The sequence below is a fragment of the Aptenodytes patagonicus genome, chromosome W (assembly GCF_965638725.1).
Source record: "Aptenodytes patagonicus chromosome W, bAptPat1.pri.cur, whole genome shotgun sequence".
Lineage (NCBI taxonomy): Eukaryota > Metazoa > Chordata > Aves > Sphenisciformes > Spheniscidae > Aptenodytes > Aptenodytes patagonicus.
In genome coordinates, this window is record NC_134981.1 from 46060914 (window position 1) to 46132692 (window position 71779).

At 47.7% G+C, this 71779-nt stretch overlaps 1 protein-coding gene across 1 annotated transcript; it reads left to right on the plus strand.

Moving 5' to 3' along the window:
* The first annotated feature begins 14722 nt into the window (after positions 1 to 14722).
* LOC143171881 (dnaJ homolog subfamily A member 1-like) lies at positions 14723 to 50540 on the plus strand. The gene is made up of 9 exons (XM_076361015.1): positions 14723 to 14751; positions 14850 to 14991; positions 15432 to 15609; positions 16849 to 16953; positions 17064 to 17291; positions 18752 to 18866; positions 38252 to 38367; positions 38928 to 39028; positions 49787 to 50540. Exons 2-9 carry the CDS (start codon positions 14860 to 14862, stop codon positions 50003 to 50005), a joined length of 1194 nt encoding a protein of 397 aa, XP_076217130.1. The 5' UTR covers positions 14723 to 14751; positions 14850 to 14859; the 3' UTR covers positions 50006 to 50540.
* The last annotated feature ends 21239 nt before the right edge of the window (positions 50541 to 71779 follow it).

Consider the following 71779-nt stretch of genomic DNA (forward strand, 5'->3'; position numbering starts at 1 on the left):
ATAAGGCTGATTTCCCTTTTCACCTTTATAAATCCATGTTGACTACTCCTGATGACTTTCTTGTCTTTCATGTGCCTGGAAATGGTTTCCAAGATTACCTGTTCCATCACCTTGCCAGGGATCGAGGTGAGGCTGACTGATCTGTAGTTCCCTGGGTCCTCCTTCTTGCCCTTCTTGAACATAGGACTGCCATTTGCTTTCCTCCAGTCCTCAGGCACCTCTCCCAATCGCCATGACCTTTCAAAGATTATCGAGAGTGGCCCCGCAATGACATCTGCCAGCTCCCTCAGCACTCATAGGTGCATCCCGTTGGGCCCTATGGATTTATGTATATCCAGCTTGTTTAAGTGTTCCCTGGTCCTCCTCCACTGAGGGTGTCTTCCTTGCTCCAGACTTTCTGTATGGTCTCAGGGTCCTGGGATTCACAAAGGTCATTCTTAACAGTGAAGACTGAGTACCTCAGCCTTTTTCTTGTCCTTTGTGACCAGGGCTCCTGCCTCATTCAGCAGCAGGCCCACATTTTCCCTAGCCTTCCTTTTGTTGTTGATGTACTTGTAGAATCCTTTCTTGTTGGTCTTCACATCCCTTGCCAGATTTAACTCCAGGTGGGCTTTGGCTTTCCTAACGCCATCCCTGAATGATCACACAGTATCTCTATATTCCCCCTTGGTCACCTGCCCCTGCTTCCATCTCTTGTACACTTCCTTTTTGTCTGAGTTTAGTCAAGAGCTTGTTTATTCATGAAGGCCTCCTGTTGCCTTTGCTTGATTTCCAGCTCATTGGGATGGACTACTACTGAGCTTGGAGGAAGTGATTCTTGAATATCAACCAGCTCTCCTGCACCCCTCTTATCTCCAAGGCCGTAGCATGGGATTCTTCCCATGCACAGGGTCTGGCTGGGATGGAGTTAATTTTCTTCATAGCAGCCCATATGATGCTGTGCTTTGAATTTGTGACCAAAACAGTGTTGATAACACACCAATGCTTTGGCTATTGCTGAACACTGCTTGTGCAGCGTCAAGGCCTTTTCTTTGTTTCTCACTCGGTCCCCTGCAGCGAGTAGGCTGGGGGTGGGCAAGAGGCTGGGAGGGGACACAGCCAGGACAGGTGACCCAAACTGACCAAAGGGATATTCCATGCCCTATAACATCATGCTCAGCAATAAAACTGGGGGGTAGTCTTTCCAAGGTGGTTGTCACTCAGAGACTGCCTGGGCATCAGTCTGTTGGTGGGAGGTGGTGAGTGACTGCATTTGCATCACTGTCTGAGTACTCCAGGAACCATCTCATGGAGACAATTAACAATTACACTTTTCTCCTCTTCTCCTCTTCGAGACAATTTGTGGGGGAAATGAAGAATGGTGTCTGCGCCGCCTTCTCCTGCAGGATAGATGTCTGCTGTCTTGTTACAATGGCCCTTCATTTTCTTGAACATCCTTACATAATCTGAATGTTCATATTGGTGTGTGCCATGAGTCTGATTTTGGCTATTTGTAAGGTTAACTATCTGTTTGGGAATGCCACACGGGGATGTGCCCTGAGGCAGTCTGGTCACGGGGGCAAGGTGTGTGAGAATTTGGGCAGATGCCTAGAGTGATTTTCACCTCTCATGGTCTGGGACGTCACACATGAACAGGTGCAGAATCCTGTTGAAGTGGCAGAACACTTGAAGAAAAGATGCCTTGTCTTTACCAAAGAGACACAAATTCTAGCACTGTGCTGGGGCCCAGCCCACATTTACCAAGCCTCTGTTCAGCACCCTCAAGGGAGCAAGAGGGTTTCTGGCTCTGAGGACATACAAACAGACACTGTGGCTAAGCCAGAGACCCAACCCTCGACTATAACAGTTGCTCCTGTAGTCAAGAAGAAACAATGGAAGCGGAAGTCAGCTCAGTTAGAAAGGGAGGAAGAAGCTCCTCATAAGAGGGAGCAGGAGGAAGACTCAGAAGAGGCAGCATTTTCTGCAGCAGAGCAGCCACAAGAACAGGAGGGGAAGAGACAGAAACCATAAACGAGTCAGAAACCACCCAGTCCCTATCCCTGAGTGAGCTGTGAGATATATGGAAAGATTACAGCTGCCAGCCAGGTGAGTGGATTGCTGACTGATTGCTCTGATGCTGGGATAGTGGGGCCAACAGCCAGGAATTAGAAGGTGAGGAAGCCCAGCAGCTGGGATCCCTTGCTAAGGACCAGGGAACATACAAAGGGATCAAAAAAGGGGCAACAATCTGCAGCCTCTTGTCAAAGCAGAAGGCGAGTTATCCCCTCAAGGATGATCTTGTAAATTACCGAAGGAAGTGGACTACTGCTGAGGAAGGTATCCAATACCTGAGAGAATTAGTGGTACTGGAAGTCATCTACAGTGGCCTGGATGACAACCAGGTCTCCAAAGATCTGGATGACGTCCAGTTTACATGGGCCGTATGGAGGAAGTTGGTCTGAAATGCACCAGCATCATATTCCAACAGCCTGGCGACGATGGACTGGCCAGACTTCAATACACCAGCTATGAAGAGACTGTCCCCACAACTCCTACATTTTCAAGAAAATTTTTCTCCCTCTTCGTCCCCATGGGCTAGCATCTCAGCTGTCAGGGGTGCCCCACAGAGACAGCCTGCACCTGCCGGTGGGAAAGAGAGCCCAGGTGCATGCCACATGGCACCATCTCATTCTTCTTGCATGACTAGGGGAGAACATGAGGAAGTAGGATGGTGAGCTTACCTCTAAGCTAGAAGCCCGCATACACGAACTGAGTGGGAAGACAGCTGCTAAGAAGGAGCTATTCAAGAAACCTGTGAGTCCAGCTGCTGTTGAGATGGTAGAAGGCAACCAGAGATCCCTCAGGCGTATAAGGGCTGAAAGCGCCTCTATAGATTTTGGTGAAGGGACTTCTGATCTGGCACTGCAGGGGTCAGACTGTGAAAACTCCAACTGGGAATAGAGGGGCCTTGCCTTCAGCCAGGCAGAGGAAAGGGACAACCAGGTTTACTGTAATATGTGGATCTGATGGCCTGGCATATCGGATCCACAGAAGTATAAGACCAATAAGGTATAAGGGGGTGGAACCCGTCTGAATTTCTGGAGTGATGGGGGGATCCCAACAGTTGTCTGTGCTGGAGGCTGAGGTGAGCCTGACAGAGAATGAGTGGCAGAAGCATCCAATAGTGAAAGGCCCAGAGGCTCCGTGCATCCTTGACCTCCCCCCCGAGTGCTGTTTTGTTCTTAAGAAGATGGACTAAAGGGTCCTCTGTGAGTCATCTGTCTTAATTCTCAATTGCTCCAGGCTGTGCTGACAAAACAGAGATCTCTCAGGCACAAGCAGCTGCTGCAGGATCTCACCTGGTTGTTCAGGTGGACTGAGAAACTCTTTTCTGATGCTTTGCACCTGACTCTCCTGGTTTTGCTGGGATAGAGTTAATTTACTTCCTAGCGCTGTGTGTTGGATTTAGCATGAGAATTATGTTGATAACTGTCCTGGTTTCGGCAGGGATAGAGTTAATTTCCCTCTTAGTAGCTGGTACAGTGCTGTGTTTTGGATTTAGGAGGAGAATAATGTTGATAACACACCGATGGTTTAGTTGTTGCTAGGTAATGCTTACACTAGCCAAGGACTTTTCAGCTTCCCATGCTCTGCCAACTGAGAAGGCTGGAGGTGCCCAAGAAGCTGGGAGGGGGCACAGCCAAGACAGCTGACCCAAACTGGCCAAAGGGACATTCCATACCATGGGACGTCATGCTCAGTACATAAACTGGGGGAAAGCTGGCCGGGGGGGCCGCTGCTCGGGGACTGGCTGGGCATCGGTCGGCAGGTGGTGAGCAATTGCACTGTGCATCACTTGCTTTGTGTAGTATTATTATTATTATTACATTATTATTGTTGTTGTTGTTATTTTATTTCAATTATTAAACTGTTTTTATCTCAACCCACAAGTTTTTCTCACTTGTGCTCTTCCAATTATCTCCCCCATCCCACCGGGGGGGAGGGAGTGAGCGAGCGGCTGTGTGGTGCTCAGTTGCTGACTGAGATTAAACCACGACAGTCCTTTTTGGCGCCCAACGTGGGGCTCGAAGGGTTTGAGATAATAACAGATTAACTGGAGTGTATTAAGGAACTTATATCTGTTAATAGTTGTGGGTCACAATGTTGGTTTCTCTCTTCTCGATATTGATTTGTATAATCTGCATCGTGCTCTTTTTCCTGCTGTACATGTTAGAGATTGGTGTTGGGTTTTACAGTTTGCTGTGGTCTGCAGTGATTAGTGATGTCATGCCTGTGAGGTTTCTTTTTAGAACATTGACCTTGACGTTAGTGTGGTATGTAAATTTCGCAATGAAGCCGTTACTGTACCACGGATACCATTTCGTGGAGACAACTAGCAATTGCAGTAACTTTTCTGAGAGTTTTTTTACGGAGGAAATACAGAATGGCAGTGTCACTACCTTCTTCTATGATGTTTCCTCCTTCATTACAGTAACTTTTCAGTATTTTGAACAGCCTTGGGTCGTTAAGATACTTCTATTGGTACTTCTTGGGAATATTGTTTCGGTTTTGTCTAAAGTTGGTAAGCAATTTAAGAATATCATCCAGAGATCTGCCCCAAGGCTGGATAGTTATGAGTGGCAGGGTGTGTGGGACAAGATGGGCAAGTACCTAGGCCAATGGGCACCCCCAGTGTTTTGGAACTTCACCCCTGAGCAAGTGCAGAATCCTGAAAAGTTAGTAGAATATTTGGACAAAGTATGCTGTCACCCTGGCAACTCCAGAGAGATGCAGATCATTGCACCGTGCTGGGGCCTGGCCCATGCCTACCGAGCCCTGTTCAACACCATTCAGTACCCTCAAGGGGAAGAGAAGGTCTCTGGATCTAACGGTAAAACGACACGCCCTACAACCACTCAGACCAAAGCAACAGGCCCTGCGGCCACTCCTATCCCAGCGACAGGCCCTGCGGCCACTCAGACCCTGGCAACAGGCCCTGCGGCCACTCTGACCCCAGCAACAGGCACTGCGGACACTCCGACCCTGGTGACAGGCCCTGCGGCTGAACCAAAAAGCCAACCTGTGCCAGTATCAGTCGCCCCTGTACACAAGAAGAAATCTTGGAAGCGGAAGTCAGCTCGTTTAGTAAGGGAGGAAGAAACTTCTAAAAGGGAGCCAGAGGAAGAAGTGGATGAGGCAGACGACCCTGGAGAAGGGCCATCACGAGAACAGGAGGAGGAGGGCCGGCCGCTGATCAGGGAGGAAGAAGAGGAAGAATTCATGAAAGAGGCAGTAACCACCCGATCCCTATCCCTGAGTGAGCTGCGAGATATACGAAAAGGTTTCAGCCGTCGTCCAGGCGAGCATATTGTCACCTGGCTGCTCCGATACTGGGAGAATGGGGCCAGTAGCCTGGAATTAGAGGGTAGGGAAGCCAAGCAGCTGGGATCCCTTTCTAGGGAAGGGGGCATTGACAAAGCGATTGGAAAAGGGACACGAATCCTCAGCCTTTGGAGGCGACTCTTGTCAAGCGTGAAGGAAAGGTATCCCTTCAAGGAAGATGTCATATGTCGCCCAGGGAAGTGGACTACCATGGAGAAGGGTATCCAGTTTCTGAGAGAATTAGCTGTGCTGGAGGTGATTTATGATGACCTGAACAATGAACAACTATCCAAAGATCCAGACGAAGTCAAGTGCACACGACCCATGTGGCGGAAGTTTATAAGGAGCTCACCATCGTCATATGCCAACTCATTGGCAGTGATGACCTGGAAAGATGGAGAGGGACAAACGGTGCATGAATTGGCTGGTCAACTCCGGCGATACGAAGAAAGTCTCTCTTCCTCCCTCGTCTCGGCTGTGGAGAAACTGTCCTGGGAGTTCCAGCAACTCAGAGAGGATAGGTCCTACTCCTCACCTGTATGGACCAATATCTCGGCTATTAGGAGTCAGCGTTCTTTTGCTCAAGAGAGAGAATATAAAGGGTACACACCACGGGGCACCCTATGGTTTTATCTGCGTGACCACGGAGAGGACATGAGGAAGTGGGATGGGAAACCTACCTCAGCCCTAGGGGCACGGGTACGTGAGATGCAACGGAAAACAATCACAAAGGGGGTTCTTCCAGGAAAGGTGTTGCTCCAGTTTCCAGCGGGCAGTTCCCCAGACAGAGTAGAAGGGCTGATCTCACTTCTGATCTTAATGAAGAAACCAGGACCCAAAAGGGTACCGGTGGGCTTTTGGTATAGCTGCCTTGGAGACGGAAGAAATGAAACAGCTGTCTACCTTGCCCGGCCTCTCGGAGGACCCCTCTGTTGTGGGGTTGCTGAGGGTCAAAGACGAACAGGTGCCAATCGCTACCACCACGGTGCACCGGCGGCAATATCGCACCAACCGAGACTCCCTGATTCCCATCCATAAGCTGATTTCTCGACTGGAGAGCCAAGGAGTGATCAGCAAGACTCGCTCACCCTTTAACAGTCCCATATGGCCAGTGCGAAAGTCTAATGGAGAGTGGAGACTAACAGTAGACTATCGTGGCCTAAATGAAGTCACGCCACCGCTGAGTGCTGCTGTGCCAGACATGCTAGAACTTCAGTACGAACTGGAGTCAAAGGCAGCCAAGTGGTATGCCACAACTGATATCGCTAATGCGTTTTTCTCAATCCCTTTGGCAGCAGAGTGCAGGCCACAATTTGATTTCACTTGGAGGGGCGTTCAGTACACCTGGAACCGACTGCCCCAGGGGTGGAAACACAGCCCCACCATTTGCCATGGACTGATCCAGACTGCACTGGAGCAGGGTGAGGCTCCAGAACACCTGCAATACATTGATGACATCATCGTGTGGGGCAACACAGCAGGAGAAGTTTTTGAAAAAGGGAAGGAAATAGTCCAAATCCTGCTTAAGGCTGGTTTTGCCATAAAACAAAGTAAGGTCAAGGGACCTGCACAGGAGATCCAATTTTTAGGAGTAAAATGGCAAGATGGACGTCGTCAGATCCCAATGGATGTGATCAACAAAATAACAGCCATGTCTCCACCAACTAGCAGAAAGGAAACACAAGCTTTCTTAGGCGTCGTGGGTTTTTGGAGAATGCACATTCCAAATTACAGTCTGATTGTAAACCCTCTCTATCAAGTGACCCGAAAGAAGAACAATTTCAAATGGGGCCCTGAGCAACGACAAGCTTTTGAACAAATTAAAGAGGAGATAGTTCACGCAGTAGCCCTGGGGCAAGTCCGGGCAGGACAAGATGTAAAAAATGTGCTCTACACCGCAGCCGGGGAGAATGGCCCTACCTGGAGCCTCTGGCAGAAAACACCTGGGGAGACTCGAGGTCGACCCCTAGGGTTTTGGAGTCGGGGATACAGGGGATCCGAGGCCCGCTATACTCCAACTGAAAAAGAGATATTGGCAGCATATGAAGGGGTTCGAGCTGCTTCAGAAGTGATCGGCACTGAAGCACAGCTCCTCCTGGCACCCCGACTGCCGGTGCTGGGCTGGATGTTCAGAGGGAGGGTCCCCTGTACCCATCATGCAACTGATGCTACGTGGAGTAAGTGGGTCGCACTGATCACACAACGGGCTCGAATAGGAAACCCCAGTCGCCCAGGAATCCTGGAAGTGATCATGGATTGGCCAGAGGGCAAAGATTTTGGAATATCGCCAGAGGAGGATGTCCTGGTTTCGGCAGGGATAGAGTTAATTTCCTTCCTAGTAGCTGGTACAGTGCTGTGGTTTGGATTTAGGAGGAGAACAAAGTTGATAATGCACTGATGTTTTAGTTGTTGCAAGGTAATGCTTACACTAGCCAAGGACTTTTCAGCTACCCATGCTCTACCGACTGAGAGGGCTGGAGGTGCCCAAGAAGCTGGGAGGGGGCACAGCCAAACTGGCCAAAGGGACATTCCATACCATGTGATGTCATGCTCAGTACATAAACTGGGGAAAGCTGGCCGGGGGGACCGCTGCTCGGGGACTGGCTGGGCATCGGTCGGTGGGTGGTGAGCAACTGTACTGTGCATCACTTGCTTTGTGTATTATTATTATTATTATTATTACTTTATTATTGTTATTGTTATTTTATTTCAATTATTAAACTGTTTTTATCTCAACCCACGAGTTTTTCTAACTTGTACTCTTCCAGTTCTCTCCCCCATCCCACCGGGGGGGAGTGCGCGAGTGGTACTCAGTTGCCGACTGAGGTTAAACCACGACAGCAGCCCATATGTTTCTATGTTTTGGATTTGTGACCAAAACATTGCTGATAAGACACCAACGTTGTAGCTATTGCTGAGCAGTGCTTGCACAGAGATAAGGCCTTCTTTGTTTCTCACTCTGCCCCTCCAGCAAGTAGTCTGGGGGTGGGCAAGAGGCTTGGAGGGGACACAGCTGGGACAGCTGACCCGAATTGACCAAAGAGATATTCCATGCCATATAATGTCATGCTCAGCAATAAAAAGTGTGGGTAGTCTTTCCAAGGTAGCTGTTGCTTGGAGACTGGCTGGGAATTGATCTGCTGGTGGGAGGTGGTGAATAACTGCCTTTGCATCACTTTTTTTTATCTCTTTCCTTCACTTATTAAACTGTCTTTATCTCAACCCATGAGTTTTCTCGCTTTTGCCCTTCTGATTCTCTCCCCCATCCCGCTGTGTGGTAGAGTGAGCAAGTGGCTGGTGGGTGCTCAGTTGCTGGCCAGGGTCAACCCACCACAGTCCCTTCAACTACCTTTTTTTTTAATACAAAATGACATTTTGAAACAAATTGCAAACCCATTTTCTCTTCTGACAGGTTCAACATTTCTCTCTATTGTTTTGGAAACCCAAATCATTCACCAGATTCAATTTGCACTCAGGATTCCCCCCCCCCCCAATAAAGGCGGGTCTGAACAGTGTAGTCATTGAGAAAAATCATCCAGTTGTAGGAGTTAAGGAGCAGTGAGGACCTTATACCACAAGGGGACTGTTTTGAATCAGGATAAATCCTGACTGCTGACTCCACAGGTTGCATGAGAGTCTGCCAGAAGTGGCTACAAATTAAAGTCAATACATATGTATTAGAAAACAATGATGGGGATTTGGTTAACATCAGAAAAGCATTCTTCTTTTGCTTCCTCCTAGTAGGAACAGGAGTAATACATGGAGCTTTGAGAGCCACCCTTCTCTCCCCAGCCTTGTGTGTGAGAGCAAAGGCTGGTCACAATGACAAGGACATGGTGGCAAGCTGGTTGTGATGGCATACCTATTGCCAGTTTTTATACCACATGGAAGATTCATATATGAACCTGTCATGAAAAATGCAAAGCATGTGCTTTTCTGGAAAACAGATGCTTTTGTGGGAGTACTCTCCACACCTGCCTAGACATAGACATTACAAAGATAAGACTGAGAGGAAATAATTTTGTCCATAACCTGAATGTGTCTAGGATTTCATTCCCAGCCTTAAACTTCTACCAATTAAAATCTTTTGAATGTAGAAAAGAAAATAATGTATAACAATTCTGGCTTTACTGGAAAGCTTGTCACATAGACTAGGACTAACCTGCTTTAAAGTGAACACCCTGAGGGCTTGAAAGATTATTATTTTTTTTTTAGATTACAGTCTAGAATAATTCATTTTAAAAACAGGGACATTCAAAGTGAAGACAGAACATAGATAAAAGGGGTTTATAAATAAACATTTCCTCACCCACTGCATTATCTTGCAGACAGGTTCTTCCTTCAGGGCTTGGTCTCGATCCAGCAACCCTGATCTATAGGAAAATTCTGTCACTTCTGAGATCTGGCTGCATCTGGATTCAGGTTCTCCCTGCTCCTCTCAGCAGACTCCCAGGCTGTTCTGTTTGCTCACCCTGTGCTAAGCTCTGTCTATATCTGCCTCATCCTGGAAGCTTCTTTTCCCCCCGCTGCCCCAGCAGGCTTGGTTGATCCCAAGAGAAGCTACTGCCCTCTCTCCAGTCAGTTCCACTGACCCAGTATAATCTAGTACCCTTGAAACAGAACAGAACACATGGTACATAATAAACTACAAACAAACAGTTCAATATCCTTAGACTAAGATATACATCTATACATACAAATAAAACTCTTACATGCTGAGGGAATATTCTTTCTAGAGATGAAAACTCTTTCAGCAAATACATACATGTTGTACTTCACACAGTGGTACCTGACATTTCAGTTTTCTTTGCAGAGGTGGAAAACAAGTTAAAAGATTAAATGGGAGCATGTACCAAAAAAATATAAAAAGACACTGGAGGAATGAGTACAGCCTCCCAAACCAGAGGTTGCTCACCCCGGCAAACATACATTATAAAACAGGTGGTACTGGTTTTGGCTGGGATGGAGTTAATTTTCTTCATAGTAGCTTGTATGGGGCTATGTTTTGGATTTGTAACCAAAACATTGTTGATAAGACAACAATGTTGTAGCTATTGCTTAACAATGCTTGCACAGTGTGGAGGCTTTCTCTCTCCCCTTTCCCCCCTACTCCCCAGCGAGTAGGCTGGGGGTGGGCAAGGAGTTGGAAGGGGACAGAGCTGGGACAGCTGACCCCAACTGACCAAAGGGATATTCCATACCATATGACGTTGTGCTCAGCAATAAAAGCTGCGGGGAAGAAGGAGGAAGGGGGGGACATTTGGAGTGATGGCGTTTGTCTTCCCAAGTAACCGTTACACGTGATGGAGCCCTGCTTTCCTGGAGATGGCTGAACACCTGCCTGCCCATGGGAAGGAGTGAATGAATTCCTTGTTTTGCTTTGCTTGCGTGCGCAGCTTTTGTTTTCCTTGTTAAACTGTCTTTATCTCAACCCACGAGTTTTCTCACTTTTACCCTTCCGATTCTCTCCCCCATCCCACTGGGTGGGGGAGCGAGCGAGCAGTTTTGCAGTGTTTAGCTGCCTACCCGGGTTAAATCACAACACAGGCCTTCCTTTGCTGACTGTGGGCTATTCTTTCCCTCCATGTGGGCCACATGGAGTCCATTTGTATCCCTGCAAGGCCTCCATTAGTGGAGGGAAAGGAGCAACTGGTGTCAAAGTAGAATAGTGTCTTCTGCAAGTGTTATGAAGCAGTGGATAGCTGCGAATACTGTCAGACCTGGAATGGACACCAACATGGTGATACCAGGATGCTCAAACTGTCCAACCAGGTGTTTCCCTGTTAGCCAGGGAAAGCACCTGACCCTACTCCCATCCCAAGCCTACTGACTGCGGAAGTAGGTCAGACTTGTGTGGTATGATCAGTACAAAAGGTTTGATTTGTTGTTCTGTTCCAGCTGCAGTGATCAAGTGCACAGCTGCCTTACAGGGACCTCTGAACAACAACCATCACATCATTTGCATACCTTATTATCCCTTTTCCCATTTCTTGGCCCTCCTTTTCGCCACCCCAGTCTCCTCCCAAATAATGATTTTTTTTTCCCCATTGGTCCCAGTTTTGCTTCATCCATACCCAAATTTGGTATTTCTTATACCATTACCTAGATCATCTTGGCCGTACATGGTATTACTGATGCAGTTACCTAGGCACTGCTGGCCTTGGAAGACTCTGCTCCCCAAAAGGTCCCCATCACTGCCCTTCAGTTAGCTGTGAAGCTTGGCCATCTCTCACATCACTCCCTGTGAAATCCCTCACAGCACTGTCTGTAACTTCTGTCAACTTCTCACCCTGTCACATCCAGTAATTTCTCATGTCACGTCTGGTAGTTTCTCATGATCTGTTCAGTTAGTTAAACATCAGCCAGTGGCCTGCAGCCTTAACATCTCCTAGGTAGAATGGTTTGGAGATGAGTGGGGTAAGGTAAATGTGAGACTTAAAGGCCTCCAGTTTTGTATTTTGAGGTCCTCCAGTCTGAGTGCTGGAGTACTGTAGCTGTTAAGGGATGTTAAGAGAGAGAGCGGCTACTTTCTCCAGCAGCTCCAGTCCATTTGCAGGTTCAATCAGTAGTGAAGCAGAGACACACACACACACACACACACACGCAGGACACTGACATGGCTGGCTACAAAGACTGCCACAGACATGGTACTGCCTTCAACAGCACCTACATATAGGACTCATAAAGCACAAACACAGACAGCCAAGTCCCCTTCCTCCTCTTTGTCTGGCAGACAGAGGTCACTAGTGAAGGCACACACATGACACTCTAGATTCACACACGCATTTGTGGATCACCTGAGTACCAGCATGGCCCCTCTGTCCATCCGGTACCACTGCCCAGATTCCAGGCCCTCTGACCTACTTCACAGGTCCCCTACTCGCTGGCTGGTCCAGCTTGATGCTCGCTAGCAAATATGCAGCACTCACACTCGTCCCACAGGCACCCCACACTTGCAAGTTCCCCCAGATACCAGCACAGATACCCCTGCCCAGATCCCAGCCCCCCTGCTTACCGGCTAGTCCAGTTTGAAGTTTGCTAGTGAATGACATGCACACCCCCAATGCACACCCAGTTTGGGGAAGATACAGACGCTCGGACCCCCCCAGCAGATGGCACCAGGCACACAGACTGTGACCCGTAGTCCCACTCTAGCTGCTGGTGCTGAGCCCCTTATTCATGCTGGTTTCCCCCAGTAACTGCTTTTTGGGACACACACTGTTCCCACCCCAGTGGCTGGCCACCAAGACCTCCACCTGCTCCAGTAGCTGGCACTGAGAACCCCACTTGCTCCAGTAGCTGACAACACAGACCCAGGGCACCTACACCCCCGGTCTGATTCTAGTAGCTGGCACCAAATCTACTCACACACACACAGAGGTCTCACCAGTAGCTGGCACCTAGTCCTTGCAGCACACATACACATGGGCTAGAGAGTGAGATTATGCAGGGGGATAGTTAAGAAAAAAATTAATAAGAAGATAGGACAGACTGCTGTGATCAGGCGCAGGGCTCAGCCAGAAAAGCATACTGACCAGCCCCATTTTACAGGCAACTGGCCCCTTTTATACTCCTTTCTGTCTACCCCCACTTTGTCCCTCCCCAATTCCCTTCTCCTGCACATTCCCTCATCAGTTGGCATAGTCCCACTGGCCCCCTCCAACATCCTGGACCTTCAGGTTTGCATTCTTATCAGTTGCAAAGTCCTGGTTTGCCTGCCATTTCTTGATAGTCCAGTGTGACTGACCATGTTTGTTCTCATCACCACCTGCCATTTGTTCGTCAGGTTTGTCTCTGTATGTTCTTGTTTATGGCTTTTTTGACCAGATACCCTTAAAGGAGCAGACAGTCTCCTTCCACACACCCTTAAAGTAGATATAATTGTAGAGGACTGTTATTTATTTCATTTTTTAAAGATATTTCTCTGATCATTTTGGAAAAGCATAGATAATTGAAGAACAGATGTAATTTTTGAATGGAAAGAATTTTGAAAGTTTAGCTTGTTTTACCAACTATACTGGTCACTTATGGTTGTGCACTTCTGTCCTGGTTTCGGCAGGGATAGAGTTAATTTCCTTCCTAGTAGCTGGCACAGTGCCGTGTTTTGGATTTAGGATGAGAACAAAGTTGATAAGGCACCGATGTTTTAGTTGTTGCTAGGTAATGCTTACACTAGCCAAGGACTTTTTAGTTTCCCATGCTCTACCGACTGAGAAGGCTGGAGGTGCCCAAGAAGCTGGGAGGGGGCACAGCCAAACTGGCCAAAGGGACATTCCATACCATGGGACGTCATGCTCAGTACATAAACTGGGGAAAGCTGGCCGGGGGGGCCGCTGCTCGGGGACTGGCTGGGCATCGGTCGGCGGGTGGTGAGCAATTGTACTGTGCATCACTTGCTTTGTGTATTATTATTATTATCATATTATTATTATTATAATTTTATTTCAATTATTAAACTGTTTTTATCTCAACCCATGAGTTTTCTCACTTTTGCTCTTCCAATTCTCTCCCCCATCCCACTGGGGGAGAGGGGAGTGAGCGAGCGGCTGCGTGGTGCTCAGTTACTGGCTGAGGTTAAACCACGACAACTTCCTTCCATGTGGACAATTAAACCAGGCTAATATAACTTCCTTCTCTCCTTGCCTTCATTAAGACAAGAATTATTGTTTTCAATTGAATGGGAATATCAAGAGTGACTCCTATCTGTCTTATAGCCCATATAAACTGTTTACTAGTTGCCTAGTCTTGCACAAATACCAAAGTGAGTTTTTAGCCATACTGTCATCAACTGATAGAAAAAAAATCCCCTTTTGTCCAAACAGGCACAAGCTGGTGAGATAGCTAAGTTGCAGGATGACAACTGGACAAACATTAAAGGTGAAAGTTTTCATACCCATCAATATTATATCTAAAACTGGTTTGGTTTATATAAAACTGGGCTTAAAGCCCAGTGTTGGTATCCATTCACTGAATTTTCAAACCAACAAAAAAGAACATTCAGAACTGAACCGCTACCACGCCCTGGAAATAAGTCACTAAGACGTGAATAGAGCGAGCGTTGCGACAAGGCTGCTCCCCGTGCATGCTGGGAACTATAGTCCGCGAATAGCCTAGGGACCATTCAGTTTTGCGCACGGCCCAGGACGCCGCTGAGGGCCAGTGTGTTTTGGGAGTTGCAGTTTTGGGTGGACCGCAGTGTTTGCCGGGAACTGTAGTCTACTGAGGTAATCGCAGCATGACCGACTCGTAGCCTGTTACTAGGTCTCCTCCCTTTGATTCCCCACCCCCCGAACAACTAAGAGGGTGGGGTTTCCGGGGGTGGGTTTTTGTCGGTTCAAAATTCCCCGGATGTGAACTTTAGTTTGGAATTTTCCAAAAAGGTTGTGAGTTGTAAGTTCTAGATTTTGTGTAGTGCGGTTTGATTCTTTCCTTCGATGAGGGAGTTGGTGTGTCCGTATGTTGGGATTAATTGCTTAGTGTTCTTGTAGGTCTGTCGCCATGGTGAAGGAGACCCTGTATTATGATGTGCTGGGGGTGAAGCCCAGTGCCTCTGCTGAGGAGCTGAAGAAGGCGTACCGTAAGCTGGCCTTAAAATATCACCCTGATAAGAACTGCAATGAGGGTGAGAAGGTTAGTGTTGAGGGAGCAGGAGCTGGACCGAAGCTGCTGAGGGGTTGGGGGGGAGTCACCCCTGATTTTTGCCTAGGGGCTGACTGGAGTGAGGGGCTTGGATGGGGAGATTATAAAGACCCTTCCAGATATTGTTGCTGCTTTTGGAGGGGAGAGGTTTGGTTTGGGGGGACCCTATTGTCTGTGGGGAGGGAAGTGTTCTCTTGCCAGGGGCCTGGTTGGAGTGGGGAGGGGTCTAATGGTAAATTGAGGGATCCTGTGGGGGAGCTTGGTAGGAATGAGAGCCCCTGGTGGAGAGAGGGGTTCTGGCTGGATCTGATTGGGGGGGGGGGGGGGGGCATTTGAGGGAGGATTGTCAGGTTAGGGGCAGGGGGAATGGATTCCTGGGGGAGCTGCTGCTTAAGGATTGGGGTCTGAGGCTTAATGTGCATCTTTCACAGTTCAAACAGATTTCCCAAGCCTATGAGATTCTGTCTGACCAGAAGAAGAGAGATCTGTATGATAAAGGTGGTGAGCAGGCCATCAAAGAGGGTGGCTCCAGTAGTAGTTTTGGGTCACCCATGGACATATTTGACTTGTTCTTTGGAGGTGGTGGGAGGATGCAAAGGGAGAGACGAGGTAATGTTCCTACTTCTGATGCTGCCCTAGACTTAACAGTATGACAATTGTACGTGAAAGAGTGCTGAAGTTTGCCTTGGGTGAATAGTGTGGCTTGCAAGACTGCATCAAGGCTATTAAAATGATCTTATAGCTGTACTCTGGAAATCATATAAAACTGTTGTTAGCCTTTAAAGCCTAAAATGAGTAGGGAAAGGGGTGCCTGTGTAATGAGAAGGGTACTCATTTTATACACTGATATTTTAGATCTGTGAGTTGTCTTATTTTAATTTAATACCTAGCTAGACTCTGCATTAGGGAAGCCTTTATCTAAGGATAAGCCTAGCTTTTAATAAAATAGAACAGGAATGGGATGGTAAAGTATCTTACTTGGTAACTAAGGTACCGCAAGTGTACTGTCAAAATCTGAGTTTTTAAATCACTTCTAGCTGAAAGACCTTTAGTTAAAAGTAACAACATATAAATAAAGTGAACAAAGCAGTTTTCATTTATGAGATCTCCTTGTTCTTCTGTACTGTCCAGTGGAATTGGGTTAAAGCTGCAGTAAAGCTAAAATGTCAATCCAAATTGAAGTTCAGACCAATAGTATCAGCAAAGTTGTCAATATTAATTTAAAAACTGTGTTTAAGAGTAGTGCTGACTATATCACTTCTTAGTTCATATGCAGTGCTGGTAAATGAAAGAAGGTCTTATATCAAAATGTCATACAACTTCTTCGTGTAGCAAAACATTTTCAGTAAGCAAGAACTTGTTAGCCTTACCGTGGATTTGTTTAGAACTTTACTTGGCAAAAACAGTTCCTGATTGTAAAAATCCAATTGCCCAACTGTTTTGGGAAACTTCTGGGGGGAAGGGGGGGGGCAGTAGTATTTCATTGGCTGTAGGAACTATCTCATACTTCCCTGTAGTTATCCAAACATACCTGTCTTTAGACAAAGTTAAAATCCTAAACCTAAATCTCAGTGTATTTTGTTCTTATTATTATTGCTTATACTTTCATGGAGGAGTCTTCTGTCTCCTTCTGAAAAAGATTACTAAGAAAGCAATAATTCTTACATAACTGTAAGATTAAATAGGAAAAAGCTATTGATAACAGCAGAAGTAGATAAATAGGAAGTATTAAAGCTTTTAAAGACTTATTCTAATGCGATTTGAACATAGTAACATGGGAAACTTATAATTTTGGGTTCAAGCTGTCAAATTTGAATATACTCTCCCCTCCCTCCCCTTCCCTTATAGGCAAAAATGTTGTTCATCAGTTGTCGATAAGTTTAGAAGATCTGTATAATGGTGCAACAAGAAAGCTGGCTTTGCAAAAGAATGTGATCTGTGAAAAATGTGAAGGTAACTTCAACACTAAAACTAGACATTAGTTATTTCTGAAGCTCCAAATGTATTTTGACCTTCTAGTTTCTTCTGGAAATATAACTGTTTGATTCTCACTCTGTCGTCAGGTCGTGGTGGTAGGAAGGGTGCAATAGAATGCTGTCCTAATTGTAGAGGCACAGGCATGCAAATCAGAATTCATCAAATTGGTCCAGGAATGGTGCAACAGATTCGGTCTGTATGTATGGAGTGTCAGGGGCATGGGGAGCGTATCAGCCCCAAGGACCGGTGCAAGAGCTGCACTGGCAGAAAAATTGTTAGAGAGAAGAAGATTCTAGAAGTTCACATTGACAAAGGTAAGGGTTTTACTAACTTGGAGTATTATATTTAAATAGATTGTCATTGGGGTTGGTGGTTTGTGGGGTTTTTTTAGCACTAAAACAGGAGCTTCAGCAAATGCATGGTGTTGATCACTTGTTATAATGAGTAACACTGCTGGATATGCATTCAGTACAATAGCCTGTTCCTACTCTTTAAAGGTAGACTTGCCTTTAAGCAAGAGTGATTACTTGTGTATTAGTGCTCACTTACTATAGACATTACTAAGTGTTAATCCCAAAGCTTGTTATGATGCAAGTAGTGAACTAATCTCTATAAGATCAGGTTCAGAAACGAAAATGCTGACCAGTTAATTGGATTGATAAAAAGCGAATACATCACTTAGCTTATTAAGCAAGTTTAACTATTATCTTGACATTTTGGAGACCCTACAGAATCTGATCACTTTTATGGCATTTTACTGTGAAGGGGAGGACCAGGTCTCCTGAAGTGTGAAGACATTGCTAAGCCTATAATGCTTAGAATTCATTTTGTTATGTCACCCTGATGACATTGAGCAGCACAGATATTCTGGTCTGTGTCCTTTATGTCTGGCAAAACTTAATTCAGAATTTAAATCCCCAGAATGATAAGGGAACATGAGGCTATTTAGCAGCAAACACTTTTCTTCAGAGTAGGCTGCTCAAAAATAGGTGGGAGTGGTCTTTGGAGGAGTTGGAGTTGAAAGATAAAAATGCATTGGCAAGCATGTGGCTTACAATGGACTTGTACCTAACAGTAATCAGTAACTGTTTTACATCTCTACTTAAGCGTGCTTTATGTAATGTCTCATCTTTAAGAGGAGGAATATGATAGTAACACTAAACTTCAAGCTTGGCAAGAGTATATCACTGATATTTTTAAACGCTGTTTTAAAAGTTACCGAAAAGAGCAAAATTTTGTAGTCATCCTGGTTTTCTACCAGGTAGCATGAGGCTGCTAGAATTAATAGTGCAATAACCCTTCTGTAGGTGAAGTTGCTTTCTTGAGTGACAGGCACACTCCTAGGAAGAGTGCTTCCTAAACTGAAGGCATTGAGATCTTTTTTCTCAAGTAGTTCTGCCACAGACTTAAGAGACTTATCAACTTCTTAAAGCAAGTTTTGTGTGCAGCGTTTCTTCTATGCCTCTTCTGTAGTGGTTGTGCATATGATAGAAGCCATCTTGATAATATTTTCCTCAAGGATTTTTATCTTGGCAGGTGACTAATTTCTACTAGAATGGGATTTCATGCTTATGAAACGTAGCTCAAGTTGGCAGTACTAACATGTTTTGGAAAGATGAGTTGGTAAGATACTTGCTTCAAGCAAAGGTCCTAATGTTGCAATCTCAAGGTTCAGTAATATCCTAGTACAAGCTAGTGCCTATTAAAATATTTCACATTGTTACATTTGAAAGGAAAGAAAAAAAAAAGCTGAAATATGTGGTCTCTGCAATAGGAATGAAGGATGGTCAGAAAATAACATTCCATGGTGAAGGGGACCAAGAGCCAGGACTAGAGCCAGGGGACATAATTATCGTCTTAGATCAAAAAGATCACCCTACACTTACAAGGTAAACCCCATGAGTCTTTATGCATGCTCCTGAGATGCTGGTCTTCAAGCTTCCTCTGTTACCACTGGCGTTTTTTAGTAACTGGGAATGTTGCCAGATAGGACTATATGTCTAGAGCTCACTTGTGAGTTGGTTTGGGCTGTCAGATACTGACATATTTATAGAAGTACTGGTAGAACTAATCAAAGCAGTTGGTGCTCTAAATATACAAGGTTTGTGGTTATATGGTTTATTTTTTGGGTTGTTTGGAGTGAGTTTTTCTTTCTTTCTCTGGGGGTGGGAGAGGAAGTAAGACAAACCTAAGGGAGTTATGGATATTGGGAATTCACAAACATCTAAGGACTACCAATGTTGGAAAATAATTGCTTCTTAATAGCTGTGAATATCTGTAGCAGTTGTTGTCTTACTAATTCCTTGTTCTTGCTTCCTTCTGTGAAAGTCTTCCAATACCAAACTCTGATCTAGCATAGAATCATAGAATCATTGAGGTTGGAAAAGACCTCTAAGATCATCGAGTCCAACCGTCGACCCAACACCACCATCCACTAAACCATGTCCCTAAGTGCCTCATCTACTCGTCTTATAAAATACCTCCAGGGATGGGGACTCCACCACTTCCCTGGGCAGCCTGTTCCAATGTTTAACCACTCTTTCAGGAAAGAAATTTTTCCTCATGTCCAATCTAAACCTCCCCTGGCGCAACTTGAGGCCGTTTCCTCTCATCCTATCGCTACTTACTTGGGAGAAGAGACCGACACCCACCTCACTACAACCTCCTTTCAGGTAGTTGTAGAGAGCGATGAGGTCGCCCCTCAGCCTCCTTTTCTCCAGGCTAAATAACCCCAGTTCCCTCAGCCGCTCCTCATAAGACTTGTTCTCCAGACCCCTCACCAGCCTCGTTGCCCTTCTCTGGACACACTCCAGCACCTCGACGTCCTTCTTGTAGTGAGGGGCCCAAAACTGAACACAGTATTCGAGGTGGGGCCTCACCAGTGCCGAGTACAGGGGCACGATCACTTCCCTACTCCTGCTGGCCACACTATTTCTGATACAGGCCAGGATGCCATTGGCCTTCTTGGCCGCCTGGGCACACTGCCGGCTCATGTTCAGCCGGCTGTCGACCAGCACCCCCAGGTCCTTTTCCGCCAGGCAGCTTTCCAGCCACTCTTCCCCAAGCCTGTAGCGCTGCATGGGGTTGTTGTGGCCCAAGTGCAGGACCCGGCACTTGGCCTTGTTGAACCTCATACAATTGGCCTGGGCCCATCGATCCAGCCTGTCCAGGTCCCTCTGCAGAGCCTTCCTACCCTCGAGCAGATCAACACTCCCGCCCAACTTGGTGTCGCCTGCAAACTTACTGAGGGTGCACTCGATCCCCTCGTCCAGATCATTGATAAAGATATTGAACAAGACCGGCCCCAAAACTGAGCCCTGGGGAACACCGCTCGTGACCGGCCGCCAACTGGATGTAACTCCATTCACCACAACTCTCTGGGCCCGGCCGTCCAGCCAGTTTTTGACCCAGCGCAGAGTACACCTGTCTAAGCCGTGAGCCGCCAGCTTCTCTAGGAGAATGCTGTGGGAGACGGTGTCAAAGGCCTTGCTGAAGTCCAGGTAGACCACATCCACAGCCTTTCCCTCGTCCACTAGGCGGGTCACCTGGTCATAGAAGGAGATCAGGTTGGTCAAGCAGGACCTGCCTTTCATGAATCCGTGCTGGCTAGGCCTGATCCCCTGGTTGTCCCGCTCATGCCTTGTGAGCGCCCTCGAGATGAACCGCTCCATAATCTTCCCCGGCACCGAGGTCAGGCTGACAGGCCTGGAGTTCCCCGGATCCTCCTTCCGGCCCTTCTTGTAGATGGGCGCCACATTGGCAAGCCTCCAGTCGTCCGGGACCTCCCCCGTTAACCAGGACTGCTGATAAACGATGGAGAGTGGCTTGGCGCGCTCCTCCGCCAGCTCCCTCAGCACTCTCGGGTGGATCCCATCCGGCCCCATAGACTTGTGAGCGTCCAGGTGGCGTAGCAGGTCATTGACTGCTTCCTCTTGGATTATGGGGGGTTCATCCTGCTCGCCGTCCCTGTCTTCCAGCTCGGGGGGCCGAGTACCCTGAGGATAACTGGCCTGCCTGTTAAAGACTAAGGCAAAGAAGCAAATTGAGTACCTCAGCCTTTTCCTCATCCTCGGTGACAATGTTCCCCCCCGCATCCAATAAAGGATGGAGATTCTCCTTGGCTCTCTTCTTGTCATTAATATATTTGTAAAAGCTTTTTTTGTTGTCTCTAACGACAGCGGCCAGATTGCGTTCTAGCTGGGCTTTTGCCTTTCTCATTTCCTCTCTGCACGACCTAACGAGATCCCTGTACTCTTCTTGAGTCGCCTGCCCCTTCTTCCACAAGCGGTAAACTCTCCTTTTTTTCCTGAGTCCCAGCAAGAGCTCCCCGTTCAGCCAGGCCGGTCGTCTTCCCCGCCCGTTCTTATGGTGTACGGGGACAGCCTGCTCTTGCGCCTTTAAGACTTCCTTCTTGAAGATTGTCCAGCCTTCCTGGACCCCTTTGCCCTTCAGGACCGTCTCCCAAGGGACTCTCTCAACCAGCGTCCTGAACAGGCCAAAGTCCGCCCTCCGGAAGTCCATGGTTGCGGTTTTGCTGGCCCCCCTCCTTACTTCACCAAGAATGGAGAATTCTACCATTTCATGGTCGCTAAGCCCAAGACGGCCTCCGACCACCACATCTCCCACCAGTCCTTCTCTGTTAGTAAACAGCAGGTCGAGCGAGGGACCTCCCCTGGTAGGCTCACTCACCAGCTGTGTCAGGAAGTTGTCTTCCACACACTCCAGGAACCTCCTAGACTGCTTCCTCTCTGCCGTGTTGTATTTCCAGCAGACGTCCGGGAAGTTGAAGTCCCCCACGAGAACAAGGGCTAGCGATTGAGAGACTTCTGCCAGCCGCTTGTAGAACGCTTCATCCGCCCCTTCATCCTGGTTGGGTGGTCTATAACAGACTCCCAGCAGGATATCTGCCTCGTTGGCCTTCCCCCTCATCCTTACCCATAAACACTCGACCGTACCATCATCACAATCGTTGAGCTCTAGACAATCGAAACACTCCCTAACATACAGGGCCGCCCCATCGCCTCTCCTTCCTCGCCTGTCCCTTCTGAAGAGTCTATAGCCATCCATTGCAGCACTCCAATCGTGAGAGTCACCCCGCCATGTTTCTGTGATGGCGACTAAGTCATAGCTATCCCGCTGCACAGTGGCTTCCAGCTCCTCCTGTTTGCCGCCCATGCTGCGTGCATTGGTGTAGATGCACTTGAGCTGGGCTATCGATTACACCCCCGGCATCGGCACGCCACCCCTAAGCTCATCTCTAGTGAGCCTGGTTTTATCCCCTTCCCCCTTCGAACCTAGTTTAAAGGCCTCTCAATGAGCCCTGCCAATTCATGAGCCATGATCCTTTTCCCCCTGTGAGACAGCTGGACTCCATCTGCCGCCAGCAGGCCCGGTGCCGTGTAAACCTTCCCATGATCAAAAAAGCCAAAATTCCTCCGATGGCACCAGCCCCTGAGCCACGTGTTGATCAGGTGTGTTTTCCTGCTCCTTTCAGTATCCTTCCCTGCCACTGTAGGGATAGAGGAAAACACTACCTGTGCTCCTGACCCTTCAACCAGTCTCCCCAGTGCCCTGAAGTCCCTTTTGATCACTGCAGGACTTCTCTCTGCAACCTCATCACTACCAGCCTGTATAACCAGCAGCGGGTGGTAATCGGAAGGCCGTACCAGACCAGGGAGCTTCCTAGTGAGGTCTCTGACCCGGGCCCCAGGGAGGCAACAGACTTCCCTGTGGGACGGGTCCGGTTGGCATATAGGGCCCTCTGTTCCCCTCAGAAGGGAATCGCCTATGACAATTACCCTCCTTTTTTTCTTAGCAGAGGCAGTCATAATGCGTGGGGCTGACTGCCTCACCCTAGGCAACCTCCTGGATGGACCTTCGTCTACATCCTCATTTCCCTGGCCCTCAAGTTCCAGGGCCCCATATCTGTTGTGTAAGGGCAACCGGGAAGGTGAGGGAGGCTGTGCGGGGGTTCGCCTGGCACCCCAAGCAGGGACCCGTTTCCATTCCCCCCTGTCGCTTGGGTCCCCTCTTTCTACCTGGTGGCAAGAAGGCAGGGGATCCTCTGCTTCTCGCGGAGCCTCCATCTGCTGCCTTTGCCTCAGGGACGGTAGGGTGTGGCTCCACCAATCTATCTCCCTCTCACACTCCCGGATACTCCTCAACCTTTCCACCTCCTCCTTCAGCTCTGCCACCAGGCTGAGCAGATCATCCACCTGGTCACACCGCACACAGGTGGTGTCTCTGCTGCCCTCTGGTACAGCTGACAGGCTCAGGCACTCCCTGCAGCCAGAGACCTGGACAGCTGCATGCTTGCGTGAGGGCTCCGTCTGGGTCGCCACATTCCTTCTGGCGACGGCTTTCGGCCGAGTGGAAACCATAGCTGGTCCCCTTCTTGGAAGCCGACGATTACTAATTGAGTTGGCCTCTAGAGCCAGGAGGGGGGCTGCACCTTGCCTGCCTGCCTTCCCTGCTCGCCCTGCCTGTGCGAACTGCCGCGCAAACTGCTTGTTATGTAGTTTCTTCTGCCTTGAAGCCAAGCTTCAGCACTTGTGCTATTTCTCAGGATCCTGTTTATGGCTGCCTTATGGTCAGAAGTGTGCATCCTATATGCATAATATCAATGTGGTCTGCCTCCTATGTGTTTTTCTTGCCTGAATGCATTGGGTAACGTGAGGAATGGAGAGGACTGATAATTTGCAGAAGTGAAACTGAACTGGGTAGTGTCAACTATGTTAGTCAGGTACTTCAGACTGCCTAACAATGTTGCTTTGTGTTGAAGTCCATTGTTTCAAGTTACTTTGTGGAATGAGTCTGTCATGTAGTAGCTTCTCTTCTGGAAAAAGCAGCACTTCGGCCACCTCTTAGAAGATGAGCAGTAGGTACCAAGTGCAACTAACTGCTGATCAGAGCATTCATGAGGGGAACAATAAATTTGGGAAGGCATTGGTCTCTTAACGCCGGGACATTTAGTCTAACAGCTCATCCCTTTGTCCCTGTAAGTAGGAATGTGTCCTGGTTTAACCTCAGTCGGCAACTAAGCACCACACAGCCGCTTGCTCACTCCCCCCCATCCCCCCCTGATGGCCCTGGTGGGATAGGGGAGAGAACTGGAAGAACTGAAGTCAGAAAAAGTCGTGGGTTGAGATAAAAACAGTTTAATAATTGAAATAAAATGATGATGATAATAATAATAATATGATAATAATAATAATACACAAAGCAAGTGATGCACAGTACAATTGCTCACCACCCGCCGACCGATGCCCAGCCAGTCCCCGAGCAGCGGCCCCCCCGGCCAGCTTTCCCCAGTTTATATACTGAGCATGACGTCACATGGTATGGAATGTTCCTTTGGCCAGTTTGGCTGTGCCCCCTCCCAGCTTCTTGGGCACCTCCAGCCTTCTCAGTCGGTAGAGCATGGGAAACTAAAAAGTCCTTGGCTAGTGTAAGCATTACCTAGCAACAACTAAAACATCGGTGCGTTATCAACTTTGTTCTCATCCTAAATCCAAAACACAGCACTGTACCAGCTACTATGAGGGAAATTAACTCTATCCCTGCCGAAACCAGGACAATATCCACCCCTTATTCTATACCATCTGCGTCATGCTCAAGTCTCACATTTTCCAGTACATTTCCATTAATCACCACCCCCTTTTTTTTTCTATATATATATATACACACACACACGGAGATATCATTCCCTTAGTCTGTGGGCCATCCCTCTAAAACGTTTGGTGAGTTCATTTAGTCCATGACTTCAGGCTCCATCTCTCATAATAATCTTTCAGGGCAGGAAAAATGGAGATGGTATGTGGTGTTGGATTGTTTCATGTTGAAGTCAGTTCTGGTACCATCATCACTGTGCTTTGCTTGGTTTCACTGAAGTTATTCTTCATTAGTCTGGGTGATTCTTAGTGTAATAACATTAGTATGGCATATAATATTATTGGTATGATTAGTATATCTGTGTACTATTAGTATAACTATTATAACTATAATTAGTACTTAACATCACATAATTCAGATCATTGGCTATTCTCACCCAAAATCCAATCCCCTTGAGGTACACATCGGACTTCCCCATCCTTCCGCATTATCCACCAAGTGCACCCAGGTCCTTGAGCAAAAGCAATCCCATGGATGGGTCTGCCTCTGCCCGAGGCAGGAATAACCCAGACTGTTTTCCCCAGCATATTTTTTATGTGCACTACAGGGACTTTATTCCCTTCTACAGTACGTAAAAGTTCTGACTGGGCAGGGCCTGCTCGATTGGCAGATCCCCGAGTGTTGACTAACCCGGTGGCCTTTGCTAAATGTGTCCCCCAATGTTTGAATGTCCTGCCACCCATTGCTCTCAGTGTAGTCTTTAACAGTCCATTGTATCGTTCGATTTTCCCGGAGGCTGGTGCATGACAGGGGATGTGATACACCCACTCAATGCCGTGCTCTTTGGCCCAGGTGTCTATGAGGTTGTTTCGGAAATGAGTCCCGTTGTCTGACTCAATTCTTTCTGGGGTGCCATGTCGCCATAGGACTTGCTTTTCAAGGCCCAGGATAGTGTTCCGGGCAGTGGCATGGGGCACGGGATATGTTTCCAGCCATCCGGTGGTTGCCTCCACCATTGTAAGCACGTGGCGCTTGCCTTGGCGGGTTTGTGGGAGTGTGATATAATCGATCTGCCAGGCCTCCCCATATTTATATTTCAGCCATCGTCCTCCATACCAGAGAGGCTTTAACCGCTTGGCTTGCTTGATTGCAGCGCATGTTTCGCATTCATGGATAACCTGGGCTATAGTGTCCATGGTCAAGTCCACCCCTCGATCACGAGCCCATCTGTATGTTGCATCTCTTCCTTGGTGACCTGAGGTGTCATGGGCCCACCGAGCTAGAAATAATTCACCCTTATGCTGCCAGTCCAGCTCCACCTGAGCCACTTCAATCTTAGCAGCCTGATCCACCTGCTGGTTGTTCTGACGTTCTTCAGTGGCCCGACTCTTGGGTACGTGAGCATCTACGTGACGGACTTTTACAACCAGGTTCTCCACCCGGGCAGCAATATCTTGCCACAGTGCGGCAGCCCAGATGGGTTTGCCTCTGCGCTGCCAGTTGTTCCGCTTCCATTGCTGCAACCACCCCCACAGGGCATTTGCCACCATCCCTGAGTCAGTGTAGAGAGAGAGCACTGGCCACTTTTCTCGGTCAGCAATGCCTAAAGCCAGCTGGATGGCCTTTACTTCTGCAAATTGGCTCGATTCACCTTCTCCTTCAGCAGTTTCTGCGACTTGTCGCATAGGACTCCATACAGCAGCTTTCCACCTCCGATGCTTTCCCACAAGACGACAGGACCCATCAGTGAACAGGGCATATTGCTTCTCATTTTCTGGTAGTTCATTATACATTGGGGCCTCCTCAGCACGCGTCACCTCCTCCTCTGGCGATATTCCAAAATCTTTGCCCTCTGGCCAATCCATGATCACTTCCAGGATTCCTGGGCGACTGGGGTTTCCTATTCGAGCCCATTGTGTGATCAGTGCGACCCACTTACTCCACGTAGCATCAGTTGCATGATGTGTACAGGGGACCCTCCCTCTGAACATCCAGCCCAGTACCGGCGGTCGGGGTGCCAGGAGGAGCTGTGCTTCAGTGCCGATCACTTCCGAAGCAGCTCGAACCCCTTCATATGCTGCCAATATCTCTTTTTCAGTTGGAGTATAGCGGGCCTCGGATCCTCTGTATCCCCAACTCCAAAACCCCAGGGGTTGACCTCGAGTCTCCCCTGGTGCTTTCTACCACAGGCTCCAGGTAGGGCCGTTCTCCCCGGCTGCGCTGTAGAGCACATTTTTTACATCTTGTCCTGCCCGGACTGGCCCCAGGGCTACTGCGTGAACTATCTCCTCTTTAATTTGTTCAAAAGCTTGTCGTTGCTCAGGGCCCCATTTGAAATCGTTCTTCTTCCGGGTCACTTGATAGAGAGGGCTTACGATCAGACTGTAATTTGGAATGTGCATCCTCCAAAAACCCACGACGCCTAAGAAAGCTTGTGTTTCCTTTTTGCTGGTTGGTGGAGACATGGCTGTTATTTTGTTGATCACATCCATTGGGATCTGACGACGTCCATCTTGCCATTTTATTCCTAAAAACTGGATCTCCTGTGCAGGCCCCTTGACCTTAATTTTTTTTTTTGGCAAAACCGGCCTTCAGCAGGATTTGGACTATTTCCTTCCCTTTTTCAAAAACTTCTCCTGCTGTGTTGCCCCACACGATGATATCATTAATGTATTGCAGGTGTTCTGGAGCCTCACCCTGCTCCAGTGCAGTCTGGATCAGTCCATGGCAAATGGTGGGGCTGTGTTTCCACCCCTGGGGCAGTCGGTTCCAGGTGTACTGAACGCCCCTCCAAGTGAAAGCAAACTGTGGCCTGCACTCCGCTGCCAAAGGGATTGAGAAGAACGCATTAGCGATATCAGTTGTGGCATACCACTTGGCTGCCTTTGACTCCAGTTCGTATTGAGGTTCTAGCATGTCTGGCACAGCAGCACTCAGCGGTGGCGTGACTTCATTTAGGCCACGATAGTCTACTGTCAGTCTCCACTCTCCATTAGACTTCCGCACTGGCCATATTGGACTGTTAAAGGGTGAGCGAGTCTTGCTGATCACTCCTTGGCTCTCTAGTCGACGGATCAGCTCATGAATGGGAATCAGGGAGTCTCGGTTGGTGTGATATTGTCGCCGGTGCACCGTGGTGGTAGCGATGGGCACTTGTTGGTCTTCGACCTTCAGCAACCCCACAACAGAGGGGTCCTCCGAGAGACCAGGCAAGGTGGACAGCTGTTTAATTTCCTCCGTGTCCAAGGCAGCTATACCAAAAGCCCACCGGTACCCTTTTGGGTCCTTGAAATACCCTCTCCTGAGGTAGTCTATGCCAAGGATGCATGGAGCCTCTGGGCCAGTCACAATGGGGTGCTTCTGCCACCCATTCCCAGTTAGACTCACTTCGGCTTCCAATACAGTTAGCTGTTGGGATCCCCCCGTCACCCCAGAAATACAGATGGGTTCTGTCCCTATATGGCTTGATGGCATTAGGGTGCACTGTGCACCGGTGTCTACTAGACCCTTATACTCCTGTGGGTCTGATGTGCCAGTCCACCGAATCCACACAGCCCAGTAAACCCAGTTGTCCCTTTCCTCCCCCTGGCTGGAGGCAGGGCCCCTCTAATCCTCATCACAGTACTCATTTATCACTTCTTGTACATACGAGTCAGAAGTCTCTTCATTAAGATCAGGAGTAAGATCAGCCCTTCTACCCTGTCTGGGGAACTGCCCGCTGGAAACTGGAACAGCAATTTTCCTGGAAGAACCTCTTTCTGTGATTGTTTTTCCTTGCAACTCACGTACCCGTGCCCCTAGGGCTGAGGTAGGTTTCCCATCCCACTTCCTCATGTCCTCTCCGTGGTCACGCAGGTAAAACCATAGGGTGCCCCGTGGTGTGTACCCTTTATATTCTCTCTCTTGAGCAAAAGAACGCTGACTCCTAATAGCCGAGATATTGGTCCGTACAGGTGGGGAGTAGGACCTATCCTCTCTGAGTTGCTGGATCTCCCGGGACAGTTTTTCCACAGCCGAGACAAGGGAGGAAGAAAGACTTTCTTCATATTGCCGGAGTTGACTAGCCAATTCGTCCACTGTTTGTTCCTCTCCGTCTTTCCAGGTCATCACTGCCAATGAGTTGGCATATGACGATGGTGCGCTCCTTATAAACTTCCGCCACATGGGTCGTGTGCACTTGACTTCGTCTGGATCTTTGGATAGTTGTTCATTGCTCAGGTCACCATAAATCACCTCCAGCACAGCTAATTCTCTCAGGAACTGGATACCCTTCTCCATGGTGGTCCACTTGCCTGGGCGACATATGACATCTTCCTTGAAGGGATACCTTTCCTTCACGCTTGATAAGAGTCGCCTCCAAAGGCTGAGGATACGTGTCCCTTTTCCAACTGCTTTGTCAATGCCCCCTTCCCTGGAAAGGGATCCCAGCTGCTTGGCTTCTTTACCCTCTAATTCCAGGCTACTGGCCCCATTCTCCCAGCATCAGAGCAGCCAGGTGACAATATGCTCGCCTGGACGGCGGCTGAAATCTTTTCGTATATCTCGCAGCTCACTCAGGGATAGAGATCGGGTGGTTACTGCCTCGTTTATGAGTTCTTCCTCTTCTTCCTCCCTGATCAACGGCCATCTCTCCTCCTCCTGTTCTCGTGATGGCCCATCTCCAGGGTATTCGTACACTTCTTCCTCCAGCCCCCTTTTAGAAGAAGTTTCTTCCTCCCTTACTAAACGAGCTGACTTTCGCTTCCAAGATTTCTTCTTGTGTACAGGGGCGACTGATACCGGCACAGGCTGGTTCTTTGGTTCAGCCACAGGGCGTGTCGCTGGGGTCTGAGTGGCCACAGTGCATGTCGCCGGGGTCTGAGTGGCCGCAGGGCCTGTTGCCGGGGTTGGAGTGGCTGCAGGGCCTGTTGCCTGGGTCTGAGTGACCACAGGGCGTGTCGTTTTACCGTCAGATCCAGAGACGACCTCTTCCCTTTGAGGGTACTGAATGGTTTTGAACAGGGCTCGGTAGGCATGGGCCAGGCCCCAGCACGGTGCAATGATCTGCATCTCTCTGGAGTTGCCAGGGTGACAGCATACTTTGTCCAAATATTCTACTAACTTTTCAGGATTCTGCACTTGCTCAGGGGTGAAGTTCCAAAACACTGGGGGTGCCCATTGGCCTAGGTACTTGCCCATCTTGTCCCACACACCCTGCCACTCATAACTATCCAGCCTTGGGGCAGATCTCTGGATGATATTCTTAAATTGCTTACCAACTTTAGACAAAACCAAAACAATATTCCCAAGAAGTACCAATAGAAGTATCTTAACTACCCAAGGCTGTTCAAAATACTGAAAAGTTACTGTAATGAAGGAGGAAACATCATAGAAGAAGGTAGTGACCCTGCCATTCTGTATTTCCTCCGTAAAAAAACTCTCAGAAAAGTCACTGTAATTGCTAGTTGTCTCCACGAAATGGTCTCCGTGGTACAGTAACGGCTTCATTGGGAAACCTACATACCACACTATGGTCAAGGTCAATGTTCTAAAAACAAACCTCACAAGCGAGACATCACTATTCACTGCAGACCACAGCAAACTGCAAAACCCAACACCAATCTTTAACATGTACAGCAAGAGAAAGAACGCGATGCAGATTATACAAATTAAAATCGAGAACAGAGAAACCAACATTGTGACCCACAACTATTAACAGATATAAGTTCCTTAATACACTCCGGTTAACCTGTTATTATCTCAAACCCTTCGAGCCCCACGTTGGGCGCCAAAAAGGACTGTCGTGGTTTAACCTCAGTCAGCAACTGAGCACCACACAGCCGCTCACTCACTCCCCCTCCCCCGGTGGGATGGGGGAGAGAATTGGAAGAGCACAAGTGAGAAAAACTCGTGGGTTGAGATAAAAACAGTTTAATAATTGAAATAAAATTATAATAATAATAATATGATAATAATAATAGTGCACAAAGCAAGTGATGCACAGTATAATTGCTCACCACCCGCCAACCGATGCCCAGCCAGTCCCCGAGCAGCGGCCCCCCCGGCCAGCTTTCCCCAGTTTATGTACTGAGCATGACGTCACACGGTATGGAATGTCCCTTTGGCCAGTTTGGCTGTGCCCCCTCCCAGCTTCTTGTGCACCTCCAGCCTTCTCAGTCGGTAGAGCATGGAAAACTATAAAGTCCTTGGCTAGCGTAAGCACTACCTAGCAACAACTGAAACATCGGTGCATTATCAACTTTGTTCTCATCCTAAATCCAAAACACAGCACTGTACCAGCTACTAGGAAGGAAATTAACTCTATCCCTGCCGAAACCAGGACAGAATGACAGGTCAAAGGCTCTAGTTTAGCCTGTAGTCAATCGGATCAGCAGTCTTGTATGGTGTTTAACTCCAGAAGCTGGTGCCAAAACTTTGTGCTGAGGCAGGACAGATGGAATACTACTGTTAGCAGCTTCCAGCATTGAGCTCACAGATGAAAGAATTGGAACCTTCATGGCATTTGGCAGGCTAGTGATGAGCAATTTTCTCAACCCAGCTTCCAGTGAAACCAGGTGTTGAATCAGTTGTGTCAAAGGGTCTGTCTGGTCCATGCATTTATTATGTTACCTGGGACTTGAAGTTCTGACTGTACTGGAGTATTGATGTCCATCCCCCTGCACTGGCTTCAACTTTAACGTCCTTAGATGTTCCTTGATATCAGTAGTTTTGTGGGGTTATGCTGAGGTAATGCCACTTCTGGGGCAGATAGAATGTACCTCTTGTCCCTTCAGGGTCTAAAACTTTCCAGGCAAGTCTCTTTCCAGACACCTTTAAATTCATCCTTTTTAACAGGTCCAAGTCTTTTTAATAGGTTTGAGGTGCCCTTAAACTAAATAACTCCTGATATGCAGTCATCATTTGTGCTGGCTTTAATGTAATTTCTTTAATTTTCATTTCTGACTTAACTGGATGCATCCTGGTTTCATCTAGAAGCTCCTTTCAGAGTGACTCGGTTGCTTTCTAAACTTCCTTACCACCAGACCTTCAGAGGGAGTGTAGGAGACTCTGAAGGAGGCAACTGAGGCATAGGAGAGACGATTGCCTTACAGACTTCTTTCAATCCTGTCTTAAAACCTAGGTGGTTGTTACTGGATTTATTTTGTTGTTTAGTTGGTAGTTACTGTTCCAGTTACTACCTTGTGACAGTTTCAAGCCTCTGGCTTTACACTGCTCATAAAACCAAGTCCTATTTTGTTCTTATGATTCCATTTGGAAGGTTCTTTGAGGATGTTGATACCTAAATATATTCAAGTTAAATATCAAGCTTAACTTCTTGCAACTAACTTGTACCTGCCTGTGTATATCAATGTATACAATAAATGTATACAACTGTCTTCCTTAATATTTATACTACAGTATCTATAAGCAATTGCATTCCCTCCATTTTGCAAATCAAGCTCTTCTAGTGTTGAGGAGGGAGTTTTACTTGAGTTGTCATCTAATGTAGCTGAATAGAAATGTATGAAACTTGGAATTTTGTTCAGTGGCACAAATACTTTCCTTTTTCTGCTGGAAATAATTTTTGTGACTGGAACAGTTGACCTAGTAATTTCATTGCTACCTTTACACTTAATCATCTCCAGCTGAGCTTGCTGCATATATTAAGGTTTTAGTCTTCAGGTATGTGACCTAGAATTTTGTATTGATAAATCCCCAGTTGGACATCAGCCTTCAAGGCCAACTGGTTAACTAACTTCTTGCTCCGTATCTTTGTTTAGTGTAGTCCAGATGAGAATACTGTCCCACAGCTATCTTCATTTTAAAAAGCATTGCAAAGTGTTTAGCATCTAAGGTACATATGGACATGAAATGAAATACAGGACATTCCACTTAAGAAAAAACTTTTTTTTACTTGGGGGGTGGTGGTGTCAAACACTGGAATGGGTTGCCCAGAAAAGCTGTGGGGTTTCCATCCTTATAGTTATTAAAAACCCAACTGGACGTGGCCCTGACCAACCTGCTCTAGTTTACCCTGCTTTGAGCAGGGGGGTTGGACTAGCTAGAGACCTCCAAAGGGTCCCTTCCAACCTCACCTATTCCATGATTCTTTGATAATTTATCCAGCTGCATTTAAAAGGCCCCCTTACAACACAGGATTGAGTGTTCTTAAGTGTTCAGGCTGTCCCCTTCTCCACGTTAAAATTTCTCTTTTAAATTGATTAGTGAAGTCAAGAGTTGTTTCTGACTTCTCTTGAAATAAAAGATTAGTTCTGAGCTCTGTGTTTTGTTTTCAGTCTCGCTAAAATTACTGTATCTACTTCATCTACAGTAACCTTCAGGTTATTATTTTTAATAGCAGAAAATATTAACTCTTTGGCTGAAGAGTTTCAAATTAAGATTTCTTTAAGCAGAAATGCTCAAGCTTTCATGCTTGCAGTGGTGTTTACTGCAGACTAGGGAGATCCAGGCGATCCATTCAATTGCTAAAATGGTATTGAATAAAATTCTTCAGCAAAAGGTTTTTGAATATACTAAACTACTGAGGAGTGGAAGGGAATATTACATGGATAAATGACTGGCTAAAAAGTAGGAAACCAGGTAAGAATATAATTCCCTCTGATAAAGAAACATGATGGGACCCCGAATGAATCCTAAAAAGAGCTGCACTGGGGACCTTTGATATCATTTAAACTCTGAGGTGGTGACGTGTTCATGATACAGAACTTTTTACAGGGTAAGAAAGATGGAAGTTGGTTAGAGTTGCAGAATGATTGCGTGATATAATGCAACAAACATGACAATTTCAGTTGAATGTTAAATGTAAAATGAAGTGCATAAACTTAAATACTTGCACAATAGTGGGATCTCACCAGTACCAAAATGTTGGTTGTAACGGATCTATGAATAGATCATCTCAATGCTAAGAAGCAAGTAGAATCATAGAATAGTTTGGGTTGGAAGGGACCTCTAAAGGTCATCTAGTCCAACCCCCCTGCCGTGGGCAGGGACATCTTCAACTAGATCAGGTTGCTCAGAGCCCCGTCCAACCTGACCTGGAATGTTTCCAGGGATGGGGCATCCACCACCTCTCTGGGAAACCTGTTCCAGTGTCTCACCACCCTCACAGTAAAGAATTTCTTCCTTATATCTAGTCTAAATCTATCCCCCTTTAGTTTAAAGCCTTGTCCTTTAAACCCCTTGTCCTGTCGCAACAGGCCCTGCTAAAAAGTCTGCCGCCATCTTTTTTATAAGCCCCCTTTAAGTACTGATAGGCTGCAATAAGGTCTCCCCGAAGCCTTCTCTTCTCTAGGCTGAACAACCCCAACTCTCTCAGCCTTTCTTCAGAGGAGAGGGGTTCCATCCCCCTGATCATTTTCGTGGCCCTCCTCTGGACCCGCTCCAACAGGTCTGTGTCTTTCTTATGCTGAGGGCTCCACAGCTGGACGCAGTGCTCCAGGTGGGGTCTCCCCAGAGCAGAGTAGAGGAGCAGAATCACCTCCCTCGACCTGCTGGCCATGCTTCTTTTGATGCAGCCCAGGATACGATTGGCCTTCTGGGCTGCGAGCGCACATTGCCGGCTCATGTCCAGCTTCTCATCCACCAGTACCCCCAAGTCCTTCTCGGCAGGGCTGCTCTCAATCCCTTCATCCCCCATTCTGTATTGATAACGGGGGTTGCCCCGACCCAGGGGCAGGACCTTGCACTTGGCCTTGTTAAACCTCTTGAGGTTCACGTGGGCCCACTTCTCGAGCTTGTCCAGGTCCCTCTGGATGGCATCCCGTCCCTCTGGCGTGTCGACCGCACCACTCAGCTTGGTGTCACCTGCAAACTTGCTGAGGGTGCACTCGATCCCACTGTCTATGTCATTGATGAAGATATTAAACAGTACCGGTCCCAATATGGACCCCTGCGGGACGCCACTCGTCACCAATCTCCATCTGGACCTTGAGCCGTTGACCACTACCCCCTGGATGCGACCATCTAACCAATTCCTCACCCACCGGACAGTCCACCCGTCAAATCCATACCTCTCCAGTTTAGAGAGAAGGATGTTGTGGGGGACCGTGTCAAAGGCCTTACAGAGGTCCAGACAGACGACATCTGTAGCCCTTCCCGTGTCCACTGATGTAGTCCCTCCATCATAGAAGGCCACTAGGTTAGTCAGGCAGGACTTGCCCTTGGTGAAGCCATGCTGGCTGTCTCGAATCACCTCCCTGTCCTCCATGGGCCTTAGCAGAGCTTCCAGGAGGATCTGTTCCATGATCTTCCCAGGCACAGAGGTGAGACTGACTGGCCTGTAGCTCCCCGGGTCTTCCTTTTTTCCCTTCTTAAAAATGGGGGTTATGTTTCCCCTTTTCCAGTCAGTGGGAACTTCTCCGGATTGCCACGACTTCTCAAATACGATGGATAGTGGCTTCGCAACTTCATCCGCCAGTTCCTTCAGGACCCGCGGATGGACCTCATTGGGTCCCATGGACTTGTGCACCTTCAGGTGCCTTAGATGGTCTTGAACCTGATCTTCTCCCACAGTGGGCGGCTCTTCATTCTCCCAGTCCCCGCCTTTGCCTTCTGCGGCTTGGGCGGTGAGGCTCGAGCACTTGCCGGTGAAGACCGAGGCAAAAAAGTCATTGAGTACCTCCGCTTTCTCCGTGTCCCGGGTAACCAGGTCTCCCGTTTCATTCCGGAGAGGGCCCACCTTTTCCCTCGTCTTCCTTTTATCCCCGACGTACCTATAGAATCTTTTCTTGTTGCCCTTGATGTCCCTGGCCAGGTTTAATTCTATTGGGGCTTTAGCTTTCCTAACCTGATCCCCGGCTGCTCGGACAATTTCTCTGTATTCCTCGCAGGCTACCTGTCCTTGCTTCCACCCTCTGTAGGCTTCCTTTTTGTGTTGGAGTTTGTCCAGGAGCTCCTTGTTCATCCCTGCAGGCCTCCTGGCGTTTTTGCCTGACTTCCTCTTTGTTGGGATGCATCGCTCCTGAGCTTGGAGGAGGTGATCCTTGACTATTACCCAGCTTTCTTGGGCCCCTCTTCCCTCCAGGGCTTTGTCCCATGGCACTCTACCAAGCAGATCCCTGAAGAGGCCAAAGTCTGCTCTCCTGAAGTCCAGGGTAGTGAGCTTGCTGTGCGCCCTCCTCGGTGCCCTAAGGATCTTGAACTCCACCATTTCGTGGTCACTGCAGCCCAGGCTGCCCTTGAGCTTCACACTCCCCACCAGCCCCTCCTTGTTGGTGCGAACAAGGTGCAGCGTAGCACCTCTCCTCGTTGGCTCCTCTACCACTTGGAGAAGGAAGTTATCATCGACGCATTCCAGGAACTTCCCGGATTGCTTATGCCCTGCCGTGTTGTCCCTCCAACAGATGTCGGGGTGGCTGAAGTCCCCCATGAGGACCAGGGCTTGTGAGCGTGAGGCTGCTCCTATCTGTCTATAGAGGGCCTCATCCGCTCGGTCTTCCTGGTCGGGTGGCCTGTAGCAGACCCCCACTGTAATGTCACCTGTCCCTGCCTTCCCTTTAATCCTGACCCACAAGCTCTCGGTCGGCTCCTCATCCATCCCCAGGCAGAGCTCCATGCACTGCAGCTGGTCATTGACATAGAGGGCGACACCCCCTCCTCGTCTCCCCTGCCTGTCCTTCCTAAAGAGCCTGTATCCCTCCATCCCAACACTCCAATCATAGGAGCCATCCCACCACGTCTCTGTGATGCCAATAAGGTCGTAGCCCTGCAGGCACGCGCACGTCTCAAACTCCTCTTGTTTATTCCCCATGCTACGTGTGTTTGCATAGAGGCATTGAAGCTGGGCCCCGGATGAAGCTGTCTTACTGGCTGGAGTTCCTTTGTGCTGCTCTTCAGGCGCTCGCCTGCTGACCTGTGTTCCTTCTCCAGGCTCTGGGCATCTATCGCTGGCCCTGGCATCAAACCGGTAGGAGTGGGATGGATTGAGGTTCCCCTCCCCCGGCATCTCCTAACAAGTAAAATGTTAGGAATTCCAAGGGGGGGGACATGGGATGGCGACAACAAAACCAATTACTGTTTATATAAAAATCTGCATGTAATGCAGTTTTTACATTGCTAAGTGTGGTGGGTTGACCCCAGCCAGCAGCCAAGCACCCACAGAGTTGCTTGCTTACTTCCCCTCCCCCCGTAGCATCCCGGGGGAGAGAATAGGAAGAGCAAAAGCAAGAAAACTTGTGGGTGGAGAGAAAGACAGTTTAATAGGTGAAAGTAAGTCACAAATCTAAAACACAGCACCGCGTGGGCTGCTATAAAGAAAGTTAACTCCATCCCAGCCAGACCCAGTACGCAAAGATACAGTAGAACTGGAGAATCTTAAAAAAAGGTAATGAGGAAAAGATAGAATAGGTTCTATGTGGAGAGTGATTTTTTTTTTTTTTTTGAAGTAGATCCTTCCTTGTAGAAAAGAGGGGAGGAAGGAAGAGGGAGAATTTGTGTAGGAGCAACTGCTGTCTGTCTCTTAGTATCACTTGATACTACAGTTACTATTACCAACAGGACAAGAGGCAGTGGGCACAAACTGAAGCACAGGAGGTTCTGTCTGAATGTAAGGAAACTTTTTCACTGTGAGGGTGACTGAGCACTGGAACAGGTTGCTCAGAGACGTTGTGGAATCTCCCTCCTTGGAGATATTCAAAAGCTGTCTGGACATGGTCCTGGACAGCCTGCTCCAGGTGACTCTGCTTGAGCAGGGGAGCTGGACCAGACGACCTCCAGAGGTTCCTTCCAACCTCAACCGTTCTGTGGTTCTGTGAGGTTCAGAACTGGAAGTGGCACTTTGTGTGTGGATATGGAAATCTTTGGCATAAGATGCTGTCAATGGTTGATAGCCATCAATAGATTTCATGAAAGGGAGGGAAAAAATAAAACTACACTTCCAGGTTAAAGTCCTTGAGGTGTCCTGATAAGGGCTGGAAGCTAAGTGTATTCTGGGGCAGTGTCGTGTGCTTGCCTTGCTCTTGTACTCTTCCCTAGGCATCTGCTCTTGAAGTGAGGATATTTAAATTAGTCAAAGATCAGCTTTACCAGATTAGGGCAGCAGCCTGATCTCAGGGAAGTTGGTCTCCCCTAATGATATAACTAAGTAGAAGGAAGAAGGTACAAAATCATATTAGATCCCTAGTGTTGCCCACAACATCTGAAAGCCAAAAATTATGTTGGAGAAGAATAAAACAGATTGATTAAAAAAAGTGTTGCTGCATCGTATTTCTTTAGATGATTGTGCTAATATATGACAGTATTGTGCAAATTTTTTTCCAATTTGGACAATGTTAAAGAAGGGATTAATTGTCCCAGCAGCAGAAGTTTGGAGGTTGAGACAAACCTTTTCCCAGAAGGGGGAAAGCATAGTGAAATGAAACTGAATGCTGTTGTGTATGGTATGTTTTGGGGGGGTTAGCTTTTGAATAACTATCCTTGAGTAGTAAATGGCTCTTATCACAGGTATTATCTCTGAAGTAGTTGGCTTAGTTAATAGTTAATGTTCTCTATTTTACTGGTCAGGCTTCTTAGTATTAAGATTCCAACTTTATTGTCTTTACCAAATTTAATACCTGAGTATTGGTATTGTCCTTCTCACTCCTCTCATCATACCTTGGTATGGTCCTTCTCACTCTTCCTATTCCCCCACCCCACCCCTGACTATTGTTGCTTGGTTTTACCATAGGCAAGGGGAAGACCTTGTTATGTGCATGGATATACAGTTGGTTGAAGCACTGTGTGGCTTTCAAAAACCTATCACAACACTGGATAATAGAACTATAATTATTACTTCTCATCCTGGTAAGTATTGGTTTGCTTTGTACTAAAAATGTGTACATCTAGCAAATGTAAGCTGAAAAGCAAGCAATTAGCATAGGGGAGCAGAAAGGACTGATCCTTAAAATACTACTTCTTTCCCCCCGGCCTCCAAATCTTTACAGCAGAGAGCTTTAAACAAATAAAGGTTTTGCTTAGCGGGCAACAGTAACTACATGTTTCTTCGTATGACACAGTAACAAACTTTACTTCATGGATGTGCTGATGTCCTGAGGATACTCAAGGTCTTTGAAGATAAGTTTTTCAGACTTGGAACTCATGGAATACTTGATATTCATAGGTATGCTCCCTTCTGAGAAGCATACAAAATGGTAGAATAGAGCTGTGTAGAATATAGATGTGTACCTGTTCTCCTACACAAAAGCTATCAGACAGTAGGTCCCTATTAGACTACTAGATATCGGTATAGTTGTTAAAACACAGCTTACAAGGCTGCACAAATGCATACTGAAAGGAATTGAAACTAAAATTGCTTGTTTTGCCTACCTGGATTTTTTTTTTCTTATTTTTTTTATTTGCTTAAGGCCAGACTGTCAAACATGGGGATATTAAATGTGTGCTGAATGAAGGCATGCCAATATATCGTAGGCCATATGAAAAAGGACGTCTAATCATAGAGTTCAAGGTAAGTGAAACAACTTCCATAGTACAGCTTAACACTGAACGTGCACAACTTCAACCTTAAGTAATAACTCAAGCAAGAAGAGACACTAATCATCAAGTGTCTTGTTTAGGGCGTTTCTTGCAGTGTGGTCAGATAACCTAATGCAATGCACAAGTGTCGTGGTTTCATTTCAGTCGGCAATTAAGTACCACGCAGCCGCTCGCTCACTCCCCCCCACCCGGTGGGATGGGGGAGAGAATTGGAAGAGCACAAGTGAGAAAAAACTCGTGGGTTGAGATAAAAACAGTTTAATAATTGAAATAAAATTATAATAATAATATGATAATAATAATAATACACAAAACAAGTGATGCACAGTACAATTGCTCACCACCCGCCGACCGATGCCCAGCCAGTCCCCGAGCAGCGGCCCCCCCGGCCAGCTTTCCCCAATTTATGTACTGAGCATGACGTCACATGGTATGGAATGTCCCTTTGGCCAGTTTGGCTGTGCCCCTCCCAGCTTCTTGTGCACCTCCAGCCTTCTCAGTCAGTAGAGCATGGGAAACTAAAAAAATCCTTGGCTAGTGTAAGCATTACCTAGCAACAACTAAAACATCGGTGCGTTATCAACTTTGTTCTCATCCTAAATCCAAAACACTGTACCAGCTACTAGAAAGGAAATTAACTCTATCCCTGCCAAAACCAGGACAATATCCACCCCTTATTCTATACCATCTGCGTCATGCTCAAGTCTCACATTTTCCAGTACATTTTCATTAATCACCACCCCTTTTTTTTTATATATATATATATATACACACACACACACACAGAGAGATATCATTCCCTTCGTCTGTGGGCCATCCCTCTAAAATGTTCGGTGAGTTCATTTAGTCCATGACTTCGGGCTCCATCTGTCATCTGTCTTTCAGGGTAGGAAAAATGGAGATGGTATGTGGTGTTGGATTGTTTCATGTTGAAGTCAGTTCTGGTACCATCATCACTGTGCTTTGCTTGGTTTCACTGAAGTTATTCTTCATTAGTCTGGGTGATTCTTATTGTAATAACATTAGTATGGCATATAATATTATTAGTATGATTAGTATATCTGTGTATTATTAGTATAACTATTATAACTATAATTAGTACTTAACATCACATAATTCAGATCATTGGCTATTCTCACCCAAAATCAAATCCCCTTGAGGTACACATCGGACTTCCCCATCCTTCCGCATTATCCACCAAGTGCACCCAGGTCCTTGAGCAAAAGCAATCCCATGGATGGGTATGCCTCTGCCCGAGGCAGGAATAACCCAGACTGTCTTCCCCAGTATATTTTTTATGTGCACTACAGGAACTTTATTCCCATCTACAGTACGTAAAAGTTCTGACTGGGCAGGGCCTGCTCGATTGGCAGATCCCCGAGTGTTGACTAACCAGGTGGCCTTTGCTAAATGCGTATCCCAATGTTTGAACGTCCCGCCACCCATTGCTCTCAGCGTAGTCTTCAACAGTCCATTGTATAGCTGGAAGCCATTGTGCAGCGGGAGAGATATGACTTAGTCGCCATCACAGAAACATGGTGGGGTGACTCTCACGATTGGAGTGCTGCAATGGATGGCTATAAACTCTTCAGAAGAGACAGGCGAGGAAGGAGAGGCGGTGGGGTGGCCCTGTATGTTAGGGAGTGTTTCGATTGCATAGAGCTCAACAATTGTGATGATGATACGGTCGAGTGTTTATGGGTAAGGATGAGGGGGACCCACTTACTCCATGTAGCATCAGTTGCATGATGTGTACAGGGGACCCTCCCTCTGAACATCCAGCCCAGCACCGGCAGTCGGGGTGCCAGGAGGAGCTGTGCTTCAGTGCCGATCACTTCTGAAGCAGCTCAAACCCCTTCATATGCTGCTAATATCTCTTTTTCAGTTGGAGTATAGCGGGCCTCGGATCCTCTGTATCCCCGACTCCAAAACCCCAGGGGTCGACCTCGAGTCTCCCCTGGTGCTTTCTGCCAGAGGCTCCAGGTAGGGCCGTTCTCCCCGGCTGCGGTATAGAGTACATTTTTTACCTCTTCCCTGCCCGGACTGGCCCAAGGGCTACTGCATAAACTATCTCCCGTTTAATTTGTTCAAAAGCTTGTCGTTGCTCAGGGCCCCATTTGAAATTGTTCTTCTTTCGGGTCACTTGATAGAGAGGGTTTACAATCAGACTGTAATTTGGAATGTGCATTCTCCAAAAACCCACGACGCCTAAGAAAGCTTGTGTTTCCTTTCTGCTAGTTGGTGGAGACATGGCTGTTATTTTGTTGATCACATCCATTGGGATCTGACGACATCCATCTTGCCATTTTATTCCTAAAAACTGGATCTCCTGTGCAGGCCCCTTGACCTTACTTTGTTTTATGGCAAAACCGGCCTTCAGCAGGATTTGGACTATTTCCTTCCCTTTTTCAAAAACTTCTCCTGCTGTGTTGCCCCACACGATGATATCATTAATGTATTGCAGGTGTTCTGGAGCCTCACCCTGCTCCAGTGCAGTCTGGATCAGTCCATGGCAAATGGTGGGGCTGTGTTTCCACCCCTGGGGCAGTCGGTTCCAGGTGTACTGGACGCCCCTCCAAGTGAAAGCAAACTGTGGCCTGCACTCTGCTGTCAAAGGGATTGAGAAGAACGCATTAGCGATATCAATTGTGGCATACCACTTGGCTGCCTTTGACTCCAGTTCGTATTGAAGTTCTAGCATGTCTGGCATGGCAGCACTCAGCGGTGGCGTGACTTCATTTAGGCCACGATAGTCTACTGTTAGTCTCCACTCTCCATTAGACTTCCACACTGGCCATATGGGACTGTTAAAGGGTGAGCGAGTCTTGCTGATCACTCCTTGGCTCTCCAGTCGACGAATCAGCTTATGGATGGGAATCAGGGAGTCTCGGTTGGTGCGATATTGCCGCCGGTGCACTGTGGTGGTAGCGATTGGCACTTGTTGGTCTTCGACCTTCAGCAACCCCACAACAGAGGGGTCCTCCGAGAGACCAGGCAAGGTGGACAGCTGTTTAATTTCCTCCATCTCCAAGGTAGCTATACCAAAAGCCCACCGGTACCCTTTTGGGTCCTTGAAATACCCTCTCCTGAGGTAGTCTATGCCAAGGATGCACGGAGCATCTGGGCCAGTCACAACGGGGTGCTTCTGCCACCCATTCCCAGTTAGACTCACTTCGGCTTCCAATACAGTTAGCTGTTGGGATCCCCCCGTCACCCCAGAAATACAGATGGGTTCTGTCCCTATATATCTTGATGGTATTAGGGTGCACTGTGCACCGGTGCCTACTAGAGCCTTATACTCCTGTGGGTCTGATGTGCCAGGCCACCGAATCCACACAGTCCAGTAAACCCGGTTGTCCCTTTCCTCCCCCTGGCTGGAGGCAGGGCCCCTCTAATCCTCATCACAGTACTCATTTCTCATTTCTTGTATGTACGAGTCAGAAGTTTCTTCATTAAGATCAAGAGTAAGATCAGCCCTTCTACTCTCTCTGGGGAACTGCCCGCTGGAAACTGGAGCAGCAATTTTCCTGGAAGAACCTCTTTCTGTGATTGTTTTCCCTTGCAATTCACGTACCCGTGCCCCTAGGGCTGCGGTAGGTTTCCCATCCCACTTCCTCATGTCCTCTCCGTGGTCATGCAGATAAAACCATAGGGTGCCCCGTGGTGTGTACCCTTTATATTCTCTCTCTTGAGCAAAAGAACGCTGACTCCTAATAGCCGAGATATTGGTCCGTACAGGTGGGGAGTAGGACCTATCCTCTCTGAGTTGCTGGATCTCCCGGGACAGTTTTTCGGACAGTTTCTCCACAGCCGAGACGAGGGAGGAAGAAAGACTTTCCTCGTATTGCCGGAGTTGACTAGCCAATTCATCCACTGTTTGTTCCTCTCCATCTTTCCAGGTTATCACTGCCAATGAATTGGCGTATGACGATGGTGAGCTCCTTATAAACTTCCGCCACATGGGTCGTGTGCACTTGACTTCGTCTGGATCTTTGCATAGCTGTTCATTGTTCAGGTCACCATAAATCACTTCCAGCACAGCTAATTCTCTCAGAAACTGGATACCCTTCTCCATGGTGTCCCATTTGCTTGGGCGACATATGACATCTTCCTTAAAGGAATACTTTTCCTTCACGCTTGACAAGAGTCGCCTCCAAAGGCTGAGGACTCCTGTCCCTTTTCCAATTGCTTTATCAATGCCCCCTTCCCTAGAAAGGGATCCCAGTTGCTTGGCTTCCCTACCCTCTAATTCCAGGCTACTGGCCCCATTATCCCAGCATCGGAGCAGCCAGGTGACAATATGCTCACCTGGACGACGGCTGAAATCTTTTCGTATATCTCACAGCTCACTCAGGGATAGAGATCGGGTGGTCACTGCCTCGTTTATGAGTTCTTCCTCTTCCTCCTCCCCGGTCAGCGGCCGGCTCTCCTCCTCCTGTTCTCGTGATGGCCCTTCTCCAGGGTAGTCGTACAGTTCTTCCTCCGGTTCCCTTTTAGAAGAAGCTTCTTCCTCCCTTACTAAACGAGCCGACTTCCGCTTCCAAAATTTCTTCTTGTGTACAGGGGCGACTGATACCGGCACAGGCTGGTTCTTTGGTTCAGCCACAGGGCCTGTTGCCGGGGTTGGAGTGGCCGCAGTGCATGTCGCCGGGGTTGGAGTGGCCGCAGTGCAAGTACATGTCACCGGAGTCTGAGTGGCCGCAGTGCATGACGCCGGGGTTGCAGTGACCGCTGTGCAAGTGCATGTCACCGGAGTCTGAGTGGCCGCAGGGCCTGTTGCTGGGGTTGGAGTGACCGCAGTGCATGTCGCCGGAGTCTGAGTGGCCGCAGTGCATGTCGCCGGGGTTGGAGTGACCGCTGTGCAGGTGCATGTCACCGGAGTCTGAGTGGCCGCAGTGCATGTCGCCAGGGTCTGAGTGGCCTCAGTGCATGTCGCCGGGGTCTGAGTGGCCGCAGTGCATGTCGCCGTGGTCTGAGTAGCTGCAGTGCATGTCGCCGAGGTCTGAGTGGCCGCAGAGCCTGTCGCCGGGGTTGGAGTGGCCGTAGTGCGTGTTGCCCGGGTTTGAGTGGCCGCAGGGCCTGTTGCCGGCGTCTGAGTAGCTGCAGTGCATGTTGCTGGGGTCGGAGTGGCCGCAGGGCCTGTTGCCGGGGTCGGAGTGGCCGCAGGGCCTGTTGCCGGGATCTGAGTGGCTGCAGGGCGTGTCGCCGGGGTCTGAGTGGCCGCAGTGCGTGTCGTTTTACCGTCAGATCCAGAGACCTTCTCTTCCCTTTGAGGGTACTGAATGGTGTTGAACAGGGCTCGGTAGGCATGGGCCAGGCCCCAGCACGTTGCAATGAACTGCATCTCTCTGGAGTTGCCAGGGTGACAGCATACTTTGTCCAAATATTCTACTAACTTTTCAGGATTCTGCACTTGCTCAGGGGTGAAGTTCCAAAACACTGGGGGTGCCCATTGGCCTAGGTACTTGCCCATCTTGTCCCACACACCCTGCCACTCATAACTATCCAGCCTTGGGGCAGATCTCTGGATGATATTCTTAAATTGCTTACCAACTTTAGACAAAACCAAAACAATATTCCCAAGAAGTATTAATAGAAGTATCTTAACTACCCAAGGCTGTTCAAAATACTGAAAAGTTACTGTAATGAAGGAGGAAACATCATAGAAGAAGGTAGTGACCCTGCCATTCTGTATTTCCTCCGTAAAAAAACTCTCAGAAAAGTTACTGTAATTGCTAGTTGTCTCCACGAAATGGTCTCCGTGGTACAGTAACGGCTTCATTGCGAAACCTACATACCACGCTAACGTCAATGTCAGTGTTCTAAAAACAGACCTCACAAGTGAGACATCACTAATCACTGCAGACCACAGCAAACTGCAAAACCCAACACCAATCTCTAACATGTACAGCAAAAAAAGAGCACGATGCAGATTACAGAAATCAATATCGAGAACAGAGGAACCAACATTGTGACCCACAACTATTAACAGATATAAGTTCCTTAATACACTCTGGTTAATCTGTTATTATCTCAAACCCTTCGAGCCCCATGTTGGGCGCCAAAAAGGACTGTCGTGGTTTAATTTCAGTCGGCAACTAAGCACCACGCAGCCACTCGCTCACTCCCCCCTGACCCCGGTGGGATGGGGGAGAGAACTGGAAGAGCACAAGTGAGAAAAACTTGTGGGTTGAGATAAAAACAGTTTAATAATTGAAATAAAATAATAATAATAATAATATGATAATAATAATAATACACAAAGCAAGTGATGCACAGTTCAATTGCTCACCACCCGCCAACCGATGCCCAGCCAGTCCCCGAGCAGCGGCCCCCCCGGCCAGCTTTCCCCAGTTTATGTACTGAGCATGACGTCCCATGGTATGGAATGTCATAGAATCATAGAATCATAGAATCATTGAGGTTGGAAGAGACCTCTAAGATCATCGAGTCCAACCGTCAACCCAACACCACCATGCCCACTAAACCATGTCCCTAAGCGCCTCATCTACACGTCTTTTAAAAACCTCCAGGGATGGGGACTCCACCACTTCCCTGGGCAGCCTGTTCCAATGTTTCACCACTCTTTCAGTAAAGAAATTTTTCCTTACATCCAATCTAAACCTCCCCTGCCGCAACTTGAGGCCATTTCCTCTTGTCCTATCGCTTGTTACTTCGGAGAAAAGACCAACACCCACCTCGCTACAACCTCCTGTCAGGTAGTTGTAGAGAGCGATGAGGTCTCCCCTCAGCCTCCTTTTCTCCAGGCTAAACAACCCCAGTTCCCTCAGCCGCTCCTCATAAGACTTGTTCTCCAGACCCCTCACCAGCCTCGTTGCCCTTCTCTGGACACGCTCCAGCACCTCAACGTCCTTCTTGTAGTGAGGGGCCCAAAACTGAACACAGTATTCGAGGTGGGGCCTCACCAGTGCCGAGTACAGGGGCACGATCACTTCCCTACTCCTGCTGGCCACACTATTTCTGATACAGGCCAGGATGCCATTGGCCTTCTTGGCCGCCTGGGCACACTGCCGGCTCATGTTCAGCCGTCTGTCGACCAACACCCCCAGGTCCTTCTCTGCTGGGCAGCTTTCCAGCCACTCTTCCCCAAGCCTGTAGCGCTGCATGGGGTTGTTGTGGCCGAAGTGCAGGACCCGGCACTTGTCCTTGTTGAACCTCATACAGTTGGCCTGGGCCCATCGATCCAGCCTGTCCAGGTCCCTCTGCAGAGCCTTCCTACCCTCGAGCAGATCAACACTCCCACCCAACTTGGTGTCGTCTGCAAACTTACTGAGGGTGCACTCAATCCCCTCATCCAGATCATCAATAAAGATATTGAACAAGACCGGCCCCAGTACTGAGCCCTGGGGAACACCGCTCGTGACCGGCCGCCAACTGGAGGTAACTCCATTCACCACAACTCTCTGGGCCCGGCCGTCCAGCCAGTTTTTGACCCAGCGCAGAGTCCACCTGTCTAAGCCGTGAGCCGCCAGCTTCTCGAGGAGAATGCTGTGGGAGACGGTGTCAAAGGCCTTGCTGAAGTCCAGGTAGACCACATCCACAGCCTTTCCCTCATCCACTAGGCGGGTCACCTGGTCATAGAAGGAGATCAGGTTGGTCAAGCAGGACCTGCCTTTCATGAATCCGTGCTGGCTAGGCCGGATCCCCTGGTTGTCCCGCTCATGCCTTGTGAGCGCCCTCAAGATGAGCCGCTCCATAATCTTCCCCGGCACCGAGGTCAGGCTGACAGGCCTGGAGTTCCCCGGATCCTCCTTCCGGCCCTTCTTGTGGATGGGTGTCACATTGGCAAGCCTCCAGTCTTCCGGGACCTCCCCCGTTAACCAGGACTGCTGATAAATGATGGAGAGTGGCTTGGCGAGCACCTCCGCCAGCTCCCTCAGCACTCTCGGGTGGATCCCATCCGGCCCCATAGACTTGTGAGTGTCCAGGTGGCATAGCAGGTCATTGACTGCTTCCTCCTGGATTACGGGGGGTTCATCCTGCTCGCCGTCCCTGTCTTCCAGCTCAGGGGACCGAGTACCCTGAGGATAACTGGTCTGCCTGTTAAAGACTGAGGCAAAGAAGGCATTGAGTACCTCAGCCTTTTCCTCATCCTCAGTGACAATGTTCCCCCTTGCATCCAATAAAGGATGGAGATTCTCCTTGGCTCTCTTCTTGTCATTAATATATTTGTAAAAACTTTTTTTGTTGTCTTTAACGACAGCGGCCAGATTGCGTTCTAGCTGGGCTTTTGCCTTTCTCATTTCTTCTCTGCACGACCTAACAAGATCCCTGTACTCTTCTTGAGTCGCCTGCCCCTTCTTCCACAAGCGGTAAACTCTCCTTTTTTTCCTGAGTCCCAGCAAGAGCTCCCCATTCAGCCAGGCCGGTCGTCTTCCCCGCCCATTCTTCTTACGGCGTACAGGGACAGCCTGCTCCTGCGCCTTTAAGACTTCCTTCTTGAAGATCGTCCAGCCTTCCTGGACCCCTTTGCCCTTCAGGACCGTCTCCCACGGGACTCTCTCAACCAGCGTCCTGAACAGGCCAAAGTCCGCCCTCCGGAAGTCCATGGTTGCGGTTTTGCTGCCCCCCCTCCTTACTTCACCGAGAATCGAGAATTCTACCATTTCATGGTCGCTAAGCCCAAGACGGCCTCCGACCACCACATCTCCCACCAGTCCTTCTCTGTTAGTAAACAGCAGGTCGAGCGAGGCACCTCCCCTGGTAGGCTCACTTACCAGCTGTGTCAGGAAGTTGTCTTCCACACACTCCAGGAACCTCCTAGACTGCTTCCTCTCTGCCGTGTTGTATTTCCAGCAGACATCCGGGAAGTTGAAATCCCCCACGAGAACAAGGGCTAGCGATTGAGAAACTTCTGCCAGCCGCTTATAGAACGCTTCATCCGCCCCTTCATCCTGGTTGGGTGGTCTATAACAGACTCCCAGCAGGATATCTGCCTCGTTGGCCTTCCCCCTCATCCTTACCCATAGACACTCAACCGTACCATCATCACAATCGTTGAGCTCTAGGCAATCAAAACACTCCCTAACATACAGGGCCACCCCACCGCCTCTCCTTCCTCGCCTGTCCCTTCTGAAGAGTCTGTAGCCATCCATTGCAGCACTCCAGTCGTGAGAGTCACCCCACCATGTTTCTGTGAGGGCGACTAAGTCATATCTCTCCCGCTGCACAATGGCTTCCAGCTCCTCCTGCTTGCCGCCCATGCTGCGTGCATTGGTGTATATGCACTTGAGCTGGGCTATCGATTTCGCCCCCGGCATCGGCACGCCACCCCTCGGCTCATCTCTAGCGAGCCTGGTTTTATCCCCTTCCCCCTTCGAACCTAGTTTAAAGCCCTCTCAATGAGCCCCGCCAATTCATGAGCCATGATCCTTTTTCCCTTGCGAGACAGCTGGACTCCGTCTGTCACCAGCAGGCCCTTTGGCCAGTTTGGCTGTGCCCCCTCCCAGCTTCTTGTGCACCTCCAGCCTTCTCAGTCGGTAGAGCATGGGAAGCTGAAAAGTCCTTGGCTAGTGTAAGCATTACCTAGCAACAACTAAAACATCGGTGTGTTATCAACTTTGTTCTCCTCCTAAATCCAAAACACAGCACTGTACCAGCTACTAGGAAGGAAATTAACTCCATCCCTGCTGAAACCAGGACAGGGGCTATGTTTTGGATTTGCGCTGTAAACAGTGTTGATAACACAGGGATGTTTTAGTTACTGCTGAGCAGTGCTTGCACAGCGTCAAGGCCTTTTCTGCTTCTCACCCCACCCCACCAGCGAGTAGGTTGGGGGTGCACAACAAGTTGGGAGGGGACACGGCTGGGACAGCTGACCCCAACTGACCAAAGGGATATTCCATATCATATGACGTCATGCTCGGCAATAAAAGCTGGGGGAAGAAGGAGGAAGGGGGGACGTTCGGAGTGATGGTATTTGTCTTCCTAAATAACCGTTACGCGTGATGGAGCCCTGCTTTCCTGGAGATGGCTGAACACCTGCCTGCTGATGCGAAGGAGTGAATGAATTCCTTGCTTTGCTTTGCTTGTGCACACGGTTTTTGCTTTCCCTATTAAACTGTCTTTATCTCAACCCACGAGTTTTCTCGCTTTTACCCTTCTGATTCTCTCCCCCATACCTCTGAGTGTGGGGGAGTGAGTGAGCGGCTGTGTGGTGCTTAGCCTCCGGCCGGGGTTAAACTGCAACATTTCTAAATAGCTCTTTACTGAAAATATACTAAGTACTGAAATAACTTGTTTGGATATTGTCTGAATTTTCATGTTTGACATGTTTTTTGGCCTCCAGCGTGTCTTAGGAAGAACTGAAATATAACTGACTTTGTATTGGAGCAAAGGTATCAGCTAGTTAATTGTAATTGCTGAAGAGAGTTTTATTAGTACTGATGGGAGGGGAATCAGGCTAATCTCTAACTGTTGTGTCCCCCTGCTCTGGCTTTAGCTGAGGATATCTTTTTTTAGCCCTTTCAATATGGCAGTCTGGGGCAGAAAAAAGTCTGAACTAGCCAAGACAGTGAAGTTGCCAATTATAGTAGAAATGCACTTTTGGCAGATGTGAAAGACTGGCAAGTGACCTAATTATTTCCTTAGCAATAGGTTTTCAAGTCTTCTGTAATTATAAATCTGATGCTGGCAGATAATTGACCTGTAGTAAGTGAGATAGAGGCCAGTTAAAGCCAAATTCAGTAACTGCAGCTCTTTATTTCAGGTGAACTTCCCAGGTAGTGGCTTCCTCTCCTCAGGTAAGTTGTATTTGCTAGAAAAACTGCTACCTGCAAGGCAGGAAGTAGAAGAAACTGAGGAAATGGAACAAGCGGATTTAATGGACTTTGATCCAGCTCAAGACAGAAGACATTGCTTTAATGGAGAAGCCTATGAAGATGATGAGCATCACCCTGGAGGTGGTGTTCAATGTCAGACTTCTTAAAAGAGCCAGTTAATAACCACTGTGATGCCACTTTTATATGCGTCAGTAGACAAGTGAAGGAGTACAGGTGAATCACCCTCGCTTCCTGATATTTTTTTTTTTGTTGCTGTTAAATTCAGCTATAGTTCATTCTAAAAGCATAAAGAAATTAAAGTGGTAATATGAAAACTGACTTTGCAATTTGTATAAAGCTCCAGGATGCAAGTGCAGATCAAGTTGATCACAAACACTGTCTGTCAGACAAGCAGTCTGGAATAGTTTTCTTGACTAAATCTGCAATTCTTGTATCTGTGTTCAAGTGCCTGGTCTTAGACTAAGGTTCTGTAGCATTCTTGATGCTCTGTAGAGCTGCAGTTTACTGAAGGATGCACAAGTATTTCGAATTCATGTCAAGATATATCTACAGTTTTTGGATTTGCACTGCTGTTTGTCAAATCAGAACTTGCTCTATAATGCAAATGTGTAATATATGAACCTGACACAAATTTGCTTAATTTTTTTCATGTCCATTAAACTTGTGTGATTTACCAGTTTATTTAAGAATTAATAGTTTCTTAGTCTGCCAGCTTTAGTCCTGATGTAGTGAGCTAGTTGTAAAACTTTTTGTTTCTAACCAGCTGCTACTTAAATACTGTTCTGTGCTATGCTGTGTATAGCCAATGTCGGTTATTCATGACTAAAATACGGAATATGTGTTGACCTACAGCCATGTGAAGCTTGACTTCCACCTTCATTATTGAAATCGTAATCTATAGTGATGTGTTAAGTAAAGCAGTAGCAGATGTGGTCATAGGAATAGGTGAGCCTGTAGAGGAGAAAAGCAGAGAGGTATTATTTTAACTTGGTTCTGTCCGAATGTTCTAATCATTGTAGATGAAAAATTTCAATGTAATTCTAACATTTTTTCAATGTTGCTTTTCTTAGACCAGTTTTCAGTTTAAGAAAACTCAGTTCTAGACCGCTAACCCTAGTACAGATATGCCATTTTATAGACCATGCTGAGAAGACTGGTCCAATCTTAACCTCAAGCACAGTAGTTTAGTCCTGGTCTACCATGGGTCCTGGGAAGTGGTGTCTGCTTTCCTGTTATAATGCTTCCCTCCCCTTTGAGAATCCCTGAAAACTGGGAAAAATGGGTTAGTCAAGAAAGGAGCTCTTGGAGCAGGCTCCTTGGGCTAGTTCTTCCCATAAGTGTTATGGCCTTTATTTTATGAAGGCAACTATTTACATGATCCTTGTCTCAAGTGGAATTCTTACTTTGGGTTCTTATAGATTAGAGGTCAAAATATAGATGAGTTCAAAAGAACTCTCTGCATATTCTACCTGGTCAGAATGAAATTTTGCAAGCCAAATTCCTTTTCCAAATTACCATTGATGAGTTTATAGTCAGCTATGCCCATGTGACTGATAGGAGCATTTGCCTTATCAGTGGGACAATTCTCTTCAGGCAAGGGAAGGAATAGAATGCAATTTCTAGCTCTTGGACTTGCTACATTCAAAATGTTGTTTATGGCTAAAGAGGAAGCACAACTTTTATTTTCATATATTTATATATATTATTTTTATATCTGTTTAATATATAATACATTTTTATTTAAATTATGTAAAAGTAATAACTTATTTTTAGTATAATGGAAATCTTAGCAGTCTAATTGAACCATTATCATTAGTCTAGATCTAATTATTACAGGGAAAAAAACAGAATAATAATGCAGCTAGAGTACTTATATAGGAAAAAGTTGTAATAATAGAATTAAGTGCAACACACACACACGCATACACACAGAGTTTCTACACCTCTTCCTGGTGTTATGCTCACCTTTTCACTGCTGCTCTGAGCCCTAAGGTCAGATGCTGCTGTTGCTGGTGGGAGGGGGGTGTTACAACGAGTTGTCAGCAGCTGGAGTCCTTTTCCAGGAAAAATATGATGTTCATGTTGATGGTTTCTTCTTCCTCCCTCTAGTATCCCCTCATGGTCACTTTTATACATTTGCTAACATGTTTTTATACCCTACTCCTTCTTCATTGCTCTGCAGCTCCAGGTTACATCTAAAATTACTATATATCTTGCCACTTATGTATGTTAGATATTATTTCTTTGTTACCCCTGAAACTAGTTTTGTCCAGGTCTGCAGATTTTTTTAAGTGACCATGGGTGAGTTGTTTATAGCTGTGGGATCTCCAGTGCCAGCATGTGCCCCATGTTTTATCATCCCATGCATGTATACCTCTATGCCGCATCCTCTGTCTCCACTTCTTGGAGGCCTCTGCTGTCATACCGGGCCTATATTTCTCTACATCATTGCGTTAGTTGTAAATATCTCATTCTACCTAGAACAACTGCTTCTTATTGCTTTCTATATAAAACTATGGTTATATCACACAAAGATAAAACAACTTGGTCATAGACACGTGGTCAATGAGAGAAATGGCTGTTACAGCTAAACTAAGTAAAACAAAGCTGCAGCCAGGTCAAGAAAATTTCAGACAGAGGAGGCCTGACATGCCTGTCCCTAGGCCTTGCAAACTCAGTATAAAGCTTATAGCCTGTTACTAGCAATAGCAATACTGTATTACAGGGCTACACGGTTACGGACTTGAGCTAAAAGTGCTTTGGAAAAGTGCCTCAACCCAGATATGCAAACTCATTTTAGTAAATGTCATAAATGTGAAAACTCAGTACTTAGCCTGTGCCCATACTGCTATATGAGTCATACTCAAGTCAGGAAATAAGGTGTTAATCCTACTGCCCTAATGACTTGTATCAACAGTGCTAACTTTGCTACTTGCAGCTTGGAAAAAGCATTGACCCCATAGGTTGCCTGGACACACCAAGAGCCTTGTAATCTATGAGGGCTGCTTGGACAACTTGAGCTGTCTACCAGCAACAGCTGCTGCTGCAGAAACAGCTACATCCTCTACCCTCAGTATGTCAGGAGGGGGAAGGCTATGAATTGGTCTACTGGAGGCCTAAGGACTTCAGCCAATCCTGATACTGAGAAATTAATGAGACATGGGTCTGCATCAGAGTATGAGAGCTATACTTAAGAGCATCACCTTTTGTCCTAGGCCTCCAAAATCCCCTTTAATGTCTGAACTGTGATCTGCTCATAATTAAGTGACAGCAACCTGGTGATCAGCCACCTCGCCTCCTAACGACAAAACAGTGACCCCACTGATGGCGCAGTCAGGCCACTGACATCTGTGCATGTCACCACATCTTCCAATGGAAGTGGAACCAATAGGAATTTGTTACTGGTGGGATGCTATTGTTACTAGTCACAAGAAGCTAGTGATATACTTCTACTGCTTTCATGATGTCCCTGAACTTCAGTAAAGGTTTTCTTTCTGACCTCATGAGGGCTTAATCTACTTTAGAAGCTGTTTGTAAAGGAGTTGTTCTGTAAGCAATTACTCAGATTTCTGTGCAAGTTGTCCCTCAGTTTCTAATAGGATGTAGAGAAATTGGCCGATGGCTTGGATTTGGGTTTTTTGTGTGTGTTTGTTTTTCTCCTTTGCAGGTAGTAAGCTGGTTATGGTGTCAGAGCAGGATTGTACTTGATAACAATGGGCACATATGTGCTACTTAGGCAGGGGTATTTCCCTAGGAACATAAAAAAGCAAGTTAAGCCCATGCTCGCACAACTGTACAGAAACTTGAGATTGTATATTTTTTGCTGCAGGGGGCTATAGCTCTTGCACATACATTTTGTGTGTGTGGATAGATAGGCTGCTGACACACAAGCCAGGCTGAAATTCATTAGTTCCTACTGCAGAAGTAGGAGGATTAAATCACTATGTAATGATGGAACTGACCAAGACTAATTAAATGGTGCCCCTCATGCACAACATTTCCTATGCCTTTAGATAGGACACAGCTAGCTATTTTCAATAGAGCCAATTCATGAATAAAGTAATTCACATGGGCCAACAGTGTACAATACCTTTTAAATGTTAATTAAAGCACTTAAATTGAGCCGTCTTCAACTCTTACAGGTAAAACTGTGTGGTATATGGAAGACTTGCCAGAGGTAAAGCCTCTTCCTAGATTATATAAGAAATTTAATAATGTTTCCAAAATAGTATTGTAATTGTGTTGAATGCCAACAATTTTACAACTTACAACTGTAGCTAAGAAGATAAAGATTTTTACGGTATTATGGTAAATGTTAGTGCTGTTCAGGGACGTTATAGGCAGCCACCACCTCCAGGAGCTCCAGGGCCTGGGGATTCCTCCTGTCTGGATGCTGGAGCCCAGCCTGGGGACCTGGGATCTCTGCCCAGACTGAGGGACGTGGCTGCTGCTTTCCTATTTGCAGGTTCAACCAGTAGTGAAGCTGAGCACATATCCCAGAGACACACACATCCAGATGCTGACATGGCTGGCTACAAAGACTGCCAGAGACAAGTCACTGCCTTCAACAGCACCTACATATAGGACGCACATAAACCATGTAACACAGACAGCCAAGTCCCCTTCCTCTTTGGCTGGCAGAAACAGGTCACTAGTGAAGGCACACACACACCACTTTCTAGATTCACAAGCACACGCACATTTGTGGATCCCCAGAGTACCGGCAAGGCCTCTCTGTCCATCTGATACCCCTGCCCGTATCCCAGGCCCTCTTACCTGTCCCACGGGTCCCATATTCGCCAGCTATTCCAGCTTGAAGTTTGCTAGCAAATACACATGCACATCCTAATGCACACCTGGTTTGGGGAAGATAGAGACTTTGACCCCACAGCAGCTGGCACCAGGCAAACAGACTGTGACCCACGGTCCCGCTGCAGCCACTGGTGCTGAGCCCCTCACTTGCCTCACGCCAGTCCTCCCAGTAGCTGTTTTTTGCGACACACGCTGTTCCCGCCCCAGTTGCTGGTGGCCGAGACACCCACCTGCTCCAGTAGCTGACACCACAGGCCTGGGGTGCCTAGACCCCTGGTCTGACTGCAGTAGCTGGCACCCAGTCCACTCGCACCAGTCTCCCCAATAGCTGGCAACTAGTCCTTGTAGCACACACACACACGTGTGATAGAGCGAGATTAAAAAAAAGTGAGATTAAAAAAGGATTGGGGGTGCCAGACAACAGTCTGACCGGGACAAGAAGAAGAAAAAGAACAAATCAGGCAGAATGGTGCAAAAGAAACAGAAAACCCAGAGAAAGAGGGTCCATTCTACTGCTAGAAAAGGAAATATATTTTAAAAGGGTTGGCTTTCGTTCATGGCTGCTCAGAAGAATGTACCAAATCCGAGATGGATCTGTCCCCAATGCAGACCAGCATTGAAAAAGGCCTGTTACTGAGGTGCCTTCCTGTTTGAATTTCTCCACTTCTTGTTTCTTTCTCCTGCTGTAAAATGTTCTTCTGAACTTTTTTGTACAAACTGATTTTAATTCAGGAGGCTTTAGCATGCCTGGGCCCAACCTTGCATCCACAGGCCAAATGTCTGTGGAATTTCACTCGGCATAGTGTGCTGAAGAGGCTCTGGAACCAGGCAAACAGAGCAGGGATATAGGTAGGAAACTCGCTGTGTGAGCCAGCACAGGCAGGACGCGGGAACAACCACAAAACCATGGATGAAATGTAAAGAGTAAATTTATTTTCATTACCTTGCCAACTGGGGGATCCTCGAAGCAGCACCCGGACAGAGGCACACAAGCGGGGATGCAGGCACCGCTGAGCTCGGTTCATGCTAGAGGATCAACAAACCTGCTGTTTTCGCCTGTTTATCAAGGATTCGCGCAGGCATAGTTTACTGCTGTGCTTTGATCTTTCCCACAGCAGGGCAGGAATCTCAAGCATGTTCGATAGGGTGCCTCTAAGTCTATCACAGGCCTATGTTTATCTAAACACAGATGTTTTACTTGTCCAACACACAAGGCCAAACAACAATTAGTATGATATATGTGTTTTTCGACACCCCAGCTGCAAGTCACTTGAGCGTGTTTACAATCCTCCTCACCAATCTTCCATTATTTTCCCACACTCACAGAGTTATCTCCACGTAGCACAAGTGTAAATGTTAAGAAAGTTAATCATCTGAATCTGAGAAATTGCCACCCCCTCCTTCTGCAGGATGACAACATGGAAATGTGTGTGTTTAATGTAATGTTATGCATGCAAAATGCACCATTTGAGGGATGGGTGATAGAATTTTTTTTTCCAGGTGATCACTGTGTGTATTGGGCATAATTGGCAGGGTTTTGGTAGTGGGAGGGCTGCAGGAGTGACCTGTGTGGGAGGAGGTCATGGACTGCCCTGTGCCAGTCACAGCTGTTTCCAGCTGGCTTGGCAATGGATGACATTGACCCACTGTGCACCAAAACTTCAACCAATCAGAGGAGCCTGCAGTGCCTCTACTCAAACATATTTAAGAAAGGGTGGAACCAACTAGGCGAAGGAGGCACAAAAGGAAATGAAGGAGGATATACGCCTCTGAGGGGACTATGGCCAGTGGAGGAGCCACACCAGAGCAGAGAAAATGAGTAAGAAGCAAGGAGCAGCAGAAAGAAACCACTGTGCCTTGACCTCAACCTCTTGTGCTGCCCATTGACTCACCAAAGGGACTGACTGTAACCTGTGATGAAAGCAACGGGAGTGGAAACTAGGAAGAGGGGAGGAGAGATGTCTAGACTGAAGTTGAACCTGAGAAGGGGGAGGAAAGGTGTTTCCCTTAAATGCTTGTTTGTTAATTGTTTGTTTGGGGGTTTTTTTGTTGTTTCTCAATACCTGGATCAGTAATTAAAAGTTTATGTTAATTGCCAATTGCTTTGGGTGTAAATGGCAAGGTTGGGGGGGACGGGCACTGTAGGGGTGGCCTCTGTGGGAGGAGGCCAGGGGCTGCCCTGTGTCGGGGACAACCGATTCCAGACAGCTCAGCAACGGACCCACCGCAGGCCAAAGCTGAGCCCATCAGCGAAGTTTGTGGCACCTCTGTGAAAAAATATTTAAGAAAGGGCAGTAAACACTGAGGGGGAAAGAACACGGAGAGAAGGAGGGAACAGAGAGAGAGGAGCCAGCTGGACGTTACGCTGGGGAACCAACTGATAAGCCAGAGCAACAACTGCTACCCTACCGTGCCTTCATTGAGTCACTTCTCAATTACAGCCATGACACGCTGTCCAAACACTTTTCTGCGGGGCTGTTCTACAAAGACACAGCCAGGCAGCAGGAAGTGGTCATGATGGATGGTGTAGGTAATCAGAGGTTTAAGCAACGCTCGGCTCTGATGGTCCAGTGTAGGAGGATTGAACTATTTGGAACCCTCCACAGCGATCTGTTCTTTCAAGACAAGCTTTTGTTGAACAACATAGATATAAAAATTAAGCTGACACACAGCAAAGACAGCTTTTGTTTGATGAGCTCCCCAGCAACAGGAGCCTGCAAGCTGGTTATTACCTCTGCCTCGCTGTTTGTGAAGAAGGTGCAGGTGGCACCCAGGGTGCGTTTGGGACATGCTGAGGCTTTACTTATGGCCAACGCTAAATACCCAGTGAACCAGGTGGGCATGAAAGTGTTCAGCATACCAACCGTCAGCCCTGTCAGAAACCAAGAAAATTTGTTTCTGGGACAACTGCGCAAGCTTGTTGTTACTGGGTTCATAGATAACGACACTTTTAGCAGCAATTATGCTAAGAACCCTTTCCACTTTAAACATAATGATATAAATTTTGTGGCCCTCTATGTGGATAGTGAATGAACCTGGTGAAACCGCTGCAGCCTGATTTTGAGGATGGCTGCTGTGTGAGAGAATACATGCAGCTTGTTCAGACAATTGGCAGCCGTATGAAAGACCATTCCCTGTTTGTTGACAGGAAAGAGTTTGCTATACTCTGTTCGCCTTTGACCTGTCTCCACACCAGGAATGTGCTGATCACGATTCCCTGATTAAAACAGGAAACGTGAGAGAAGAAATACAGTTTGCAGGGGCCTGCACCACTGCCATCAATATGACTGTGTATGGTGAATTTGACAAAATCACAGAAATAAACCAGAGGAGACGTGCTTTTCAACCACATGTGAGGATGTACATTGAACAACTTTCAATGTACGCATTGAACATGCATCACAAGCCGATGCCTTATATACACTTACACTTGCACCAATCATGTGAGTGTCAGGCGCCTTAGCCCGGGTAGCACCAGTTCTGTTGACCAAAAGTGGCCTCTGAGCACTGCATTCCACAATTGCTACAAGACAATACTGCAACGTTTCTTATCTCATCACCAAGGGAAACTTCACTCCCTTACACAGAGTTGTTCAGTGACTGGCATTCCTGCTTCCAGCCAGTTTAACCCCTTCTGCAGTTGGGCCTTCTTGCCTTCCATGCCAGATCATTCCTTGGTCACAAATTGCCATTGCTGAGCAGTTACAATTTGAATTTCTCCTTCATTACTCAACGTTGCATCCCTCTTTTACTTGAGTTTGAACTGTTTCTTTACATTGAATTTTCCTTATAATCAGAGATATTTACTGCATCTTGGGCCATTTCCCAGCCCTTTCTGGTTTCCTATAACACCGTTGGTAATTAAAGATGCTGGCTCTTCACGTTATAGGCCTTCTTTTGTTTTGTAATTGTGCTCTTGGGGCTCTTATCTGTTTCTCCCATTCTTGTGATTAGCCTCTGCACCAGGACAGCATGCATCAGCTATCACTTCTCCAGGAGCTTTGACTGCCACCCCTCAACATTTAACACTTCCATCTCTGTTCACCATTCCTGTAAGCAACTCTTTATCACTTCATTTTCTTTCTGCATTCACCCCCTTAGTAATGGATGCTACTTTCTTTCATAGGGTAATGGGGTTAAGATTTGTACCTTTTTCCTCCCAGAGGTATGGTTTTCAACACAAATGGGAGTTTTGATGTCTTGACCCATATAGGTTGATTTTTTCTTTTTAAGTGAGGAAATCCTTTTGCAATTGTTTATTTCTTAAGTAACTGTTTTTCCAACTTCCAGGGAGCAGAGCACAGAGGGCCTATTTTCTTGGGCCTTTGTCTCCTCTATGACCAATACAGTTTGCTGGTTCACTAGTTGGGGTGTTCCTGAATATACTCAAGTGAGTTATACAGTTTGATCATCAGTTGTAACACGACTTGCACAGAGGCGATTGAATCATCTTTGAGGAGGATGGCTCTTTTCCAAGCTGTTCCATCCACCATTGCTCTGCAGGTTTCTCATCAAGGAGAAATATTAATGGCAACTGGATTGCTCTTTCCTCAAGGATCATGACACAGCGTCACAGGCAAAACAGTCTCGACTTGGGGAATTTCGCTGAATTTTAGTTTATTGCTGTGATAGGTTGGCCCCAGCTAGCAACCAAGAACACACACAGCCGCTCACTCACCCCCACCCCCACCCCCACCCCCCCCTGCACCGGGGGGGGGGGGGGGGGGGGGGAGGAGAAAATGGGAGGAACAGGAGCAGAAAAAACTCATGGGTTGAAATAAAGACAGGGAAATCACTTACCAAGTACTGTTGCAGGCAAAACAGACTCAACTGGGGGAATTTAACTTAATTTATTGCCAATTAGCATAAATATTTGAGTACCGATTTGGGCATTGGGAAACAAAGAAAGAAGACAAACATTTAAACACAGGGAAAACACCTCTCCTCCCACTTTCCCAGGCTCAACTTCACTCCAGACACCTCTCCCCCCCCCCCTCCCCCCCCCCAACCTTGTTATGACCGCAGGTTACACTCAGTCCATTCAGTAAGGCAATGAGCAACTCAAGGTGGGGGGGTTGCAGTCAGGGTGTAGTGGTTTCTCTCTGGTGCTCTTTCCTTCTCACTCTTTTCCTGTGTTCCAGCGTGGGATTGTGCATAGGCTGCAGTCCCTTTGGGGAAGTATCTGCTCTGCCACTAGCACCTCCTACTCCCCTGACCTTTTTGTTTCCCTCCTCCTCCTCTCTCTCTCTCTCTCTCTCTCTGTTCCCTCCTTCTCTCCAGTGGTCTCTCCCCCTCGGTGTTTACTGCCCTTTCTTAAATTGATAGCAACACATAGGCAGGACATGATGGACAGAAAGGTATAAAGGTCGTTATGCAGCCATTATCACCTGCAGCTTGCTGTCTCCTGCAGCCATCATCTTTGCATATTGATTGTCTGGCATTTTCTTCAGAATACATTAACTTATGGAAATGGCATAGACCAAACTTCCAAGCTGGAAGGTACAAATATGTCAGCTTACCCAAAAAGCTTTTGAAGTGGATCCAACAGCAGCCAGACTGCTGAAGCTTTTGTGCTTCCCAGTGTGATACAGGGGACGCCTGCACCATGACGGAGGAGAAAGAACGAGCACTTTCACCATCAGATAGGTAGCTATTTTCCTCATAGGCACACGAGTTATGAGTTACGAGTCATGAATTAGAGAACTTGTGAGTTAGAAACTTCATGAATTAATGAAGTGATGAATTGGCATGTTCACATGCACTGTACAAAGGGGATTGAGCCCTTGTTTGACATATTAATTTGTTTTCTTTCCTAGTGAGCTTATAAAATAAAGTTTAATTTACAGAGTATGTTGTCCTGTAAATCTGAGAGATCCAAATGGACCGTGACAGTTGGTCTGGGTGGTAGCCATTGCTCAGAGACTGACTGGGCATCGGTCTACTTGTGGGAGGTGGTGACTGATTGCCTTTGCATCACTTCAGGTTTTTGGTTTTTTCCCCCCCTCTTTCCTTCATTTATTAAACTGTCTTTATCTCGACGCACAAGCTTTCAGCTTTTGCTCTTCTGATTCTCTCTCTTGTTCCGCTGTGAGCAAGCGGCTGTGTGGTGTTTAGCTGCTGGCCGGGGACAACCCATCACATACATTTATGAAAATCATTACAAAAGATGCAGGTCTGGTTCTTGTGAAAGATAGTTTGAGTAGCCCCGGTAATGGGGAAAGCTCCATATTCATATTTTACAAAATGCATCACCAGTTGGTCATTTTGTACTAAATTGTTAGAATACAGTTTTAAAAGCTGTTCAACAGTCCCTTGTTAAGGTGATGTAGGAAAAAGACACAGTGGTATACGCAGGCTGTAGAGAGGAGATGCTGCAGTTGCTTCTTCTGGAAAGCGATGTCTGTAGCATTGCATTTTAAAAAGGACATGATTCTTACAGGAAAGAGTGCTGTTGGAGGGTAGCCCTACAAACCAATAAACCGTGCAGTTCTGATCTACCAGGAAATTTGCTAGCCAGTGCTCTCTATTAAGGGTTGTTAAGAGCGGCTGCCTCCTCCAGCAGCTGCAGCCCAGGACCCCTCCTGCCCGGCCGCTGGAGCCCAGCCTGGCATGCCTGGGGACCGAAGGTCTCTGCCCAGGCTGAGGGACACCGCGGCTGCTTTCCCGTTTGCACGTTCAGCCAGTAGCAAAGCTGAGTACATATATTCCCAGAAAGACACACAGAGACACGTAAAGGACACACATAGGACACTGACACAGATGGTTTCACAGACTGCCACAGACAAGGCACTTTCAACAGCACCTACATATAGGAGTCACATTAAACAAAAGTATAGACAGCTCTTCGGCTGGTAGAGATAGAAGTTCACTAGTGAAGGTGTTGTCCCACAAGCGGGGTCCGGTACCCGGTGCTCAATAAGCCAATCTTACACACAGAGCCGAGATATTTATTTATCTCATGTTTGCGCAAAGATGGGTGCTAGGTGGTAATTCCACAAAGCTAGCACACCACACACAAGAACTACAGCGTATTTATCTTGTTACATGATTAGTAAAAGCCCGCCTAAGTTCATGCTCATTGGTTAGTTGTGTTCAAATTAGCCTCGCTTGCCATGTAAATTAGCACGCATGCGCCTTGGGGGGGGTAAGTCTTTGCAGTCTTGAATTGAGTCGGTGGTCGCGATCTCCCCCTGCCGCCTTTACCTTTCCCCTAGTTACCGCAGTTTTTTGCTGACTTCTTGTTTCTTTGGCAATCATCTAGCCTCCGGCGCCTTCTAGGGCAGGATGTTCCCCTTTTATCAATCAGTCTTCTAGTTCTTCTTCGAGGGCATAGTCGTTGTAAGGCATGCTTTGTTTATACAAGGTAATCAGGCTAGAAAAATGAAGACTACAGTCTAGGATAGGTGTTAACCCAAACATATGGCTACAAAGGCACACACACCCCACTCTAGATTCACAAGCACACGCACATTTGCAGATCCCCCGAGTACCGACACATCCCCCTCTGTCTCTGGTACCACTGCCTGGATACCAGGCCCTCTTACCTGCCCCACGGGTCTCCTACTCGCCGGCTAGTCCAGCTTGATGCTTGCTGCAAACACGCAGCTCTCACACACTCGTCCCGCAGGGACTCCACACTCGTGAGTCCCCACAGATACCAGCACGGACCCTCTGCCCACCTGATCCCCCTGCCCGGAACCAGGGTCTCCAACTTGCTGACTGGTCCAGCTTGAAGTTTGCTAGCGAATACACATGCACACTCCCACGCACACCTGGTTCGGGGAAGATACAGACACTCGGCCCCTGCTACCAGATGGCACCAGGCGCATGGGCTGTGACCCCTGGCCCCGCTGCAGCCGCTGGTGCTGAGCCCCTCACTCGCCTCACTCGTGCCAGTCCCCCCAGTAGCTGTTTTTTGGGACACACACCATTCCCATCCCAGCGGCTGGCAGCCGAGACACCCACCCTCTCCAGTAGGTGGTACTGGGACCCCACTCACTCCAGTAGCTGACACCAAAGGCCCGGGGCACCTACACCCCCCGGTCTGACTCCAGTAGCTGGCACTAAACCCACTCACGCAGGTCTCACTAGTTGCTGGCACTTACTCCTTGCAGCACACATACACATGGGCTAGAGAGTGACATTGCGCAGAGAGATAGTTAAGAAAGGATTTAATAAGATAGGACAGACTGTGGTGATCAAGTGCAGGGCTCAGCTAGACAAGCGTACTGACTAGCCCCTTTGTCTTCGTTAAGTCTAATTGGTCAGGTTTTATGTCTCTGCGTGTTTGTCTCCCTCCCTTTCCTTATCCTCCCAATTTGGCAAGGTCCTTAGTCAGATAATCTTACTGAAAAAATAAACATTCTCACAATCCACAAATCCTTGCTGATTTGTGGGACTGAACAGGTTTGTTCTTATCAGGATCTCCTTTATCATTTGTCAGTCAGGTTTGTGTCTCTCTGTGTTCTTGTTTATGGCTTCTTCCTTTACTTATTATCCCTTTTTGCATTGAAAAAGGTCCTTGACCAGATACCTTAAAGGAGCAGACACTCCTTCCACATATCCTTACACGCTCCAGGTTGGTCATGTGGACGCCTATTCATAATCATACTTGCTGGTCTTGGAGAAACAGGGCCCTAGGGAGTCAGTTGCTCGGGTACATGCCTAGAAATGCTTCTCTGGCATTAGGGTCTGCTGAAAAGAAACAGGAAAGCTGTTCAATGGCTGCTGTTGGATCCACTTCAAAAGCTTTTTGGGTAAGCTGACGTATTTGTACCTTCCAGCATATGTGGACCATAGCTCTGTAATCTTCCTGCAAAGCCTGACATTGCTTCCAGAGACTGTACAATTTCTTTTTCCTCCTGAGTTCCAAGAGGATTTCCCTCTTCAGCCAAGATGGGTTCTGCCCCTATATAGCTTGATGGCATTAGGGTACACTGTGCGCCGGTGTCTACTACAGCCTTATACTCCTGTGGGTCCGACGTGCCAGGCCACCGAATCCACACAGTCCAGTAAACCCGGTTGTCCCTTTCCTCCCCCTGGCTGGAGGCAGGGCCCCTCTAGTCCTCATCACAGTATTCGTTTCTCATTTCTTGTAAATATGAGTCAGAACTCTCTTCATTAAGATCAGAAGTAAGATCGGCCCTTCTACTCTGTCTGCGGAACTGCCCGCTGGAAACTGGAGCAGCAATTTTCCTGGAAGAACCCCCTTTTGTGATCGTTTTTCCTTGCAACTCACGTACCCGTGCCCCTAGGGCTGAGGTAGATTTTCCATCCCACTTCCTCATGTCCTCTCCGTGGCCACGCAGGTAAAACCATAGGGTGCCCCGTGGTGTGTACCCTTTATATTCTCTCTCTTGAGCAAAAGAACGCTGACTCCTAATAGCCGAGATATTGGTCCGTACAGGTGGGGAGTAGGACCTATCCTCTCTGAGTTGCTGGAACTCCCGGGACAGTTTTTTGGACAGTTTTTCCACAGCCGAGACAAGGGAGGAAGAGAGACTTTCCTCATATTGCCGGAGTTGACCAGCCAATTCATCCACCATTTCTTCCTCTCTGTCTTTCCAGGTCATCACTGCCAATGAGTTGGCATATGACGATGGTGCGCTCCTTATAAACTTCCGCCACATGGGTCGTGTGCACTTGACTTCGTCTGGATCTTTGCATAGCTGTTCATTGCTCAGGTCACCATAAATCACCTCCAGCACAGCTAATTCCCTCAGGAACTGGATACCCTTCTCCATGGTGGCCCATTTGCTTGGGCGACATATGACATCTTCCTTAAAGGAATACTTTTCCTTCACGCTTGACAAGAGTCGCCTCCAAAGGCTGAGGATACGTGTCCCTTTTCCAACTGCTTTATCAATGTCCCCTTCCCTAGAAAGGGATCCCAGCTGCTTGGCTTCCCTACCCTCTAATTCCAGGCTACTGGCCCCATTATCCCAGCATCGGAGCAGCCAGGTGACAATATGCTCACCTGGACGACGGCTGAAATCTTTTCGTATATCTCGCAGCTCACTCAGGGATAGAGATCGGGTGGTCACTGCCTCGTTTATGAGTTCTTCCTCTTCCTCCTCCCCGGTCAGCGGCCGGCTCTCCTCCTCCCGTTCTCGTGATGGCCCTTCTCCAGGGTAGTCGTACAGTTCTTCCTCCGGTTCCCTTTTAGAAGAAGCTTCTTCCTCCCTTACTAAACGAGCCGACTTCCGCTTCCAAAATTTCTTCTTGTGTACAGGGGCGACTGATACCGGCACAGGCTGGTTCTTTGGTTCAGCCACAGGGCCTGTTGCCGGGGTTGGAGTGGCCGCAGTGCATGTCGCCGGGGTTGGAGTGGCCGCAGTGCAAGTACATGTCACCGGAGTCTGAGTGGCCGCAGTGCATGTCGCCGGGGTTGGAGTGACCGCTGTGCAAGTGCATGTCACCGGAGTCTGAGTGGCCGCAGGGCCTGTTGCTGGGGTTGGAGTGGCCGCAGTGCATGTCGCCAGGGTTGGAGTGGCCGCAGTGCAAGTGCATGTCACCGGAGTCTGAGTGGCCGCAGTGCATGTCGCCGGGGTCTGAGTGGCCTCAGTGCATGTCGCCGGGGTCTGAGTGGCCGCAGTGCATGTCGCCGTGGTCTGAGTGGCTGCAGTGCATGTCGCCGGGGTCTGAGTGGCCGCAGAGCCTGTCGCCGGGGTTGGAGTGGCCGTAGTGCGTGTTGCCCGGGTTTGAGTGGCCGCAGGGCCTGTTGCCGGCGTCTGAGTAGCTGCAGTGCATGTTGCTGGGGTCGGAGTGGCCGCAGGGCCTGTTGCCGGGGTCGGAGTGGCCGCAGGGCCTGTTGCCGGGATCTGAGTGGCTGCAGGGCGTGTCGCCGGGGTCTGAGTGGCCGCAGTGCGTGTCGTTTTACCGTCAGATCCAGAGACCTTCTCTTCCCTTTGAGGGTACTGAATGGTGTTGAACAGGGCTCGGTAGGCATGGGCCAGGCCCCAGCACGTTGCAATGAACTGCATCTCTCTGGAGTTGCCAGGGTGACAGCATACTTTGTCCAAATATTCTACTAACTTTTCAGGATTCTGCACTTGCTCAGGGGTGAAGTTCCAAAACACTGGGGGTGCCCATTGGCCTAGGTACTTGCCCATCTTGTCCCACACACCCTGCCACTCATAACTATCCAGCCTTGGGGCAGATCTCTGGATGATATTCTTAAATTGCTTACCAACTTTAGACAAAACCAAAACAATATTCCCAAGAAGTACCAATAGAAGTATCTTAACTACCCAAGGCTGTTCAAAATACTGGAAAGTTACTGTAATGAAGGAGGAAACATCATAGAAGAAGGTAGTGACCCTGCCATTCTGTATTTCCTCCGTAAAAAAACTCTCAGAAAAGTTACTGTAATTGCTAGTTGTCTCCACGAAATGGTATCCGGCGCACAGTAACGGCTTCATTGCGAAATTTACATACCACGCTAACGTCAATGTCAGTGTTCTAAAAACAAACCTCACAAGTGAGACATTACTATTCACTGCAGACCACAGCAAACTGCAAAAACCAACACCAATCTCTAACATGTACAGCAAAAAAAAGAGCTCGATGCAGATTACACAAATCAATATCGAGAACAGAGGAACCAACATTGTGACCCACAACTGTTAACAGATATAAATTCCTTAATACACTCCGGTTAATCTGTTATTATCTCAAACCCTTCGAGCCCCACGTTGGGCGCCAAAAAGGACTGTCGTGGTTTAATCTCAGTCGGCAACCGAGCACCACGCAGCCGCTCGCTCACTCCCCCCTGACCCCGGTGGGATGGGGGAGAGAACTGGAAGAGCACAAGTGAGAAAAACTCGTGGGTTGAGATAAAAACAGTTTAATAATTGAAATAAAATAATAATAGCATAATAATAATGTAATAATAATAATACTACACAAAGCAAGTGATGCACAGTGCAATTGCTCACCACCCGCCGACCGATGCCCAGCCAGTCCCCGAGCAGCGGCCCCCCCGGCCAGCTTTCCCCAGTTTATGTACTGAGCATGACGTCCCATGGTATGGAATGTCCCTTTGGCCAGTTTGGCTGTGCCCCCTCCCAGCTTCTTGGGCACCTCCAGCCTTCTCAGTCGGTAGAGCATGGAAAACTAAGAAGTCCTTGGCTAGCGTAAGCACTACCTAGCAACAACTAAAACATCAGTGCCTTATCAACTTTGTTCTCATCCTAAATCCAAAACACAGCACTGTACCAGCTACTAGGAAGAAAATTAACTCTATCCCTGCCGAAACCAGGACAATATGTTATCACAGAGGCGCTACCACCGTCGCTGATTGGCTCAGCCTTGGCCAGTGGTGGGTCTGTCTTGGAGCTGGCTGGCATTGGCTCTCTCGGACATAAGGGAAGCTTCTAGCAGCTTCTCACAGAAGCCACTCCTGAAGCCCCCCCTGCTACTAAAACCTTGCCACGCAAACCGAATACAGAAGTACTACGGAAGGAACCACCCAAACCAATGGAGAATGAGTCTTGCAAGAAATGGGGCAAGCACAGTGGTGACCCAACTTGAGCTGGTTTTGGCACCCAACAACCCAGCACAACACACTGCCTCTCCTGTCCTGAATGACCACTGTAACAGATGGAGCCCAAGTCATGGACTAAACGAACTGAACGGATTTTTGTGGACATTTGGGGGATGGCTCATAGAATACGGGAATTATATTTGTGTATATGTCAAAGGGCAGGGAGGAGGGTGGTGGCTGATGAGGATGTATTGGATAGTGTAAGACCTGAGCATGCCGCAAATGATTTGGAATTGTGGTAGAGATTATACTAGGTGTACTAGGTCTGGCTGGGATAGAGTTAACTTTCTTCATAGTGTGGTGGTGTGCTCCCCCCCCCCCCCCCGCATAAGCAACTACCACCAGTGGTTGTTGTTGTGGCTGCATCCAGCTTATGCTGGACTTTGGGAATGGATGGCAACATAGTAGCCAAGGGCTGTCTGGCATAGCGACCCAGACATCTTGCTGGTATGCAAATATGACTATAAGTCAATCATCTTACTCTATAAATAGTGGACAGCCCGAGAGCCTGTTGAGCTCTCCTGCACGGCAGCGGGCTGCATGGCAGGATCTTACTCCTCGAGGTTGAGAGATTCCTTGCTGCAACAGATCCTCGGTAAGTGACTAATAGCATGCTAAACTTTGAAATCTTAGCTAAGTGATATAAAGGATTGATCGCGCATATATAATCCTTTAGACATAACCATTGACGAAATCTGGGACTAGGATTGGATCCAGCCGCACCTAGACTCCTCTCTGAGGAGGAGTTTAGAAAGCAAGGGGGTCCTTTCTGAACCTCATGGCTCGGCAGGAGAGTCTCCCTGACAGTTTTGTCTGACCCTGTCCTCTATGCAGTAAATAATCAAGTGTAACTTGCCATCGAATATTGTTAAATCAGTCACATTTACCATTGAACTTTAACTCACTGTTTTCTATCAATAAAGTGTATCGTTGCTTTTCTCTTACAAGTGAAATGCAGTCTCACTACATCCATGACACATAGCAGCCCATATGGTGCTGTGCTTTGTATTTGTGGCTAAAATAATAGTGTTGATAACACACCAGTGTTTTGGCTATTGTTGAACAGTGCTTGCACAGCATCAAGGCTTTCTCTTACCCCAGCAAGTAGGCTAGGGGTGATCAAGAGATTGGGAGGGGCACAGCCAGGACAGCTGATCCAAACTGGCCAAAGGGATATTTCATGCCATATATATTTCATGCTCAACAATAAAAACTGGGGGTAGAAGAAGAAGGGGATGGGGTTTTTTTGGCTTCTGAGGTGGCCGTTGCTCTGAGACTGGCTGGGCATCGGTGTGCTTGTGGGAAGTGGTGAGTGATTGCCTTTGCGTCACTGTGGGGTTTTTTCCTCTTTCCTTCACCTATTAAACTGTCTTTATCTTGACCCATGGTTTTTCTCAGTTTTGCTCTTCCTATTCTCTCCCTCATCTTGCTGGGGGAGGGGAGTGAGCGAGCAGCTGTGTGGGTGCTTGGCTGCTGGCTGGGGTCAACCCATAACACCAATGAAGTACAGCACCTCAGTTTTTCGATTGTCAGACTGAGACATCAGGGTCATTCTCACAAGGATACATGGCACGGGTATCTCTTCTATAGTCTCTCTGTCCTAGTCAACCTAATCAAAATATACATCAGCTGTGTCTTCCTTTGTGATTCCTCTCTAGACCTTCCTCTCCAGAAATTCAAGTCACATGCTTGAATGGAACCTCTAAAATCGTAAGGCAGACCTTTACTATTTTACATCATTCCCACTCAGGTTGTTTCCTATATTCCTAGCTGTTTTCAAGTGATCTTTCTCAGTCCCCAGTCCTTTTATTTCTTTCTGTTCCTGAACTACTCATATTTTTGCCTGTCCTCCCATTCCCACACCCTTTTCCCCAGAATTCTTTGCCTTCCTTTCCTTCTCTGAATTAACACTTTATAGAATCATAGAATCATAGAATGGTGTGGGTTGGAAGGGATCTTCAAAGATCATCTAGTTCCAACTTCCCTGCCATGGGCAGGGATACCTTCCACTAGATCAGATTGCTCAAAGCCTCATCCAACCTGGCCTTAAACACTTCCAGGGAGGGGGCATCCACAACTTCTCTGCGCAACTTGTTCCAGTCTCTCACCACCCTCACAGTAAAGAATTTCTTCCTTATATCGGATCTAAATCTACCCTCTTTCAGTTTAAAACCGTTACCCCTCGTCCTATCACTACACTCCTTGATAAAAAGTCCCTCCCCATCTTTCCTCTAGGCCCCCTTTAAGTGCTAGAAGGCAGCTATAAGGTCTCCTCAGAGCCTTCTCTTCTCCAGGCTGAACAACCCCAACTCTCTCAGCCTTTCCTCATAGGAGAGGTGTTCCAGCCCTCTGATCATTTTCGTGGCCCTCCTCTGGACCCGCTCCAACAGGTCCGTGTCTTTCTTCTGCTGGGGAACCCAGAGCTGGATGCAGAACTCCAGGTGGGGTCTCATGAGAGGGGAGTAGAGGGGGAGAATCACCTCCCTCATCCTGCTAGCCACACTTCTTTTCATGCAGCCCAGGATATGATTGGCTTTCTGGGCTGCAAGTGCACATTGCTGGCTCATGTCCAATTTTTCATCCACCAGTATCCCCAAGTCCTTCTCGGCAGGGCTGCTCTCAATCCACTCATCGCCCAGCCTGTATCCATGTTTGAACCTTGCACTTGGTCTTGTTGAACCTCATGAGGTTCGCACGGGCCCACTCCTCAAGCCTGTCAAGGTCCCTCTGGATGGCATCCCTTCCCTCTCGAGTATCAACCACACCACTCATTTGTTCTTGTTAAATTTCATGCCACTAATGATTGCCCAATGCTCCAATCTATCCAGATCCCTCTGCAAGGCCTCTTGTCCCTCAAGAGAGTCAACAGCACCTCCCACTTGCTGTCAGCAAACTTGCTAATGGTGCATTCAACTCCTGCATCCAGATCATTGATAAAAATATTGAACAGAACTGGCCCTAGAATTGAGCCCTGAGGAACACCGCTGGTGACCGGTTGCCAGCCAGATGTGGCCCCATTCCCTACAACCCTTTGAGCCCTGCCCTTCAGCCAGTTCTTCACCCAGCGCACTGTGTGCCTGCTCATCTCACAGCTGGACAACTTGTCCAGAAGGATGCTGTGAGGGACAGTATCAAAAGCCTTACTAAAATCCAGAAAAACTCCATCCACCGCCTTCCCTTCATCCACTAGGCAGGTGACCTTAATGTAGAAGGAGATCAAATTAGTTAGACAGGACTTTCCCTTTGTGAACCTGTGTTGACTGTGCCTAATCTCTCATCTAAATCTACCCTCTTTCAGTTTAACACTGTTACCCCACATCCTACTGTAGCCATATGTTTGGGTTAATACCTAGACTGTAGTCCTCATTGTACTAGCCTGATTACAGGCTGTGTGCAATAAGCCAATCTTACACACAGAGCCGAGATATTTATTTATCTCATGTTTGCGCAAAGATGGGTGCTAGGTGGTAATTCCACAAAGCTAGCACACCACACACAAGAACTACAGCGTATTTATCTTGTTACATGATTAGTAAAAGCCCGCCTAAGTTCATGCTCATTGGTTAGTTGTGTTCAAATTAGCCTCGCTTGCCATGTAAATTAGCACGCATGCGCCTTGGGGGGGGTAAGTCTTTGCAGTCTTGAATTGAGTCGGTGGTCGCGATCTCCCCCTGCCGCCTTTACCTTTCCCCTAGTTACCGCAGTTTTTTGCTGACTTCTTGTTTCTTTGGCAATCATCTAGCCTCCGGCGCCTTCTAGAGCAGGATGTTCCCCTTTTATCAATCAGTCTTCTAGTTCTTCTTCGAGGGCATAGTCGTAAGGCATGCTTTGTTTATACAAGGTAATCAGGCTAGAAAAATGAAGACTACAGTCTAGGTATGTTGTGGTTTAACCTCAGCTGGCAACTAAGCACCACAGAGCTGCTCACTCACTCCCCCTCCAGTGGGATGGGGGAGAGAATCGGAAGGGTAAAAGTGAGAAAACTCGTGGGTTGAGATAAAGACAATTTAATAGGGAAAGCAAAAACTGTGTGCACAAGCAAAGCAAAACAAGGAATTCATTCACTCCTTCCCATCGGCAGGCAGGTGTTCAGCCATCTCCAGGAAAGCAGGGCTCCATCACGCGTAACGGTTACTTGGGAAGACAAACACCATCACCCCGAACATCCCCCCCTTCCTTCTTCTTTCCCCAGCTTTATATGCTGAGCATGACGTCACATGGTATGGAATATCCCTTTGGCCAGTTGGGGTCAGCTGTCCTGGTTGTGCCCCCTCCCAGCCCCCCGTGCACCTCCAGCCCTCCCAGTCAGCAGAGCATGGGAAGCTGAAAAGTCCTTGACTAGTGTAAGCACTACTTAGCAACAACTAAAACATCGGTGTGTTATCAACTTTGTTCTCATCCTAAATCCAAAACACTGTACCAGCTACTAGGAAGGAAATTAACTCTATCCCTGCCGAAACCAGGACAGTATCCACCCCTTATTCTATACCATCTACGTCATGCTCAAGTCCCATATTTTCCAGTACAACCTCATTAACCACCCACCCCGCTTTCCATCCTTTGA

What these genes read in the sequence shown, in the direction of transcription:
- LOC143171881 (XM_076361015.1), top strand. Translation starts at nt 14,860, where the DNA reads ATGGTGAAGGAGACCCTGTATTATGATGTGCTGGGGGTGAAGCCCAGT. An exon ending in GATGCAAAGGGAGAGACGAG is followed by an intron (nt 15,610 to 16,848) that starts GTAATGTTCCTA and finishes CTTCCCTTATAG; the next exon opens with GCAAAAATGTTGTTCATCAG. An exon ending in AGAAGTTCACATTGACAAAG is followed by an intron (nt 17,292 to 18,751) that starts GTAAGGGTTTTA and finishes TCTCTGCAATAG; the next exon opens with GAATGAAGGATGGTCAGAAA.